Genomic DNA, 60236 nt, shown 5'->3' with positions numbered 1-60236 from the left:
ACTATTTTAACTGCACTTATTTCCATCATTTGTGTAAGAAGGTGGGTGGTAATAGACAAGAAATGTACAGTTTTACACCATCATGCTGATAATGTTTCTACAAGCCTAGTTCACACTACATGATTTTAAGCCCGATTTAAGCCCAATTTGCAAATCGTTGAGCTCGCCGACAGGTCAGGGTGTTATCGCGGGCAAATCGCGGGGGATTAGCGGGCGATGAACGCTCGCCAATCTGTTAGTATGAAAGAGCCATTAGTCGTTCGGCATTCCTGCAGCCTGAACCCCTGTAGAGAAACCACCCTTACAGACTGTTTATCAATGTTTATTTGAGTGTATTTTAAACAGTACTGGGATCTTATTTAAGCCCTTTCACATACACTACTAGATTATAAATAGTTTCAACATCAATTTTGTCTGATAATAATAATAATGACATTCAATGGCCCTTTAAAATGAGCGTTTCTTTCCTTTCATTCTCTTATTTTCTTTCCATTTGTAACTGTTGGCTGTAAAAGCATCATTTCCTCATCTTTTCGTCCTCTTCTTGTTCTGTCTTCGGATAACAGTCTCTATTGGAAGGCAATAGATGTGCATCGGTATGTTCTTATAGTAGCTTGTCACCCAGGGCCTAGAAAGAAACAGAGAGAATAAACCACCAGAAATGTGTTGTTTTCAGGTATCATAGGAAGAGCACATTAGTGCTTCAACAAGGCCATGTATGAATAGACACTTTCATATAATGTGAATTTAGGGGTGTTGCTCATATTGATGGTTTATGACTCTTTATTAAACCCCTTAAACCACAGCAAACTATTCATTAGGGCATTAGCAGCATATTAGTTAATATTTGACATGAAAGCATTTTAGTTCAGGCAGAAGTTCATACTTTGCTGTTCTCTGGTTGAGGCTGAGGAATGACAGACTTCTCCAGCGGATCCGATTCTCTTCTTGTCTAACTTGGTTCAGCTCCTGTTGTCTCTTCTCCTCTCTTCGAATGCTTTCCTTCAGGTCCTGTTCTATACGGGCCAACTACACAACACAACTATTCAACAATATCTTAACATCTCTTTACGAGATCAAGAGTCCAGTAAAAATATTTATGCAAAGTAAATGACAGTTTATGACAAATTAAACAGAGAAAATGTAAACTGTAATTTTTACTTCCTGGTAAAATTATACTTTATTATCTTTGATAAAACAGCATATTACCGCTTCTAGCAAACATATTTGGTCTTCTGCTTTTCTCTGCTGCTCATACAGTATATCTGCAGAAGGTTCTTCTGTTGTCTGAACGAAATGAGAGCTCTCCGGTGGAAATAAACATGATGACCTATAAGAAAATAAAGATGTACCTTTATAGCACAAACTATAGCTGAATAATGTCCCACAGAATTAGTTTTTTGTTCCACCACTATTATCACAATGTGAAAAGTAAAAAAAAATTAAAGTATACTTTTCATCATAATTGTCCTGCTAAGCATAGGGATTAGAATAGGGATATCAGTATAAATTGTGTAAGATATCACGTTACTGTCTGTGGTTGTAGATAGGCACACGACAATGAAGATGAATGTCAAGTCAAGTCAAGTCATCCTCATTTATACAGCGCTTTTAATAATGTAGATTGTTTCAAAGCAGCTTTACAGAGATAAACATATGATTTAAGGTAACAGAGATTGGTTTGGTTTTATAGTGGTTCTTGAAAAATGTTTTTTCCAGCTAAAGTTAGTTTTGATTGATTCACTTCCGTCTAAATGATCATTTGTTATTAAATTAGGGGCCGCTAAGACGACACCGTTCTCTCTAAACAGACTTTAAACGTGAACCTGTGATAGACGCTGATGGCGTTCACATGCGCATTAAGAATTGATTCTATAGTTATGTGCGTTTGAATATATGTGTGCAGGTTTGTAATTCCCTACAGACCATGCCTAAACAAACTACTTGTCTTGTCTATAAATTTTGATGCAGAATTTTATTTTATCTTATCACTTTAAGTAGGTACGCAAACCGAAAAATTCCACAAGGCTTTATCTGTAGAGTGGTATAGGGATCCTCCATAGGGAGAGGCTAGTTGGCACTTCAGCACTGCATTGTCATCGGGTGTGTCAAAGTAAAGGAATGTCAAAGTAAAGGCTTTAATAGATAATCCAACAGGCAATTAAAGACCACATGTATAATCAGATGAGACCAAACAATAAAACACAAACAGAGCAGAACTTAAGTGCATGTGATAATGAGGGAGATAACTAGTGCACAGCTGAACATAATGAGTACCAAGACAACAAACAAGCAAACGGTGAAGAAACACAAAAAGTTCAGACTAACAGAACCGTGACAGCTTTATTGTTATTTTGAAGGTAAGAGCCAAATGTGTTCAGGTTTATTTTGCAGGTATATTTAATGTTTTTAGTTGTTTGATTGCACCAGAAATATCAATGACTTTATGTGTCAAAGACCTGTTTGTCTGTCAGGATTCAGTGCTCATTATGACTCATTTTCAAACCTACCCTCAAATTACTTAATTATTATTTTTTTTACAAATTTTTAGCCTTTCAAACAAGTCTTTGTCAAATTCAAAGTATGTCTTAACAAGCTCTTATTATTTAAAAACAATTATGATTCATAGATCTGTCACATATGGGTGGTTGCAATGAGAGCACAACGATAGGCATAAACATATAAAAACTGTTTTTAACATTTAAATCAAAAAAGAAAATGCGTAGAAGAATAAAATGAATAATATATAAATCAACCACATAATAGAAAGGACACACGGCACAATGAACAGAGGAAACTAACGGTATAAATACACATAACTAAATGAACAACAGGTGAACATAATCCAATGAGAAACAAACTAGCAAACAGAACTTAGGAACAGCAGCACAGGGAACACAAGGAAAACGAAACCGAAACTGAACGAGAACTTTATAATATCTTGGTCACAATAATCTTAACTTCTTAAAACAAAAATATGTTACAATGGAATTGAATGCAGCCTATCTGTGAAGATAAATAAACCATTCAAATACTCACTGTTTCAATAATATACAATACACAAGACAAACAATATATATGTTATTTTAGTTTGGAAAAAAATTGCACAATTGTATAGAATTGTGCAATTTTGTTGCCATGACAACAAAACAGCTAAACGCGCGCGCGCACACACACACACACACACACACACACACGCACAAAAAACAAAACAATAACAACTTTACAGTTGTTTTAATTGAAAGTTCTTACTCAAAAATGAATGTGAATGTTTTTTAAATGTATAAGCTTTGTCCCCATTCACCCCAGACAGCAACATAGTGTTGGTCCAGATCCTGGCCACATCTGGTACATGGATTCAATGCGTACCAGATGTGGGCCGGATCTGGGCCGACACTATGTTGCTGTCTGGGACATCTAGATTAAGTGTCTTTGTAACCAAAAACAATAAAGCCAAAACAGACTATCAGCAGTTCTGAAAAATCTAACCAAAGAATGAATTTTTTAACTGAAAATAAATGTTTATTGATCCTTGGTGCTGCATAAAACCCTGACAAAGAGGACGAGAAGGAAATAAAAGCTTTGCATACCTCTGTTCTGTGTTCTCCATCTGCTCATCTGTCGAGAAATCGGTTTCCATGTTCTTATCTAAAGTGCTCTGGCAAACAAAGAAACTGAAATCAACTTTGATTTAAATGCATGTTGTCTCAAGTTTAGGATTATTGCTGTTTTTAAATGGTTTAAAAAAGGAAAACATGTGGGGGTTTAGTCTCAGATGAAAACTTATCTTTTTAACTTAGCTTTTAGTTAAGGGTTCATTGAAGTAATAACTTATTTTTAAGTACTTTTTTCTCTTTCTCTTCTATACAGATCTCACTATACAGTTGCGTGAGGGTGTGTGTCTAAGAGTGTGTAGTCATGCCTTCATTTGCTAGGCATGGTACACGTTTTTATAAATGTATGTTTTAATTGTAACTGTGAAGCACTTTGGGCAACAACGTTGTTATTAAATGTGCTATATAAATAAAAAAAAGTTGAAGTAGTCTGTAAACACCATGAAGCCTGTCATGAGGGAACCGGACACCAGTGTAACTCCACCTGACTGCAGGTTATTTACCACGTCCTCCCTCTCAGGTGTGCATAAAGAACACATTATCCATGAGCATCAGAGGACTCATGTACATTAATGATTGTAATGTTTGATCATCTCTGATTGACAGGTGTCATGTGTTCGCTTCATTAAATAACATCAGTGAAATTATCTTTTTTTAGAGACCTGCACATTAATATTTATTCGGACTTGTGTAGAATGCATATGCAAGCAAATATAAAGCACTCAGTGGAATGAAATGTTGCAATTTTATAAATGTATCTGTGCACATCAATCTAATGAAGTATTTGTAAAAGACACTTACCTGATTTTGAATGTCGATCCTGTGTGTTGTAGCTCTCTGACCCGCGGTCTTACTTCTTACTCGCTGTGCACCTTTATCTTCCACTCAGCATTGTTCTTCAATAATGCAGCACTTCTATGGTTTCTCCTTCCGTGACTTCAAGTTTCCTTTGGTGTGTTCATACTCCTCCCGTCAGTCCTCACATCTAATTAGATTCTTTAAGTGTTGCTGTCTTCATGCATTAATAAGTCATATAGACCAGCAAATTAATGTGCACATTGTGCAGAGCCTGAGTGTTATTTAACATACTGTATTTTGTTACATGTTCAAAACTTGTTACTCTATTTATTCATTTAAATGTATATTTTAGAACAACATACAGTGCAGAACAACAACATATATTATTTTAGAAGAACATACAGTGAGCTCCAGTATGTTTAAGACAAATGTTAGCAAACAATTTTCAAATAATTTTATTAGATCACAAACTATTTAAATGATGAAAGTTCTCGGGTTTTACTACAGAGGGTTATCATACATTTTGGTTTATAAACAATATATTTATATACAAGTTTATAACGTGTTTTATAAATACTTTTGTGAAAAAACAAGTATGCTTAATTGTATTTAATTTGTTTGTTTCTTAAAAGTATATTTTAAAAAAACTGTACTTATGGACTGTACATTTTGTGCTTTATAGCACACCTATTTCAGTGCTGTCACACTTTATTTGACAGTGTCCTTGTTACACCTTAAATGTAGTTACTAGTGTTGGGTCCGAGTCCACCTTTGTCGAGTCTGAGTCAAGTGCAAGTCCTTAACAATCGAGTCCAAGTCCGAGTCCAAAGAGGGCTGAGTCGGACTTGAGTCCGAGTCCTTAACATCCACTCGAGTCGAGTCCAGCCGAGTCCACAAAGATTTAAATGATTTGAAATTGACCTTTCACAAAGACCCGCCCCTCTTAGTTACTGTTGCTACGTCCGACAAGCCGTTCCGCTCTCACTCCAAATGTTCTCACACAGTGAAAAATATATTGCGGAGCAAAGAGGACACTGAATATGCGCCAACATACAAGACAGAGCAGCCTACTTGTGGGATGAAATAAAGTCTCATCTTTTACATTTTTATAATTATTATGAAATTCAAACAATAAATCCTGTTTTGTGGTGCTTTAATGTGTAGGCCTCAGTTCAAGCAGCACATGAACTGATAATCTCTTCTAGTTATAGCACAAATTATATTAAACATATGTGAAAAAGCTTTTTCAGTGCAGTACTAAATAGAAACAATGTTTTTATGATCCTTCTTATTAATAAATAAATAAAAATTCCATTTTGGAGATTTTGAAAGGTGTATGTAAAAGTATGTCTAAAGTGTAAATGTAACAAAAATCATTAAATTATTAGACACCAAAATGTTGCTATGGTTAATCCTTTCTCATGTTGCTATGGTTACTATGTCAATCATCGCAATTTCAAGACTCACAGGACTAAAATTTAGTGGATTCACTCCCACATTTAAATGCATTTATCACTCTTTATAATGTACAGTGTGAACATAACCACGGGTCCTCTAGAAGCACGAAAAACAAAACTATTATTCAGATCGCCGATAGCGCTCCCTTTAAGCCATCACTTACTGCGTTCTGCACTCTCCCTAAAACTCTCGTCATAAACACTGAAGTGTCCACACTGCACAGTGCATCTCTCATTTATATCGAGTCTAGACATTGTTTATGAGGGGGTTTGCGAAAGGATAAAACTTGTGCTGATTCTGAACATACATTTTAAGCGAAATCTCCGCATGTTGACTCTAAAATGCCTCTGATTTGCCACTGTGTTCATGCGCTTAATATACATGTGTGATTGGCTAATGCTCAACGCGGAAACAACACAAGTAGTTTGGTTTCGTTTTTGAATAATATTGTGTCCTCTAGTGCCCGGACTCGACTGGACTCGGACATTTTTCCGAGTCTAAAATGTCTGAGTCCCTGTCAAGTCCGAGTACAAATTCATCCGAGTGCGTGACAAATCCGAGTTCATTCAAAATTGGACTCGAGTCCGAGTACCCCAACTCTAGTAGTTACTATAGTAATTATTGTAATTACAGTAAATTATGTATAATTACATGCAACCAACCTTAAACCAAACCCTAATCTTAACCCTATAGTAAGTACATGTTGTTAATTAATATTTCTCAGTACTTACATGTATAATTACACTGTAATAAGGACACATTCAAATAATGTGTTACATTGATTTCATACCATATTAAGCAACTACATGTACTTACCATAGGGTTAGGGTAGGGTAGGGATGGTGGCAGTGCACCATCAACACTGATATGATGACGATACTATGTTAAAATTGCTGAACACTGGGCCAAAAATTGAGCCCTGGCATAGTAGCAGGATTAATTTAAAGCAACACTATGTAGTTTTTCAACCTTCATAATATATTTCCAAGACCCTTGAAATGGTACATCGGCCGTCATGCTGTTGGACTAGTAAATATATTGCTTGCATACTATCTCTATTTTTTAGAATTTGTTGTCTGCCTGACCATGTTACGGAATCTATCTGGTCCTCCATTTATCTTCATGATAGTCATGTTTGTTTATTTATTTTTCTGGTGAAAGTGTCTTGCCTCAGGCTATAATGCAAATAGATTTTTCAAATTTACAGATTCATCTATGGTAACTTGATATTATAATATTGAAGATATATGGCTATTACCTACCACACAAACATTGAATTGAATTAGCATATCCGTTATGTAAAACAGTAGCCAATAGGCTGTTATAATGACGCTGGCTTGTAAACGTGAGCTACGCGATCTTTTGGTGTTTGAAAAAAAATAAAACCCATGAAATTATATTCATATGACATGCTGAAATATATGCCAATGTACCTGGGATGAAGACATTTCACATGCAATGCTGGCAGTCTGCCCAAGACGTGAGTACTCACGAGAACTCAAGACAGTATTGGCTTGTCAACAAATGCACGTGTATCCCCCGGTGTAACCATGACAGATTTACGACAGTAGTAGAAGACAATACTGTTTCCCAACTGTAGGGGGACCCCGAGAGCAAAAACTACATAGTGTTGCTTTAAGCGAAATATACTTTCTATTTCCTTGTCTAGATTTTTATGATGAAATATGACTGGCTTTTTTCATGACATTTTTATTGTTGTTGGTTGTGTTAGGCATATCTTTATTGATATAATGCTGTGCATAGGCAAAAACCTGTATACTAGAAAAATCTAAATCTGAAAATGTAACACAAAGCACATGACAAATGTGAACATACAGTTCTTATTTAGATAGGATGGCCCGTCTTCGAGTGATTATTTCAATCAGAGATTCAGCTCTTTCAGTCCAAGGTTGTGTCGTCTCTCCCCCGGGCAGTTGCTGGCCATGGGTGGGGCTTTGGGGGTAGTTTGGATTGGTGGAGGACTGAGAACATGTATTGACCCAAAAAGCCTGGAGGTTTCTTGTTGAACAGCCTGGAGAACACCAATAGAAAATCTTTGTAAAGCTAGTTACACTTCAAGCTATTAGCAAACTAACAGAAACTAACAACGCTGGACAAATTGATAATATTTTTTGGATAACTTTAGTTAGCTTTGAGCTCGTCTGCAAGTGTACTTCGAAATACTAAGCAAAACAAACTTTTAGCAGATGTTATGTCAGAACGACTGACGAATTGGTATCTCACCTGAGAGCCATCATCAAGGCTAGATCATCTATGAGTGTAAACTTAACGAGCCAATACACATTGCTTGCGAGATTTGCATTGTGTGCTCTACCCCGCAGGGTGTGGGTATAAACAGTTAGGAGGGAGTCAACACCGGCAGGGATGGCAGAGTGGACTCTGCCAAGGGAAAGACAGGGGAGCCGTACAATGGAAGAATACACATATGGGATCACCGTAGGGATCACAACATATAGGCACCTAGCCTAGCATAGAGGTCAACCAATGGGCATACTTACGTGTGTTAGGCCTGCCGTCGGACACGCCGACTGCCGAGGGTGGTGGAGGAACTCAATAGGGTTCACCAGCTGAGGAGAAAGATAAGCGCACATATCCGAGCGGGTCCCCGGTGTTCACCAGCCAATTGGGGTGAGTACATGGCAGGACACTGGCTCTACACGCAGACTACTATAAAATGTTGAGTGTCGTCCAGCCCGCAGCTCTACATATATCTGTCAGCAAGGCGCCGTGCGCAAGCGCCCAGGAGGAAGCTACACATCTGGTAGAGTGTGCTCTTGGTAGAGTGAGCTCTCAACCCTAGGGGGCACAGAACTGGTACGCCAAGACGATGGCATCCACTATCCAGTGGGCCATCCTCTGCTTAGAGACAGCCTTTCCCTTCTGGTGGCCTCCATAACAGACAAAGAGCTGGTCTGAGGTCCTGAAGATCTGCGTTCGGTCCATATACAGGCACAAAACGCGGACAGGACAGAGAAAATCTGTCAGTGCTGGTCCCTGAAAGGAGTGGTGGGAACCTTGGGCACATATCCGGGAATTGACCGAAAATGCTTGTAGGTCCCCTACCCTCTTGATGGAAGCCAGTGCAGTCAGGATTTTAATTGACAGGATTTTTAGCTCAATTGACTCCAGCGGTTCGAAGGGGGCTCTCTGCAATGCCGTTAGCTCCAGCGAGAGATCCCATGGGGTAAGGGTGAGGAGGATTTATCCTTCTCGCACCACTTAGGAACCCAATGATCAGGATGTGCTTTTCTAGAGATTTACCATCTACTGGATCCTGATGTGCGGCAGTGGGACTTGTCCGGAGAGACAAACAGGTCTACCTGTGTGGGTCCAAAGCATCTCCAGATCAGCTGGACTGCCTGAGGGTGGAGTCTCTACTCTCCCGGGAGCACCTGCTGTTGTGAGAGTTTATTGGCTGCATGATTGAGCACGCCTGGAATATGAATGGCACGAAGCAACCTCAAATGCTTCTGACTCCATAGGAGGAGATGGTGGGCGAGTTGCCACATGCAACTAGAGTGTAGACCACCTTGACACTTGATGTACGCAATTGTCGCAGTGCTGTCCATTCGGACCAGTACGTACGTGCCTCGTAACGGCGATTTGAAGCGGCCCAGCGCAAGTCGTACTGCAAGCAACTCGAGGCAATTGATATTCCAATGCATTTGGGGTTCTGACAACACCCGAAGCTGCCTGCACATTGTACGTGGCACCCAAGCTGGTGGTGGAGCCATGCGTGAAGACACTTGTACTAGTGGAACTCCAATGCTTAAGGTTTGGCGACAGGCCGGGTGATTATCACCTGGTGTGTGCCGTGTTGCCAGGACCATCTCGGCTGTGAAGCCAGTGCTGAAGCGGCCTCATATGAAGCAATCCGAGCAGCGTTAATGTGGCTGCGAATGCCATATGCCCCAGGAGCCTCGGAAAGTTTCAGTGGGGCTGCTGTCCTGCTCTTGAGTGAATTCAAGCAGCAAACACGTTCTACTGTGAGGAGTGCTGTTAGGTTGACTGAGTCAAACTCTATACCGAGAATTGAAATCCTCTGCGTGTGGGAGGGTTTGCTCTTTTCCCAGTTGAGCAGGAGTCCCAGCTAGCTGAGTTGTCTGAGTACCACGTCCCTGTGTTCGCACAACTCGCAACTGGGGCAGTATGACTTAATCGTTGACATTGCTTAGAAAGCTTATGCCATCGAGAAAGCGTGCTTTGTTGAAATCTCGCACCCCTACAAGGTTTAGCCAGGGGACAATTCTGGACCACCAAGGGTGACATCGTCCAGCCGAGGTCCTGCACTGCTACTTGATCACGGTCAGTCATCACGTGCAGTTCCTGCATCAACCCAGGCTCAGCACAAACTACCTTCGTGCATATGTGTGCTTTGGCTTAGTAGACTTGAGCTTGCCATCGCATGCAGGGTGGAGGTGGCCTGATCAGATTTTGGCGTTCCATATTGGTGCCAATACGCTTCCATACTGCCAAAGTTCTCCAGGCACGTCCGGGATGAAAGGCACAAGGGCATTTACGAGTCGCGCTGCACCCCCAGATACAAAGCTCAGAATGAGACCGAGCGTGCAACAGCACAGGAAAGCATGGCTGTCAACTCTGAATCTGAAACAGTATGAGCACACCATTACAGTGGGAAGCTCAGCATCATCTTAATTTCCAGATTTATAAACTGTGTATGCAATTTATAGCTGCATTTATTTTTCTCTGAGATATGTCCCACCCAACTTCCTGTTTCAAAAGGAAATATACTTCAGGTGATTTTATATGGATATTTAGCATGCTACACTGCAGCATTTTGAGGGGGGGAGGGGGGGGATCAGAACTACTGTTACACTACTGAATAATGTAGCTGAGTTAGTAACATTGTTACCTTTAGTCACTCTCCAGCAATGCAAACTACCCACCATTGGCTGAAAGATTTCACATTTGACCTCTACAGGAACTTTTATCTCCAGTCCGTCGTCAACAGTGGTGTGTGAACCAGTGCAAAACCCCTTGTGCTTTAGCAAACAGAAAAAAGGTTATTGCACTTACACTTTTAATGGCAACGGCAATATAAAGTAAATTTAAAGAGTGTTCTTAATATTTGGTTTAAAATTGGTTTGATCTTGTATTACTGGCTTGTCATTTATTGAACTGAAATGAGAGCTTACAGCTGACTCTGAATCCTTCAGCAGGCATTGCGTGTGGTCAGTGTCAGTACTGTTTTTCTTGCAGTCAGTCTCTTGAATGGTGAACTCCACAAAGTAAGACGGACCCACAACCCACTGCAAAACACACAATACACATCTCCTACCATGTGTGCAGGACAGAGCCACTCGATCCAATGAATTATTGACGTACCTGCATGCTGGCTGCTGTTATATTCAGAAGAGCAAAGAAATGTGGGGAAGTGTTCTCTTTGTTAAATTTCTGCAGGGCTAGCTTTGTGGTCTCAGATATAACTGGATCATCTAACCGTTCAGCAGTGGGACAGTCGGGGCAAGTGTTTATTATAGCTCGAGCTGCCACTGTAAAACAGTGAGGACAAGTCAACATTTTACAAAGTACATGCTCTATATTATTATATCTCTGGACTATTATATCTCTTAAATAAAGCCAGATAGTCATTATTATGTTACTATTATAACAATATATAACATACTCTCCTCCAAGTTCTCTCTCATTCAGCTTTGTGTCGTCTACTGTGTAATGTTTTCATTTTCTAGATTAATCTGGAGACTCCTGAGCTTCTAGATATCTAAACAAAGGGTTGTTTTTTGCTCAACATACATGTTAAAACAAATGCTGAAGTCTTCCGGAGTCATTTTTAGTAGTCAGTAGCATCATCATCAGTGAAATATACAATTTAGTGGTCATTATCTACAAATATTTGTATAACTTAATGCTGAGATTGACCAATCAGTATAAAGTATTCCTGAGAGTAACAAAATGTGTACACTTATAAAATGTTCCATTACAACTTTGAGAGGAAAGTTGTCGATTACCACAGAAATAATTTCAGCTCGACCCCTCAAATTTACGATATGACGACAACTTCACCATGGCCTCATGGGAAAGCAGTCTCACACTAGTGACATTTTAGGTAAATGGCACATGAATTAATATAAACCCTTTGACAAAAATATAAGCAGCAAGTTTCTGCAACTCTCTGCAAGTTATTTCTAAGATGTGACGTAATTATTTTTTGTGGTAATGGACAGAACATGTAAGTAAGCGTGGTTCAATGCAGTCACAGCAGACCTTGTTGGATGGTGCAGTTGTAATTCTGAACTTTGACGGTGCTCTGAAGGGAAACAGATGCATCACATGTTCCGAACACCTAATATAGTTTAGATAACAGTAAACTCTTTGGTCAAACAGGATACAAATATATACAAATATATATGTGCTAATATATAGCACATACTAAAGTAACTGACAGTTCTATCTAGAGTAAAATACGTACCGGTAGACTACCAATCCCCTTAATATCACAGGATTTCCATTTTCTCCTGCTGATCACATGACATTTTGTTTCCAGAACATCGATCGTAAGCTGTAAACGGCTAATGCCTTCTGCCTTTGTAAGAAGCAAACAAGATGACAATCAAACTAGCATGAAATAACATTTCAAAAACCCAAGCTTTTTAACTTTCAGCGGCTAACAGCGGGTTTGTTTTGGGTCCCCATTATTTTAGGTTGCATGAATATCTGAACATACAATATGTCAAATGAAAGAATTGACACTCTGCTTTTAAACAAACAAACAAACAAACAAATACATTTTATTCTAGCTTCATGAATCTTTTTTTATCAGCACTTGAATGTGGGTAAGTTTCAAAAAGCTGAGACAATTGCCTATTTGTCAAAGACTACATCCAGATCAGATTCAGAACGACGATCCAAACACAGATGGAGTAGATCGAGTTTATCAACACTCCCAAAGCACCAAAGTCATTAACACTTCCTGGGTCGACATTTCATTCAGTAACATTAGGCAGTTTGATTAATATGCTGTTTTATGTTTGATTATCACGTTATTTTACATTTGCGTAAGCAATCTTCTATCACTTATTTCAGCTTCTTCACTTGCTGTTTTTATCCTGAGATTCTGTACCATTTCTAAAGATGTGTCATAGCATTCGCTACTGTATGAGTGTAGAGAACAGTGAAGACATGGATAGTCGGAAAAGTCAGTCAGTGGCGGGAAAAGAGTAAATGTTATCTTTCTTGTTGTCTTTTGAAATTTAAGTTGCATTTGTTGAAAAAATAAAATGTACACTTTTTCATATTTTAAAATGTCTGATAATTCTTTTTTAATTAAGTATTTTTTTTAGACAAGGCTAGATTCATTCATATTGTGTGTCTTTTTAGATTTCAGTTCCAAAAATAAATATTTTTGGTAAAAAATAAAAAAATGCTTTTTTCCTCGTATTTTAAAAATGTCTGATATTTTATTATTTATTACAAATTTAATTCAGATTGTCAGATTATCTTTTAGATTAATATTTCAGATTCCAAATGTCATAATATTTGTGAAAAAAATTCACTTGAAAAATAAATTAGAATTTGTTAAGTTTCAAAAATCAAGCACACTCATGTATTCACAATGTGTGTATCTTCCAATCATTCCATAACTTTTAATTCTGTTTAAAAAAAAAAAAAAAGAGAGAGAAAAGAAATGACTTATTACTGTCTGTTGACAATTCGTCCCCTGACTGACTGGATGGCAAGCCGTGAGTCCTCTTGAAATGGACTTGGACTCTGGCTCTGACAGATATCTGTTTATTTAGACTAGTATATTTTGGGGATGTATTGGTTAGTATTGTGTTGGAATCTTCTGTAATTGTTAATTTTGCAGCTGTAGTGTGCAAGTCCCTCCACCTCGGGCATCAATACACTTTACTGCAGTCCACAATCATTCTTTTTGCTTAACAAAAAATATTTGAATATACCAGCATGTATGAAAAAGAGAAGAGGACCAGTTGAAAAAAAGAAACAAACTGAAAATGAAGTTATAAAATCAAAAATGAAGCACTATTTCAGTGCATAGTTAATCAACAATAAATGACTTGATAATCAGAAAGACAAGTTCAGTAGTTTATATATTGATATAGAAGACACACGGTGTAAATATGTCATTACTATGTAATATTAATTTTGGTGACACTTTATTTTGATGGTCCACTTTAGACATTCTACTAACTTTAAGTAACTTTGCAACTACATGTCACTTTATTATATTAACCCAAACCCTAAAAGTCACTAACAGTCTAATACTCTAATAGGAGTAAGTTGACGTGTTGTAATTTCGACAACATTCACTTTCTGTAAAGCTGCTTTGAAATTATAATGTATTGTGAAAAGCGCTATACAAATAAATGTGAATTGAATTGAATATAGTGGTTACTTATAGTTACTTATATTACTTATTGTTACTTATAGTTAGGATGTTTAAAGTGGAGCATCGAAATAAAGTGTAACCTTAATTTTTGCCTGATGTCAACTTTACTTGCCATCCACTTTTTTTCTCTCCAAGATTTCATCCAAGATCCTTGTTCGCCACTGATCCATTTGCCTTTTTCATACAAGAACCTACTTAAATGCATGCAAATGACACAAGTATCAACGCACTTACCTTTATTTCTGGTTTGACATCATAAAGTCTGTTGAGTGTAAGGATATACCCTTCCTGTCTGTCTGCATTGATCTGCTCTAAGGTCTCCTCCGCTGCCTTCACCACAGCTGGGTCATGGCATCCGGCTGGCACTGAGGAGGTGCTGCCCTGCTGCCAGAACACACACACGCACAAGACCAAGAGGAAAGACTGCATCCTCATCTCCAGATTCCTCACACCCTTGTGCTACAGAGATGTCAAAGACATGGCAGATGAGAACACAGTTCAACTCTTACACAAAACACTGAACTTTCACCCGCAGCGATCAGCAAACAGTCTTTATCTGCTACTGCTCTATGTGCTCCTGTCTGCTTACTGAACAGTGATGCAACACAGGTCGAAACTACAGAACTGAAGACTTGAAAACTGAGACACTGCGCTCCTCTGTACAATCACAAGCGCTTCCTATCTGGAGAGTATTTGGATTTTCAGCAGCTAGATTAAAATCTAAATCTTCTTCATATTGATCTAACAGTGATCCAAATCCCACTTACATAGAAAACAACCACAACAACAAACAACACACCAGTTACACTAGCAATTGTGTTGACCAAAACATTTCCCTTCATTAAACCTTCGGGTCCAAATGGGCCGGAAGGGTGGGATTCATATTTATTAAAAGAAAATCATAATTTTTTTTTTTACTTGTTTTTATAATATTTTTTCTTTTCTTTTTTGGTGTTTTGAGAATTTTATGATTTATAATTAATATGTATGCAATAAATATGACCCATTTCCCCCCATTGAATATAATAGAAAATTATTTTAAAACAAATTTTATTTTTATTTTTTTTAAAGCTGTATTTCATTTTAGAGTCAAGCCTAGACCTCATGAAAGCAATTTTTGAAATAAGATGGATGCCATCTGGTGGACAAACTGAGCATTTTAAAAATGCAAAACACATAGGTAATCTGAATTTATTAGTTTGTTTATGTATAAAAGTCTGTTTGTGTGTGTGTGTGTGTGTGTGTGTGTGTGTGTGTGTGTGTGTGTGTGTGTGTGTGTGTGTGTGTGTGTGTGTGTATGTGTCTGTTTTGCACTCTTGATGTTTTATAGATTCACCCCTTCACTGTTGTGTGCTTTTTTACTGGATCGTGGCTGATTTGTAGATTGCACGCACAAAAAAACTCGGTATTTTCACATTTTTGCCAATTTGCCATTCATTTCCTATCCGGGTCCATTTGGACCCGAAGGTCCTGAGTGTGACAATTTTTTTTACAACCACTTAGATTATTCAAATCCTGTCCCCAATTTTTTTGGGTGTTCATATACCAAGTACCAAAAAAGTCACCAAATTTCAGACCATTCCGATGAAGCTATGATTTAAAAAAAATATATATTTAAATGCGTCGGGTCCATTTGGGCCGAAGGACCCCAGAGGGTTAATGAAATTCTCTACTGCATTGCCCTTCTTTATGAACATCCCGTCTGCAACAACTGAGAATAGGATAGAAGTGAAGAAATATGGGGAAAAGTTATGAAGCACTTTCCAACAGATGAATAGTACAGACTGATATTTCAAATAATACTATTATAATGCAGGGGTTTTGAATTGTTTAGATACTACTAATACTAACCAGTATTGCGGCTGAACACTTGTAACACAGACACAAAATCGCCTACTGTGCATAAACAGATGCCCACAAACCTCAATGAACTGAAGCAACGTTGTGAAGAAGATTGGGACAAAATTCCACCACAACGATGTGAGAGACTAAAGTCTTACAGAAAAATATTATACAAAGAGGGAGTACCTTCTTTCTTACATGACTTTATTAGTTCTTTTCTCAAATAACGTTTTTTTTGTTTTCCAAGTTGTTGTACAAAGAAATAACCTTTTACTTGTTTGTAACTTATATGGCCACTACTGATATGTTGAAATAATGCGCTCAAATGTACCGCCGGATGGTTTCTACTCCCCGCCTCCTGTCATTATCTAATATTGACACGGGAGCCAGAGAATACAAGTATCTCCAATTTGTACGTAAATACAGTTCTTGAGTAAATACTTTGTTACATTCTGTGTGTGTGTGTGTGTGTGTGTGTACTTGTACAACTATCTTTGTGAGGACCAGTTTGAGTTTTAGACCATTGGAGTGAGGACAAAGAGAGTAAAGTGAGGACATTTTGGCCGGCCCTCACTTTCTGAGACCCCTTTAAAGGCCTGTTTGAGGGTCAAGACTTGGTTTTAGGGATAAGGTTATAATTAGGTTAAGGGTAGGTTTAGGGTAAGGGTTGGGTTAAGCACTTAGTTGTGATGAGTAAGGTTAGGGTAAGCGGCTAGAGATTGCATTGTGTCAATGAATGTCCTCATAAAGATAGATGTACAAGAGTGTGTGTGTGTGTGTGTGTGTGTGTGTGTGTGTGTGTGTGTGTGTGTGTGTGTGTGTGTGTGTGTGTGTGTGTGTGTGTGTGTGTGTGTGTGTGTGTGTGTGTGTGTGTGTGTGTGTGAATGAGAAACATGTGTAAAGAACTTTGGATAAAAACCAATCCCCCCAGAAGCAGCTTTAATCTAGAATGGCATCACAGCTGAAAGTTTATTTTTTGATTGCGTCCTCTACTGTACAGGCGTGAATTTGCATTTCCTTCAGCCTGAGGCTTATTCATTTCACTTTTGGTGTGAAAGGGACTTTACATTTGCCAAAAATAGATTTTTTTTTGTTGTTATTGAAAAACAAAGGGCAAGCCCAACAAGGTGAGCAAAGGTAATGCAAAAGTAATTTAACGCATTACTTATCATAAAAGTAACTAAGTAACGCAATTAGTTACTTTTTAGGCAATATTCTTTTGGATTACTTATAAATGTAACTTTATGTATAAAGTATTTATTTATGTATTTATGTATTCGGTATCAGCCGAATTACCTGTTTTATTTGAAGGTATTAAGGTTCGAACGTGATGACATGACGTTGTTACGTGATTACGTTGAACAAATGTTGTTGTTGTTGTTTTGCTGAATAAACCTGCTGAGCAGATCAATAAGCAAAAAGCAACGTTTCGTTTGTTTTCAATAACGGAGTGATGATGAACTGCACACTTAAGTTTAACAATCTGCATGTGTTTTATTTGTTTTCTGAAAGAAAAAAAAACAATTTATTAATAAAGGTTTAAAATAATTTAAAAAATAAATCATGTATTATATATTATATGGTATAATGGTTAAAATACCATTAAAAACTACTTGACTAAAAAACCTGGAAGCGCTGCATTAATATGTGAAATCATGACCAATTCAGTGCCATTCATGTCAATCTATCTTTGTTAGGAAACATTTCCTGCTCTAATAGCTGTCGAATAATATCAGGCCAGACCGGGACTGGAAAATAAAAGGAATTGTCTATCAAAAATTGCAACGCAAATTGCATTGCATCCTTCCCATTATTGGGAGTCCCTTTGGAGTTTCTGGCTCTGTTGTGCTACTTTACGTCTGAGCTGAATGATAGATGGGATCTCCTGCCTGCCTTCATTCTAGCACTGATAACTGAACCACTCGTGCTGTAAGATCTGCTCTGACGTTGGCCGTTTGGCTGGACGGAGATTCAGACACTGGCTAATCAGATCATGGCATGCTGTACAAGTTTGGAGGAGAGAGGTTAGTCAAGACCTTGTTACACACCAAAGCTGACATGTGGGAAAATGTCTTCGGAAATATGTGATGAATATAAGCTATAATGTAAGGTATATGGAGACATTAGCGTCAAAATTTGATTCCATGTCTCTTGTAAACATTCATTGCTGTTTTTGACTTTTTTTCTGTTAAACAACATTTGGCCAGAGGTTTTGTTTGTGCATTTATGAATGTCTATTCTCTCACCTTTGGATAAGTCAGGATTCCTATCAGGACAGGCTTTTACTGTTTCCCGCACATTTAAAAATGGCAAATGTCCGTTCACCATCAAATACAGCACAATGCCTAGAGCCCAGACGTTTGCAGGGACGGCGTGGTATTTGAGCCGTTTGAAGACCTCTGGTGGGCAGTACTCTATTGCTCCTGTAAGCAAGACATTTCATTACCAATACATTTCCACAGTGAAAAAATAAAAAAACATAATACAAAATGCCAGCTCACCTAAATATGTAGCACTGTTGTAGCCGTCTCCATCCACTAGGTAAGCGCAGCCAAAGTCAATCAACTTGAGCTCCACACAGCGTGTGTTCACCAGGATATTGTCTGCATGGATGTCATTATGAAACACGCCGTGGTCTATGCAGTGTTGCACTGCCAGGACTAACTGGCGGATTAAACCACGTGCGATCGCTTCACTCAGTGTGTGACGATCACTGATGAACTCTCGCAAGACTTTGCACGGTTGAGGGAACTCCAAAATGAGTGAGATGACATTGGGCCGATCAAACCACTCATACATTTCTATTACGTAGGGGCTTACTGGAGGACGCCTCAACAACAGCATAATCGCCACTTCTGTAACCAGAGGTCTGGAACAATCACGCTAGAGACAAAGAGAACAAGACAGCATAAAGTTAGTTGGCTATAGATCTAAAAATGCATGTAGTTGTATTTAAATTACTTTGTTTTTGGTAAATGGACTGCTTTTATATAGCGCTTTTCACAGACCCAATGGCCACCAAAGCGCTTTACATATTTTGCCTCACATTCACCCATTCACTCACTCACTCATACACTGACGGCGGTGTCAGCCATGCAAGGGGCCATCAGCTCGTCGGGAGCTGGGGTTAGGTGTCTCGCTCATGGACACCTAGACACTTGGTCAGGTGGAACCGGGGATCGAACCACCGACCATTTGGTTTGTAGACAACCTACATGAACCACTGAGCCACAAAAGTACATGGCCTTGCTTCAGACGGCCTTTATTAACCCCCTGGAGCAGTATGGAGCACTTTTATGATGGATGGATGGATGCGCTTTTTTGGGCTTCAAAAAAACAAAGGTAATTCGCTCCCATTATAGAGCTAGGAAGAGCCAGGATATTTGTTTAATATTCATAAACACCAAGGAATGCTTGAGGGTGAGTAAATTATGGGATAATTTTTGGGTGAACTAACACTTTAAAGGCACACATACCCCTTTTCCACCAAGGCAGAGCTGGTGCTGGTTCGGAGACAGAGCCTAGTTTCAAATCGGTTCTTTGTTTTTCGACCACCAAAGCACCAGCTCCGAACCAGTAAAAGTGGTTCTTAAGTAACACCAAATCATTGCTGGTCTAGAAGTAAGAACCGCTTACGTCAGTGGCTGGGGGCGGGGTTACCGTGACCAACAAGACAAACAGAAACTTGTGACCGCCATTTTTTAAATAGCAGCTAATCGTGCTAATAGCAGCTCGATTGTAATCTCCGTTAATGCAAGTTACGGCGAGCTGCACGAACGTGCTGGATTCGCCGTGTTTGGATACCGATGTAGGTTTGCAAAGCCATGAGCATAAATAGTAACGCAACGACCGCCATTGTTGATGGAAGGCTTGTTCGAGATGCATCGGAGCGGCATAGACTGATCGGAGCTGCGGGAGTGTTTGGAGAGCATACGACACCTTCTGCTTTTGGATCGCTCTCGCAGTTCGAGATTCACAGTGCCGAACCATCTTGAAAAAGCCTGGTGTGTTTGTGTGTGCCGCGCTAGCGTTGCTGGGCAACATGAGATGTATACAGTGACGTAAGATCTGGCTCTGTGATGGCTCTCTAGCCTGTGGAAAGGCAAACCGGTTCTTTGAAAGCTCGTCAGTCGAACCAACTCCGAACCGGCACTAGCTCTAGCTCTGAACCAGCACCTGGTTCTTGTTGGTGGAAAAGGGGTATATGTGATTTTTCGCCGCTAGAGGTCGCTCATTCAAAAAGAAGACGTAACTTGATGACGGCTTGATTTCGCAGAATCATGGGAGTTGTTGTCTTCACCTCTACAGCCGGTGGAGAATATGACGGGACTAAAATGGTAAATATATATATATAAATATGCTACTCGCGGTAATTCAAGAAAACGAGATTTCAACAAAAAGACGATCTGTGTTGAGCTGTATAACAATGATTCGTTCTCTGTCGATGAATGTATCCAAACAGCTGCTCACCTGTTTAGTAAAACACATAATATATTAAAGTGTCTTTGGTGTTTCCATGGTTTCTACAGAATAAAAGTAGAAAAATAAATACTATGAAAGTCCATCAACCGTTTGTTCACTGACATTCTTCAAAATATCTTCTTTTGTGTTCAGCAGAAAAAGAAACTCATACAGGTTTGAAACAACTTGAGGGAGAGTAAATGATGACAGAATTTTCATTTTGAAGTGAACTATTCCTTTAAGTGCAACAAGCAATGAAAAAGAAGTCAATTTGGCACTCGCGATCTGTTTCAGAGGCTGGTTTATGAGAGCGCCACTTATATAGATCAGTGGTGCGTGTGCTTTTGGTGTGAGGCTGTGAGCTCCAAACCTGCGGGAATGAGTGAAATTATGCACAATACAAGCACTATTCAACGATTGAGACGAGCGAGTGACTGGAGGCGGGTGTGTGTCAATTCGCTGTCGGAGAGAAGAGATCGAGAAAGTGCTTCTGGTGTCGGTGTATCGATACTGCAGAAAAGCAGCATTGGAACCATTTCAGAATCAATAGATACATTTCGAAATATCAATACTTTTGCCAACACTATTTCACAGAGCACATTTTAAACAACTAAATATATTCTTTACGTTTTGCTAACTTACAATTAAAAGATGATGCTCGGCGTCCCTTTTGAGAATAATTTTGATGGCAACCTACAAAAAGAAAAAAGAAAAACATTATTAATTTTTTTCCCATATTCAAGTTTGGATCAATTGGACATGGAGAGCAAAATGTTCAGTAAGAGTGTGTTACCTCTTGCTCATCGAATTTCCGTATTCCCTTGAACACCCTGCCGAAGCTTCCCGATCCCAGGAGATTTTTCACCTCGTAGAAGGTGTTCACAGATCCTGAAAAACAGAAGAGGTTGCTGCTTCCTTCAATTCTCTCATAATAACATCCATTATAAAATCCATTTAACCAATGTGTCTCTTATAAAACTCATACAACTTTGCAACAAGTAAACTATACACGCAGTGGTAATGTTTGCAGTTATGTTTAGTTAGGTGTCATCAGAATTACAAAGTAACAGTGCTTAAAAAAATAAAACAGAAGATAAGAAACAGGGCAGAACTGACAGCAGACTCACCATTATTTGGCTGACATTGGGAGGGACCTGGGACAGATGGCGGCTCGGGATCAGACGGATGTGGAGTCGACTGTGGTGTAGGAGACCTTTTTCTTTGTCTGAAGCAGAGGAAAGTTTGCTTTACGAACGCCCATGCTCTCCTGAAGAACGCATGGATTCTGCTCCTCCTGCTGCCTCCTGTATGAACTTCTTAATTGTAGAAAAACAAAGCGGAAAATATTAGAAACATGTCTGACCACAGATTGAAGTCACCATTAAATCAAAATTGACAATTCTTATTTTTTATGGAATATTGCAGTGTTTATTATGAATGATTTATCCATTATACAGTTTGTCTTGTCCAATAAGCTGTTTCACTCGAATATACGTTAAAAAGGGAAGACAAGTTTTAACTTCAGTTTCATGCAGATGTTAAAGGTCAGTGATTAAGTACGTCTGTCTTCTTAGCACTAAAGCATGTTAACATAGGAAAACAGATGCAACACTTCGTTTCTTCGTTGCAAAAATTAATTCCCAACATTTCATTATTTTATAATGCGCCCGGAATAATTTCATTTATAAAGTTAATTTCGTTATTTAAACTCGCACCTGTTGGGCTTTTCTGCACACTGTCTTTAGGAGAAGCTGTTGTTGACTCGAAAGGCTGTAGCTGTGTGTCACTGTCAGCTGTCTGTGAATCGATGCTACACTCGTAATAGACCCAGTCACAGAAGTCGTTGCAGAAGCTGATCGCATCCAGCCATGCAGTGACATCTTCTTCCTCATCTGCACTGCCCTCAGGCACGGGTACTGACGCTGTGGACATCGTGCTGTCAGATGTGGACAGTTGTTTGAGAAGACTGGTCAGACGGTGTGTTTATGTCTTCAGATTTACTTATCTCATCACAAACTCGCTTTGACAGTTTTCACATTCGCTCAGATTCCCACTAACCGCGATAGAAAGCCCTGCGAGTGCGCTTTTATTGTGACGTCATCATAACTCGAGCGTTCGAAAATGGAATGTAGTAGCCTAATATTATCCTATATCAAAGCGCATTTTAAAAATTTAGTTTATTTTTTGTGGACACAATTGCCATTGAGGCAGTGCAATGATCTTGAACTGGATTTGCTGTCAGCGTTTTTATGTCTAAAGTCTCCTGTAGCAAACTGAAACTATGCGTTTTGTATTTCCTTCATGATTAAGTTATGTTTGTCATTTAAACTTAATCATGCACAATTTATTTATTGTTTAAGAATGTTTAACCATATAAAATCAGCCATTTTCCGCTCCCTGAAAATATACACTTTGCGAGGGAAAGCCCAACCGCTGCAATCGCCATTTTGTCTCTCGCTGTGGACTGGATCTGCAGCTCTACAATGGGAAGGTTAATCTACTTACAAAACATACACATGTAAATGAACAACTCTTACTCAATTAAAGGTCAATTGCGCCGCTGGGTCTGTCATCTTCAGAAATATAAACTAAGATTAGCACTTGACTGCTCAGCACCTTTCTTTTACTGTCTGTGCTGCAGCACAGCATAGTTTTGAATGTGGTGTTTTTCCTGTAAATTACAATTATCATGTTTTATGTATGACCACACATATTTTATTATGCTAAAATGATTATTGTTTTCACATTTTTAATAAATTAATTTAATGTTTTTAAATCATTTGAGTCTTTTAATCCATGTTTATCACTTGAATGAGTTACACTTTAAAGGAGCCGTATGTAAGATTGTGGCCAAAACTGGTACTGCAATCACTTTCAAATTACTGTAGAGCGGTGTATCCCCTCCCCCTCCTCCCTGACTCCAGGTTGCCAGATAGGCTGCAGGATCCAGCAGGAACGTAGTAGGCTGCTACAAGAAGCTTTTTCTGTTAATTATGTTTATGCTTCAAATATGTTTTGCAAAGTAATTATATATCGCAAAAATTTACTAATGGCGATTAGCCAAATATAATCGTAAAGATGTATGCTCGTATGTGACAGTACATTGTTAGAACAGTAGCTGTTAGTCTAACTTGTAACGGTAGGTATCTGTCATTAACGTAAGTACAAGCTCAAGCCTCTGTCACTGTGTGTAACCGATATCAAAGATACAGCTATTCATTTAGCTGACGCTATAAGTGAAAGCGACCAGCTGTATTTTTTAACTTACCCTGCAGTACACGTCCATAACGCTAAAATATGTGATCTGAAAGATTACGTGTCATTCTATTATTTTTGGCTGTAGAACTTGCATGATAAACAATAATGGGCGTGGTAATGTTGTTTTCCTCAGCGTCTCATCATAATGACAGAGAAACGGGCTCTGATAATTCATTGCTAATGTTAGCAATGACGACTCGTCGTTTTTATTACACAAACAATTCCTTACCTTTTCAAGTCAATGACCCACCTCCTCCATATGAGCTAACGTGACGTTACTTTGCACGAACATGCTTTGTTCGATTGTCATGAATATTTGAAATGTCCATTTACATCAAGTAAGTTAGCCAAGCATAGATGAATCTTAGTTACCTGTCCAGAAATTCTTCTCCGTTTTCAGCCGTCTCCATCTTTCAAAGGCATCTCCTATACAGATCCTTGTTTTATTTCGGACTTTGTCACGAAGTATTTCGGATTCATAACGAGTATTTTTTTTGTTTCGCAACGTTAGATTTTTTTTTATCCGATTCCGACACGTTTGTAGCTGCAGCTGTGGTAACTAGCAGAGCTGGCAACCCGGATGCCGCAACACTACTGACTTCGTGATTGGTAGATAGGTGGAGGGTGGCGCATCAGACCAAAACACAACATGACAACATCAACATCAGTTGAGGGCTGCAACTTCATTTTTTAAATGACAATATCCTGGCCGGACTACTGTTGTCAGTGATATAAGTATTTGTAATGAACATGATTGCTTAATGTCTAGTGACATATCAGGGCCATTTTATGATTAATTGAAATAAATTTCTTACATACAGCTCCTTTAAAATGGCCATTTCCCAAACTGGGGTTTTTGTATATGAAAAGCTAATAAAAATTAGAAATATGTAAAATTTAATAATTTTAAAGTAAATACAATCAATATTAGATCTCTTACTAAAAATATTAAATATTTTGTTTGTGTCATGTGATGAGTAGCCTAACAGAGATGAGAAAATTAAGAACATGCAAATGTGTTGATGAATTATTAAAATATTAATTTAAAATCTCAAGGCAAAATAATTTAAGTCAAAGGGGTTCAGCTGACAAAAAAATGGGGATTCCCTGCTTTACAACAACTTTCAACTTGCCACTTAATATAATTCAATATTAGGCTGCATAGATTAGGTCAGCCGATACTGGGAACACTTCCCTTAAATCCTGATGTACTCGTTACATCATAAGAAGAATGGCATCTACGCTAATTTTAGTGTCTTTGTTTATCCCGAGGTTTTCCCGCAGCCTGCCGGATCCAGGCCGTTTCCAGATCTGACGAAGGAGTTTCGCCTGGACCCGATGACAATGCAGTGCTGAAGTGCCAACTAGCCTCTCCCTATGGAGGATCCCTATACCACTCTACAGATAAAGCCTTGTGGAATTTTTCGGTTCGCGTACCTATCCAAAGTGATAAGATAAAATAAAATTCTGCATCAAAATTTATAAACAAGACAAGTAGTTTGTTTAGGCATGGTTTGTAAGGAATTACAAACCTGTGCACATATATTCAAACGCACATAACTATAGAATCAATTCTTAGTGCGCATGTGAACGCCATCAGCGTCTATCACAGGTTCACGTTTAAAGTCTGTTTAGAGAGAACGGTGTCGTCTTAGCGGCCCCTAATTTAATAACAAATGATCATTTAGACGGAAGTGAATCAATCAAAACTAACTTTAGCTGGAAAAAACATTTTTCAAGAGCCACTATAAAACTAAACCAATCTCTGTTACCTTAAATTATATCTTTATCTCTGTAAAGCTGCTTTGAAACAATCTACATTGTTAAAAGCGCTATAGAAATGAGGATGACTTGACTTGACTTGACATTTACGTTGATCGTGGGGAATATTCCCATCGTAAACAAAACTCAGCCACTGCGTCTTCTTCAGCGGTTCAAATTTAGGAACATCAAAATGATTTCTGTGTTTGTTATTGCACCCAAGAACAGAACAACACAATCGCTAGACGCAATTCTGCTCCAGCGTATCAACAATGACGGACTATGATGACAGCTCGCTCAGGGCGGGGCTGTGTTGAAACCCTGCTGTCAATCAACAACCGTGGGAGGGGCGTCAGGTGCCGTGTGACGTCACACGGTGAAACGGCCCAATTTGAGACAGGGGAAAACATAAAGAGATTAAAACAAAAACACTGGATGGATTTTTATCATTATATGATGGTTGTGTACAGGCACTGCCAACACACATTTCAGTACAATCAACTTGTAAAAGTGCATGTACCATTATATGACCCCTTTAACTGAATGATTGATGGTTTGTTCAGGTCATGTCTTATACTTCTAGAAGAATATATGCACTTATATATATATATATATATGCAATATATGCACTTGCATATATTGTTAGAAACTTGATATTTCATCATCTCACTATTAAAACTCATTCTTTCCTCACTTTCTTTATTTCTGCAACTCGTATTAATGTGTGGTTTGTGTTAAATATTAGTTTTATGTGTTAGAGTAATCAATTAAGTCTGGTTTGTATTCAAAGAGAAGTATTCTTAATCACAACTCATAATCCGTCCCTGATATATATATATATATATATATATATATATATATATACAGTATATATATACAGTTCTTTAATATTTAATGTATTTTTGAATGGATCCATCAAGTTTTTATGGCCACCATTTAAAACAAATTAACTGGATTAGAAAATGAATAATGCAAGTATAAGTTTTATAACTTTTATTATTATAAAATGGACTTAAACTGGGTTCATGCGTCAGTTTTAATTTTATTCTGGAGCCTGAACTCCAGCTCTGCTGCCACACTGGACAGGGGTGGGAATTACCGGTACAATGGATCACCCTCAATGTAATCTGTCAAAGTGATGTACGGCCTTCAGATTTTTTAGGACATTAATTGAACATTTAATTGAGGATGTTTACAAATATAATGCAAAGAACAGTCTTTATCAATTAAATTTTACTAACCAAATCAAATTAATATTTGGTGTGCACAATAGTACATTTGCACACAGATAAGTTTGCAGGTAAGAGTTGAGAGTGAAACTGTCCTGAATATAACAAAATGATAAAATAATAGGCCTAATCAGTAAATTAATAAACAATGAAAGAAACAAATCAAAACCCAAGTTCTTTTATAGACAGATGAAAACCAATGTATGGTCAGCAACCCCATGCCATTGTATTGCTGTTTTTTATTTTTCCAGGAAGTCACTACATTTTACAATTCTTTACAGATTCACACACCAGTTTTCCTCGACTGTTTGTTTTGACTAAATATATAAAGTCATAAAACTGATTTTCGGCGGGCAAGTGAAGCTCACGTTGCTAATGATTTTGTGCTGACCGTCACAAGACTGTGAGGCATGTGATATTGATCAGACTATTAAACACATCCAGCATTGTGCAGTGAATGTTCAATGTAAGATTGTGTCATATTTGTTTTTCCTCCACAGGAGGCGCTCAGCGGCTCAGGAAGCCGAGTCCTCCATTGTGACGCATTAAAATCTCTGTAGGATTTTTGTCCTGCTTTAAACATTTGAACATGACCACATATAATTGTTTAAATATTTTAACATTAGTTATTGGTTTCTGGCACACAACTTAAAATCCGCCGCATAAATCTGTATAAAAGGATCTTTAAAAACTCTAGTTTGGTACACATTGCTCTACTGTGATTGGTCCGCTCTAACAGCGATGAGAAAAGTAACAGCTTTTCCGTGACCACGCTAACGTCTATATATTGCTTCAGCAGGGGTGTAAACAATTTATAAATACCTTAATCATGACAGAGAAACATTAATAGCGTACCAACTGAAAATACACATTAAGAAGTTAAAATAACAGAATAATTATTTAGTCCCATCGTACCAGACCAATTAGAGACAGCTTCCGGGCCGCTAAACCGCTCCCACTTTAAATACCACGTCACGCGAATCGTGATCTGTCACTTATAATTCAATGTTTACATACACAACTCTTCCGTGATCCACAGACATGTAGAGTACAGTCCGCGCCGCAGAAATGGTTCACGTGTATAACTGCCACCCGTTCGCGTCGCAGCGCATCGTGCCGGCGGAGCAGGAGCCCGGGCTGGTGTGCTGCGGCGGCGGGGCGCTGTTCGTGGTGAGCGCCGGAGGCTGCAGGATCGAGGCGTACAGTCTGCGGGACCGGGAGGCGGAGGAGGAGGGGGGGTGTCCGCTCATCTGCCGCTTCAGCAGCGTGGGCTCGGTGCTCAGCATCCGACACAGCACTGTGGGTCAGTCACTACACTACACTGCACTACAACATCGTTAGTGTGTGATCGCTAGTCTCTTTAAAGTACCGTGGTCCCATGTGAAAAAGAAGTACACTGTAACTGTTAGCATGGTTTTAAAAAGAGAGTAAGTTACTCATTACAGAACACACTGAAAACTTACTAAGTTGTTTTTGGACTCTTAATTGCATGTTATTTGCGATTTAGTGAAAAACATTTGTGTACATTTATATTTAGCCTTTGGCTTTTGGCTTTACATTTAATATTCAACAATAATATTGATCTGCCTGCTTTGATACCATTATATGAGAACTGAACTGAGCTGGACGATGACATCACGGTTTTCTCCAGAGCGACTATATATATATATATATATAAATTAACTAAATTAATAACTTTTTTTACAACAGAAATGAACCATCACTGAACGGATTTAAGCTGGACTGTGACGCTATTTTCTTCTAGAAAAAAAACTTTGTTGCATTATTTTCCTGTTTTGTAAAAAGCGCTATATAAATAAAGTTGACTTAAGGGTGCTTTTGTGAGCCACTTAAGTAGATCTTTATGTAATTTCATAATAACTTTTATTGTAATTTAAATATGGTTAAAGTCTATACAGCTGAATGTACTGATAATAATTTATGATAAACTAATATTAGGGATGCGCGATATATCAGCCACCATAACTGTGTCCGCCGATATACGTTCATTTTAATGTTATCGTTATTGGCCCGATAAGAATATTTGGCAGATATATTAAAGCTGATAAATAATGAATTATTTCATTCAGCTGAGACACTTTTTGGTTTTGAACTGCTTGAAATATGATTGGAATCACTTCAAAAAGTTCAGTGCAACATGTGAAGCACAAGTCTGTCATATAAACTACGTAAAATAGTAGATGGTAATAGGTAATATGGTAATAGATGTTACTGATTATTATGGTAATAGATGTTACCGATTATTCGTTTACCATGCAATTTGTGTTCATTTAAAATAAACCATTGGAAAAACCTTGTCTGTTTTTGTCCTCAGGGGACTATCTAGTCACTATTGAAGAGAAGAACAAGGCCACTTATCTCAGGGCCTACACTAACTGGAGGTACCAGGCTGTGGAGAAGACTCGCGTCGGGGTGCGTCTGTTGGGTCACCTCCTGCGGGGCTCGTCCTTCCGCGGAGCTCCCAAAGAGCAGATGGAGATCATCGAAATCCCTCTGTTTGAGCCGCCGCTCTGTATGGCATGCTGCAGTGTTACCGGTGAGAACACGTGCACGGAAAACAAACACAATCAACTAGGGGTGGTTAATCTGTCTGATTTCCCGATTCGATTCGATTACGCTTATTGAAGTCCCGGTTCGATTACAGTCAATTTTCAATTATTAACGATTCTCGATTAGCGATTATTGATTTTCCATTTCACAACAGTAAACGAAAATACACTACAAAGTGATTACAGTATTTAAAAAAAGTCAGCTGCTGAATTACTTAACTCTTTTATTGGGTAACAACAACTCAAAGCACTTTCTGTGTCGTGTAGTTATAACTTAAGAATTATTTGTATGTAGCTTATGTTCTGTAGAACACAGAAATGAATACATCACATTGTTTTGTGACTCATCAAGTTGAACTAAACAATAACAAATAAATGAAAGGCTTATTTCCTTTAGGAAGTAGATCAGAACCAACATACTGTAGAAATTGGACAATTTTCTTCTAGAAAGACAAGGTGTTGTTCAGGTGGAGGAAGACTGCAGGTTGCAGTCGAAACATATCAAGGTAAAGAAAAGGTTTTCTCTCCTCCTGAACACCTTTCTAGAAGAAAATTGTCCAATTTAATCATTAAGAAGACAAAATGAACATTTTTGAACAACTTACTGTAACTTCAGTAACACCTATAGGCCTGTCATGATAACAAATCTTGCTGGGCGATAAATTGTCCAAGAAATTATTGCGATAAACGATAATATTGATAATAAAGTCGTTCTGAGACCATTTTCTTCTAAAATAATGATAATGGCATAATAATGAAGGTACACCTTTTCAAAGATCAATAAACTTTTATTTCTAAAGACTATTTAAATGAACAAAACAACCAAAAACAATAAAAGCAATGGACTCTGTCTCTGTTAACAAAAAATGCACTTACCAATGTGTGACTTCTGTTCACACTGAGAATCATATCATGTACTGTGTGAGCATGCGTCTCAGATGAGTATGTGCGCTAGTTTGTGTGTGTGTGTGTGTGTGTGTGTGTGTGTGTGTGTGTGTGTGTGCTCGCGTCTCATATGAGTATGTGCACGGAGAGTTTGTGTGTGTTCCGTCTCATTGAGTTTGTGCGCGAGTTTGTGTCTCCGTCTCATTGAGTTTGTGTGTGTGTGTGTGTGTGCTCGCGTCAGTGTGTGCGTGGAGAGTTTATGTGCGCGCATGTCTCATATGTGCGTGGAGAGTTTGTGTGTGCCACGCGTGTCTCATATGAGTAGGCTATGTGCGTGAAGAGTTTGTATGTGCGCGCATCTCGTGTGTGTAGAGTTTGCGTGTATGTGCGTGAGCGACTGTAGGTGTGTCGATGTGCATTTCATATGTATTTGTTTGAGCATTCAGCAGTATACATGTATGTTTGACTACTTAATATATGTGTATGCAAGTGTTTCATATATGTGTGCGTGAATCAAGTTTGATATAAGCCCTAAACGGCGCCTCATATGAGGGTAAGAGAGAGAGAGGAACGAGCGAGAGGTAGTGCTTGCGCTACGGCGCTCTGCAATCAAATACGATTGTAAATAGGCTCAAACAGGCTTTTACACACCTGCTCACACTCGCTCTGGCTGGTTACACCATAGACACACGCGCTTGCTAACTGGAACTGGGCGCGTTCGTGACGTTCAACTTCCGGTATAATTTTTTTTACAAAATAAAACAATGCATTTTTTTTTTAAATAAATAAAAAATCGATTTTTGAAGATATAATAATCAATTCATACTCGTCCATAACATATTCGCGATTAATCAATAATCGATTTTTTTCACCACCCCTACAATCAACTCGCTATAGCATGGTTTCCTAACTACGATGCTCTATATATCCATAGCCTAAACACCTGGGTTTAACACTTCAGACAAGTATAACATTACAGATACATTGAAGAAGTTCAGACAAATGGGACGTTCCCAAAACTCACACCATTGGTCATACCAGAAGTCATACCAGTATGGTTGATATGGTCATACTGGTCTGATACACAGTGCGTTTTATTTCTCTGCTGTTTACGTTCACTTAAGACTAGGGGTGTAACGATATTCAAAACGAACCGGAAAACCGCGAAACAGAACCAACGATACGTATCGCGATTCTCTCATGGCGTACCGAACACGCCCCGCCCCCCTAACCCTAACCGCCCCCCAGCCCTGGGTCATCAGACCTCATGTCTTATGTGTACACAACGAATTCAGTTTTGTAGCCTAACCGCCATTAACACCATATAACAGCAAGCTCCGTGTTTTGTTACCTTCGATAATAAGCAAGGTGTAATCTTCAAATTCTGTCTATTTGATCACGAAATTCAAACAAATAAATGGCGTTTTGGCGCTCTCTGATGTGGCGTGAGATCGCTGTACTAGCTCCTCATTTCAAGCGGCAGCGAGTAAACGCGACCATCTCTTCCTCAGTTACAGAATAAACATGAATAGACACCTGAAGGAATGTTGAAATATACAGTATACTTACTGAAAGGCATCATAACTCGTGTAATCGCTCAATCAGTGTTTCAGCAGCGCAAAGACGTCAATAAAACAGCTTAGTTTGTCACAGCATTATATGAGTAAAAACACAAGTTAATGCAAAAACTGGCTTATGTTCAGTTTACATGTTTTCATACAATGTTTTGGGTGTTGATTATTATATCTAAAAAATAAATAGCATCTGAATTTAGGCTAAAAGTCTAGGCTCTGTTGTTGACCTTTAATGTTACGTGCGGGCTCCTTATATAATTTACAGCATTAGCTGACTTTTTTTTTTAATCCTTGCGAAACGTTTAATTGTAATAGAATTAATTTAAAGACAAAGACACAATTTTTTCATTAAACCACTGTTTAAAAAAAGGCTTAAAAACGTGAGCAAATGATAAACCTTAGTGGCGATGCAGTACTGGCCCGATCGGGGATGAACAGTTCGATGAATGTCCGGGTATTTTTTTAACTGGCCCCGGGCCATTGTGCAGTGTTTATTGTCGAGCCCTGACCCAACAATACTTACAATAAGGAGTGTAATCTGGCATTTTCTCAAAAAAATACATGCATAAATTCAATCGTCACCGGTGCCCAATGACTTTTGGGATAAGCTAGGCTGCGAAGGATCCATTCGTTCAATCCTCCGAGGAAAAGAAGGATGCTTTTATAGCCCACATTCGAAGAAGGCTTAGAATTGCATTCGGCCTTCGCAGGATCCAGCCACTGAATCGGGACCCAGCTCATGTTTTCACACACAAGGGAGTTGACCTACCAATGGTTTACTTATAGTTAACTCTGCTCATTGACCTGAGATGCATGTAACTGAGTCCTCTGTTGCCTTAGGTGATCTTCTAGTGGGCTGTGCCAAGAGTTTGGTGGTCTTCAGTCTGAAGCGGCAGACGCTGAGCGAGCAGGTCTCTGTGCTGGACTTCGAGAGGGTCCTCATCCTTCACATCCAGGGCTGGAGCCCATCTCAGGTGGCCTTCTGTGCTGGATACGTGGCCCTTCAAACGGAGCTGGAGGTCCTGGTGGTGAAGCTCACCCCGCGGCAGAAGAGCAGCCGGGACAACACCGCACAGCAACACTCACTGCTGCCAGAAGATATCATGACTGAAACCAGCTTAGATGAAGATGCAGGTATTACCAGAGCTAGTTCCCTCTCCCATTGTTTCCTTTCTCTTCACTGTACTTGTTGCATGCTTAGTTAGTATAATAATCTGGGGCCATATTCACAAAGAATTACCACTTACATCTAGGAGTACTCTTAAATCGCACTAAAATATTTTAGCTACGAGTATTCTCTTAAAAGTTATTCACAACGCCTTTCAGACCTACTCTTAGTAAGGAAAAATGAGTGATTCTTCGTTGCTATGGATGACATCAATTCTCATACACAAGCTTCCTCGCAATGATCACGGTGATTGGTTGTTAGATGACAGGGCCATCATGCGGATCATAACACTGACGCAACAAATCATGGAATTACGACATCTAAATATGTCTGTGTCCTACACAAAATAATAATAGTAATGTCATGGAAATGCATATATAATGACATGTTTGTGCAGGCCCCAGTGAAGTGTAATTCTAAAAAGGCAGAGAGAGAGAGAAAAGTCGTGAATTCAATTAAATTAAATCAAGGTAGCCTAATACCCTAATGAAAAACGCCACTTGCCTAATAATGAAAAACGACACTTGCATTAACACTGGTTTGGTTAATTGACATCCTATGAGCCTAAATAGACACTTAAAGCAAGGAAATGTTGCTCCTATTGAAATAATGTAATAGTTGAATGACGGTGGATTATGAACTCGCCAAAATGGAAAAGAAAGCCCAACTGGACGCAGGATCAGTTACTGCTGCTGTCCCAGTTAGTGCTGGGAAAAATTTATTTGAAATACTGGAAATACTGTTATGTATTTACAGACATAACAGTGCTATCTAATAAAGTCTTAAGAAAAATGGCAAAAAGAACTCAAATTAAATGTACTTCACAAATGCATCATAAACCTAACCCTCATCCTAACACATCTTTCCCTCGTGGGTCAAAATGACCCGAAGCCCTAAAATTATACTTTTTTAGAAAGCTTTTTTTTTTTTCATTTTGATTATTTTAATTCTTTTGGAATTTTTTAATTTTATTTTTCATTTATTTACCTTTTATTAATTTGATCAATAAATAATAAATAAACAACTAGTTATTTAGTCATTTAAGCACCTTCCCTACATTATTTCAACTTAAATTCAAAATAACTCACAATTTCATGCCTAAACCTTTTAATTCAGCTCAAAATATTTTACATTGTGTGTCTTTGCCGACCTCTTGTGAAAGAAAAATAATATAACATGATATTTCATGACTCTTGCCATTAGATGGCCTTATATCTCCATATGGAGCAAATGAGCTGTCCTGCTGGGTCCTAAAGCCAGTTCACGTCAGTTTGCATTCAGATACCCATGTAGACATTATAAAATACTTTTTTGGTAAAGTTTTAGCATTTTTAGTTAGAATTTAGTTTGAGCATTTTGTAGGGTTTTCTTTGTGACGCATTCCTCGCTTTCCATGCATTCCTATGGGGGTCAAATTGCCCCCGTGAGGGAAAGATTTGTTACTTTACACCACCAGTTAAATTTACACCACAAAACTCCTCAAATCCATTACATTTTCTTTGTGTGTATTCGTGGTTCAAGTGCGACAAAAGTCCTGGGGTCTTGAACCCCTCCGATGAACACTAAATATGTTTTTTATTTTATCACAAATATTTTCCGGGTCAAAATGACCAGAGGGAAGGACGAGTTAAAGCCCAAAGTATGTTTTGCATTTAAAAAAAAAAGGAAATATACTTTGTGCTTATCTAGACAGAAACCACTGGCACAGAAGATCTCTAAGATCTACTTTGGCTTGCAATGCTTTAGGGAAACGAGTTACAACAGTGTTATTTCCTACCTTTTTAATATATTTTTCTTCTAGAGATGAAAAAAGATGGATTCAGCCCCCTCCATGAGCAAGAGGACTTCTTTCTGTTCCCGAAGCATCAGGAGATGTTGGGTAATGAAGCCCAGGAGTGTGGCATCTCTCTGGTTCTGGAGTGGACTGGTATGGAGGCGGAGAGCCGAGGAGACATGAGCGTGGTTTACATCTTATTCAGGTATAATGAAGAGCATAATAAAATCAGCTGCTTTCTGAATGTGGTGTGTGTGTGTGTTTGTCAGACGTCAACTCTCTAGTTTGCCCTGTCTAGGAGGTTTGCGCCTGATTTCTTCCAAGGTTGCAGTGTTGAGGAGACACACTTGCATTCCCTACAGCTCCACCCCATGTTTACTGGTAAGCTATCACACACGCGGAGCAATGTAGCGCCCGGCGTGACACAAGTGTTTTCTGCTAGTTTCAGCCCGACGCAGTTTTCATTTTCATGTCCTGCGTCACTTGTTTAAATAGCAAATGCATTTGTGCTCATCTGTGTGCCCATGGGCTGTCGGTCTGAGAACCAGGTGTGTGTTCAGGCGTGTGTTCAGGCGTGTGTTCAGGCACATTGCTGGAGTGTTGCTATTCTGAGGAACTGAAATAGACTGAGCTATTGACCAACTGAAACCTGCTCTGAAGTCAATGGCGCAGTCTTTTTTTTGTCATTTAAAGAGCGCGTTAGTAATATGAGCCTATAGGCATGTCCACAACACATGTACACTTTGTCCCGTTGATGTTCTGCTTGCGCTTTAACCTCGCACACGAGCAGATCCGTTTCCTTGTTAGAAAAACGTTTTTGTCTTCCCGCTTGCAAATTCCTCCATGTAAATAGCGAATCCTCCATGGCTTGAGCACAACTGGCTTTAAAAGGGAATAGAAGATGAAACTTTGATTGGTTTATCGCACGTTACGCCCAACACACACCTATTACCCATTTAGAGAATAGGGACGACCCTTTTAGACCATGCGCCGGGTGCGCCGACCATTTTTCCCGTCGTTAAACTAGCAAAAGTGGCTTCGGACTCGTACTAAGTGCACTTGCGCCCTGCGCTTTACATGTGCTTAGATCCTTAAAATAGGGCCCATAGTGTGCTTCATTCACTCACACACACCTCTCTCTGGTAAACAGGTAAACAGGAAGAAGCTTCCATCGCCAAAGTTGGGGAACCTACTTGTATGTTTGTTTTCTTCTCGTTGCCGAACACCGGCTACATGTACAGCTTGAAGAACGCCGTGGAGCTCGTGTCTACCTACCAGTACCCAGAAAAGACCCACCAGGCTGTGCTTAGTGACCAGTTCCTCTACATCATCACCAGGTAGGGCGGACACATTCCCGTGTTCACTGTACACGTACGACTGTTCTTGACAGATAAACTAAGGTTAATAATTACTCTTTGTCTGCTGTGATACAGTACATAGTGAGATGAACAGGTTTTTGTCTAATGCATTATTCCATAGCTCACTGTGATTGGTCAAATGTTGGCATTTATATTTATATATTTGTACTAAAGAGCAGTATACACAAATTAATTTCTCAATGTAATGGAAGTAATGACAGATCTTTTCTGCTATATTTTTAGTAATTTAGCAAAACGGATTATCAAAAAAGAAAAACATGTAGGATGGGGACTTGGTTCAATTTATCTGTTGTTGATTGGATGAAGGCAAATCTTAAAGTCACTATGAAGTAAAAACTGACAGTTCTTGTTTTTTATGGGATATTGCAGTATTTACTATAAATGATTTATCTGTGCACATAATTATTGTTTTAAATTCATGTTCCTGGTAATCTTGAATCAGAATAACTTCCTCTTGGAGCTTCTCTTCTCTTCTCTGATGACGAGGGTGGGGCTATAACCTGTCAATCACACGAGATCCACCAATAGCAAACCACAATCAAGTCACCTTTATTTATATAGCGCTTTTACAATACAAATTGTTTTAAAGCAGCTTTACAGAGATAACAGGAAAGTAAAGTTGTAATAGTATTGTTAAATTCAAAATTAAATGTTAAATGTCCCCAACTAAGCAAGCCAAAAGCCAATGGCGAATGAAGGCGAAAAAAAAAAAGCGACAGTTGCAAGGAACCAAAACTCTATCAGGTGACCGAATGGAGAAAAAAACCTTGGGAGAACCGAGGCTCAGTCAGGGGGCCAGTCCTCCTTTGGCCAACAAACGAACAGTGTATGATTATGATTTAGGCGGCATAATAGGTCAGAAGTCAGATTGGATCAGAACTTTCACAATATTTATCCAGTTCATCTGGTTAGGGGTCGGAGTCATCCCGCCGGTGTGGAGATGAGTTTGTTGAGGTGTCTATGAGGCCTTCACAGTGTTGATGAGGCTGGCACTTCAGGGATGCGTTGTCGTCGTGTCCATGCGATGGTCCTTCATCAGATCTGGATATAGCCTGGATCCGGCGGACTGCGGTAAACCTCGGGATAAACAGAGAGACTAATATTAGCGTAGACGCTATCCTTCTTATGATGTACAAAGTACATCAGGATTTATGGGAAGTGTTCCCGGTTCCGGCTGATCTAAACTATGCAGCCTAACATTGAATTATAGCAATCTATAATGTGTTATGTGTATGCTAAGCCAAAGAGATGTGTTTTTAGTCTAGATTTGAACTGACAGACTGTGTCTGCTTCCCGGACAATGTTAGGAAGATTGTTCCAAAGTTTTGGTGCCAAGTAGGAAAAGGATCTACCGCCAGCAGTTTATTTTGATATTCTAGGTATTATCAACTTGTCAGAATTTTGAGATCGCAATAGACGTGAAGGACTATAATGGGTTAAGAGCTCCCTCAAGTACTGCGGAGCTAAACCATTTAGTGCTTTGTAAGTAATCAGCAATATTTTAAAATGTATATAATGTTTAATAGGGAGCCAATGTAGTATTGACAGAACCGGGCTAATATGGTCATACTTCCTGGTTCTGGTAAGAAGCGGCTGCGTTTTGGACCAGCTGTAGTTTGTTTATTAAGCGTGCAGTGCAACCACCCAGTAGAGCATTACAATAATCTAGCCTTGAGGTCATGAACGCCTGAACTAATTGTCCCGCATTTGTAAATGAGAGCATATGACGTAATTTAGATATATTTTTAAGATGGAAAAATGCGCTTTTACAGATACTAGACACGTGACTTTCAAATGAGAGATTGGTATCAAAGAGCACACCCAGGTTCCTAACTGACGACGAAGACTTAACAGAGCAGCCATCAAGTGTTAAACAGTATTCTAGGTTATTACGTGTGGAAGTTTTTTGTCCAATAATTAGAATCTCTGTTTTTTCAGAATTTAGTAGAAGGAAATTACTAGTCATCCAATTTTTTATATCAGCTATGCATTCCTTTAATTTTGTGAATTGGTAAGTTTCTTTAGGTTTTGAGGAAATATAGAGCTGAGTATCATCAGCATAACAGTGAAAAATATTCCATGTTTCCTAATGATATCACCTAACGGTAGCATTTACAGAGTGAACAGCAGCGGTCCTAGTACTGAGCCTTGTGGTACGCCATACTGAACTTGTGATCGATAAGACATCTCTTCATTTACTGCTACAAACTGATAACGGTCAGATAAGTATGATTTAAACCATGCTAGTGCAATTCCATTAATGCCAACATAGGTTTTTAGTCTATTTAATAGAATGTTGTGGTCAATGGTGTCAAATGCAGCACTAAGATCAAGTAACACTAATAGAGAGATACAACCACGATCGGATGATAAGAGCAAATCATTTGTGACTTTAATGAGAGCAGTCTCAGTACTATGGCAAGTAGGGCTGGGTATCGTAACAAAATTTTCGATACCGATACCGATACCTTGACTTCGATACCGGTTCCTGAACGATACTTTTTTCGATACCAATTTTATCAATACAATACAAAACATTACCTAAAAAAAACTTTTATTTTTTCAGTTTGTTTACTTTTTTACACATATTTTGAAAGTAGACATATTTTGAACATATATAGAACTATTTCTCATGTCTGTGAGGCAAGTATCCTATAGGCTGAGTTTTGGTTTATATGTGACGCGCTCCAGTTCTTGTAGTCGAAGGCGGATAAACTTTCTACTCTCGAGTGTATTCTGTGCGCTTTTAAGTGCCTTATCAGATTTACCTGTGTTGCTGGTCTTGACAGCATTTATCTTGTCGAAAATATTGCATCGTGTGCTTATGGCATTGAGTCGGGTACATAAGTACACTTTTGATCATTTCCACATATTTTCTATCTATCTGGGTTGGGACGCTTACACACACACATACACACACACACAAACACACACTACAGCCTCACGTGCGACGAGGCACGTCTCTGGGCAGCTGCGTAAACTAGTGTTTTTCCGCCACAGCCAATCATACTGCATGTTTATTGTTTCACTGACGTTGACGAGATTAACCACTTAGGTACCAAAACTTGGTACCGAAAAACAAGACATGTTTCAATACTCGGTAGTATCGAGGCAATTCGGTCGGTACCTAAAAAGTACCGAACTCGGTACCCAGCCCTAATGGCACGGTCTAAATCCGGACTGAAAATCCTCGCAGATATCATTTCCTTCAAGAAAGAAACACAGTTGTGAGGATACTGCCTTTTTTAATATCTTTGACAGAAAAGGCAAATTCGAGATCGGCCTGTAATTGACTAATTCCGAGTAAGTTGCGTTTTTTTAACAAGCGGTTTAATCATAGCCAGCTTAAAGGTTTTGGTACGTATCCTAGAGACAAAGACGAATTAATGATATTGAGAAGAGGATCTATGACCTCTGGAAGCATCTCTTTCAATAGTTTAGTTGGTATAGGGTCTAACATACAAGTTGTCGATTTAGATGAGTTAACGATTTTGCAAAATTCTTCTTCTCCTATAGCAACAAATGAATCACATTTTTCCTCAGGGAGATTATAATGCACTCCCTGATGAAATGCTGTAGTAGACGTTTGCATAGTTATAATTTTGTCCCTAATATTATCGATCTTATAAGTGAAGAAGTTCATAAAGTCATTACTGCTGTGTTTCTTGGAAACTTCTGGGCTTGAAGCTTTCTTTTTCATTAGTGTAGCCACTTTTTCAAATAAATACCTAGGATTATGTTTATTTTCTTCTAATAGGGTTGAAAAATAAGCAGATCTAGCAGCTTTTAAAGCCTCTCTGTAAGCAATTGAGCTCTCCTTCCATGCAATCCGAAATACCTCTAGTTTTGTTTTCTTCCAGTTGCGCTCCATTTTTCTGGCTGCTCTCTTAAGGGCCCGGGTGTGCTCGTTGTACCACGGCGTTGGACTATTTTCTTTAATTTTCTTTAAGCGCAGCGGAGCAACGCGTCTAAAGTGCTGGAAAAGAGAGAGTTAAAAGTTTCTGTTGGAATATCGAGTTCTTCTAAGCTATCTGGGATGCTGAGACGATGAAACTGATTAGGAAGATTATTGATAAAGCAATCTTTAGTGGCAGAAGTGATAGGTCTAACATATTTATAACACGGAGTCGGCTTTGCAGCCTCGGCTAAATGTAATTTACATGAGACCAGATAATGATCTGAGATGTCGTCGCTCTGCTGCAGTATTTCAACAGCATCAACATTGATTCCATGTGATAATATTAAATCTAGAGTATGATTACGACAATGAGTAGGTCCTGACACGTGTTGTCTAACTCCAATTGAGTTTACAATGTCTTTAAATCACAATCCCAATGCATCTTTTTCGCTATCTACATGTATATTAAAATCACCAACAATTAGTACTTTATCTGCAGCCAATACTCATTCTGATAGAAAGTCAGCAAATTCTTTGATAAAGTCTTTTTGGTGCCCTGGTGGCCTGTATACAGTAGCCAGCACAAATCTCAAACGTGATTTATCGTTTACACTATATATTTTTACATTAAGCACCAACACTTCAAAAGAAGTATATTTAAAACTAGATTTCTTAGTGGTTTTGAAAATATTACTATAAATTACGGCAACACCTCCTGCTTTACCTTTCGGAAAAGGTTCATGTTTATAACAGTAATCTTGCGGGGTGGACTCATTTAAAGTAATGTAATCGTTTGGTTTTAGCCAGGTTTCTGTCAAACACAGCACATCTAGGTTATAATCTGAAATCATATCATTAACAATAAGTGCTTTTGAAGTAAGGGATGTAATATACAGCAACCCAAGCTTTATCGTTTGCTCATCTGTATTATATCTGTTTTTTATTTGTTGAACATCAATTCAATTTTTAACCTTAGATGGGTTTGGAAGTTTTTTGTATTTCCTAATTTGGGGAACAGACACAGTCTCTATATGATGATATCTAGGTGAAAGAGTCTCTATGTGATGGGATTTTATCTGACCTTGGTGACGCGAGGCCGCCAGCAGACGGTTGGTTTAGCCAGTCTGTCTGCTTCCTGACCTGAGCCCCAGATTGTCATGTTTTATCTTTAAGACTATGAGCCAAATTACTAGAGAGAAGAGCAGCACCATCCCAGGAGGGATGAAATCTCTTTTCAACAGGTCAGGTCTGCCCCAAAAACTTTTCCAATTGTCTATGAATTCTATATTATTTTGTGGACACCACTTAGACAGCCAGCCATTGAGTGAACACAATCTACTAACTATCTCATCACTCCTTCGAACAGGAAGGGGGCCAGAGCAAATTACATTGCCTGACATCGTACTTGCGATTTCAAACACCTCTTTAACGTTAATTTTGGTGATCTCCGATTGGCGAAGTCGAACATCATTAGTGCCGACGTAAATTATAATCTTAGAGAATTTACGATTAGCATTAGCCAGCACTTTTAAATTTGCTTTGATGTCAGGCGCTCTGGCTCCTGTCAAACATGTGACTATGCTGGCTGGTGTCTCTATTTTCACGTTCCGTGTAATAGAATCGCCAATAACTAGGGCACAATCAACAGATTTCTCAGTCGGTGTTTCACTGAGTGGGGCAAATCGATTTGTTGTGGTAATCTGAACGGAAGAGTGGTTTTTTTGATCCGCGACTAGAGCGATCCCTCACTGTCACCCATCTGCCTGGCTGCACAGGCAATAATTCAGCCGGAACCGAATCATGTAAATGGTTTACTATGCTAGGCGCATCCAAAATAGTATCTAAAGCTCTTGAACACTTACTATCCTCAGTTAAAGTTTGGAAGCGTGTCTCTAGTTCTGAAATCTTCTCCGTTAGCCTGACTGTTTCCTTGCATTTATCACATATTTATCCTATATTGCCGATGGGGAAGGCTATACTAAACATGTGGCATGAAGTGCAGGTGACAATAACAGGTGAAGACATTACTCACCGTGTTTGTTGACTGATTCTTACTCACCTGGGCTTTTATTAACTCAGAGGCGCGTGCGTGCGAGAGAGAAATAAATAAATAAACTGAGCGCACGGGTGGCGCGTTAATAGACTAGCGAGTTACTAGCGTGTCGTGCTAAGAATAACGGAAGCTAGCGAATGATAAGTAAGCTGTAATTAGTAGTATAAACAATTGGAAATGATAGTAAATGATGGTTCAAAACAGAAAGAAATACGAAGCTAATACGAGGCTTAGATGGAGCTTACAGCCTCGAAGCAGACAAAACTCACAGCACAGCAGGCAGCGAGGCAGACAGCAATTCCCCATCATGCCCCACCCACATTTGTTCTTGTTCCTAAAGCGTTTCACTCAGATATACGGCACAATAGGGCAGAAAAGACCAGCGCAACTTCAGTCTCATGAAGACTTTAATGCAAGCTTTCAGTTGATTGTAAAAATGGGGTGGGTTTATGCAGACAAAATGATTAGAGAAATCCGACATATGTTAATAGAGAGAAGTCTGTCATGTCACCAAAAGATGAAGTTATGACATTTTAAATTTAAAGTTACAAGGCCAAAAAAAACCAAGAGTCATTTTAATAGCATGCATCTAGAAAATAGATGAGGTGAAATTCCATTTCATGCCGACGTTTAGCATAAAACAGAGAAGTTGGTCTTAATTGTTTGTGGTTATGTTTACTGTAGGAATGCTCTCCAGTGTTTCACCGTCAGGTGCAGTGCGGTAGCGGCTCGGCTCGATGACCCGTACATCGACACCACCATGAAGGTAACACATGTCATCATGGGTTTCCCTGTTTTTGTATATTTTCTCTTTTTTTCCACCGACGGTCTTCAAACTCAGTGCTACTATTAAAACACCTAAGTGGAAGTCTTGAACCGTTTGTGCTGCGAACTTGAATGATACATCATGTGGCTTGTGTGCTGTTACTTTACGTCAGATTTTCAACTGCCAGATCAGCAAAATGGCTGAAAATATCCCTGAAACCCACTCAGAAGGAGGGGAAGTCTTTAGAACGGGGTCTTTTTGAGCCCCGGAAAACACATAGCAAGACGCTAAAGCCACTTTTCCACCATCGGGCCAAACCATTCTCATTGCATAATTATTTGATTTACATAATTATCCAGTAAGGATACGGTTTCTTTTTCTGCTGTGGAACTGATAATGGAGCTCTTTGCATTGTAATACAAATGTGTCAGTCATTGCCTTGGTGACACAAACGTTTACAGACGGTATGAGATGTAAATAGTGCCACATGGTGAATGATCAGATATTTCTAACTTCTATAGAGGTTTTGCCTTGATGTCACTTTCCCGCCGAACTGAGTGGCAGAAGAGCTGCTGCATGACTGGAGTTAACAGGGGAAACTGTGAAGATGCCAGTAAAACAAACCATTATCAGTTTAAATTAAAGGTTGGACTCTATATAGTGTTCCTTACAACTTACCAAAGATCCAGTGATATTGACATGCAGCCAGGAATCGTGTTTTTCTGACATATGCGCCTGATTTGGACGCCGGGGAAATAAATAAAGCAAATTTGCCTGTGAACGCTTTATATAAACACAATATAGGAAGGTCTAAATCCAGGTGATCACTTATATCAATGTTCTATATATACTGTATATACACAGGTGAAAGTCGAAAAATTAGAATATCGTGCAAAAGTTATAATTTTGATAACTATGGCTTACAGCTTATTAAAACCCCAAATTTCAAAATCTCAGAAAATTAGAATATTACATAAAAAATAAAATAAAAAAAGATTTTTAAATGCAGAAATGTCGGCCCTCTGAAAAGTATAATCATGCATATGTATATATATACTAAATATATTAGTTTCACCTTTTAATTTGAATTACAGAAATACATGAACTGTTGCACAATATTCAAATTTTTCGAGTTTCACCTGTATATCATCATATCGTCCAGCTCTAAAACTTGTATAGTTTTTTTTTGTCATTGTTTATTTAAAAACGTCCAATTATGCAGAATATAAGATGGTAAATATTTAATTGAGGAGTTGTCAATACAATATAGGGTATAATTTTACTCAAATTCAACATATTGAGAAAAAATTATAACTGCAAATTCACCTTTCTTTCTCTGGATCCAATTGTTTCTGTGAATTACAGCGATCCATTTTATTCTCTGTCCTGTAGCTTTCAGATGTTTGTAAAAATACATCTCAGATTTCTTGTCAAATCTAGTTGTACAATAAATCTCAAAGCTCTTTCCTGTTTTAGATGTGTTTAGTGTGTTTTTCTGGGCACTCACGCTGAAAACCAATGCTGTCGCTCAGTGTTTCTGCCACTCAGTGTGTGTGCCTGCAGTCACTCCGGCCGACGGTGACGTCACACGCATACCCTCTATTACGCCACTCATATAGTGCGCTTGGCCAGATACAGAGAGAAACTGGTAGGCAGGCGATAGACATGAGCACGCATTCTACCAGAACACATAGAGCGGAATGAGAACGGTTTGTAATCGCCCCGAAACAAGCTCAAATTGAAAAATTATTGTAAGAGTTCCTCACCGTTTTTAGAACAAACTGTGGTAAAGAGACTCTCGAATCAAGGCCATGAGTACTGCATTTTTGCAGAAACCACTCATATTGACTTATCTGAATATCTGAGCGCTGTCCCATCAGGCCTGTCCACCCTCCACGATGGAGGTGTGCGCTCTGAGGATCCAGCTCTTCATCGGACTCAAGGTTCTCTGTCAGGATGGAAATCATATTGTTCTCCTGACAGCAGCAGACGTGGACAGCAAAGAGGACATCGAGAGATCAGCCCGCAAAAACACGTACGTGTGCTTGTTCACGATCACTGCTCGCAACACGTTTATATCCTGATTAAACATTTCAGAGTGCATGAATTGTGAAATGTTTATCTCTTATGTTTTGACTGCTTGATTCTTTCAGTATGACGTTGCTGTTTGGTTTGTAGATGTTTCGTAGTGCCCTGAGTAAATGGCCTGTAACTCTTATTGTAGTGAATCGAGGGAACTCAGGGCCCTGACAGGCATTTTAGTAGCTGTAGGTCTAGAGCCGTCCTCAACGCAGACTCTGGAAAGCCTTCTGTCCAGGTCCTTCCTGTAAGTTAGCGAGTAGCATGATCCTAACAGTGGGCCGCTCTGAAACTCCTCCTAACCCACTGTGAGTGTTACCTGCATGCAGTCGTTCATAACATCTCAGTTTTGTTCAGATGTGACTTCATCATAAATGAGACAAGAACCTCTCAATATGGTTCATGACTTCCTCATATTTAGAGAATACTTTAATACTATAGCTGAATTTAACCAACCACAGCTACTAATCCCACAACCCCTTTCAGTCCGGCAAATTAACAAGTAACTCGTTGTCCCTCCATTTAAAGGGGTCATGACATTAGAAATCAACTGGTCTTTATTCAATTAAAACACCTTGCAAGATGTTTATGTTTATATAGCTTAAAACATCCTCATTATAAACAAAGAATTTATGTAATAAAAATCCAAAAACGGCTTTTTTTGTTATTGCGGGATCTGTGGCGCAACACAAGAAAACACATTTGCATGTGACTTCCTCCAGAGCAAGACATCGACGAATAGTGATACATCATCGCCCCATAGACTCCGCCCACTGGCGTCACTTAACGGATGACTGATGTGTCTACACTGGTTGTGAGCGTTGCGTCAAAAGCAAATTATAATCACTGACGCAGTCTACACTGATACAGTATACAGATGCGTGTTCAGTTTAAACAGCGTGTTTTCGTCTCTGTACACGCTTGGTTTATTTTAATGGTGTCCCGGTTCACATCAGAGGATTATATGTTTTTTCGGAGCATTTTGTTTTGTAATCGAGGCACAGTGTAATGGAGAGTTCGCAAAGAAACTTGTGTTGACAGTTGAAGCTGCGACTATATTGGATCTGTCAGAAGCTGCATTACAAACCATAATTAAATGATTTCATAATGCTTTGTCTGCAAATGGCGGTTTTATTTGGATAATGTTCTCAAAACGCTTACTCGCGTGCAATAGCCAGTGAGCGTAGAGACTGTTTCCTATGCAGTGACGTTAGCCAATTATAACAGTGGCGGTTTACTGACTAGCCTTAAAGGAGCCGCGCCTTAAAAACTGATCCTTTCAGACAGATGCTCACAGAATTAAGGTTGAAAATAATTGTTTTCCCACTTATAAATGAGTTTTTGTTTTGTTTTTTGTGCAAAAAACTTTATTAACATTAGAAGTGAAGCTTGAGGGACATGTTATATACTGTATATATATATATATATATATATATATAATAAAATAAAATACATCATGACCCCTTTAAGTGTGTTTTATTGGTATTATTTGTATAATGACCTAGAATACTGACATAAGGTGCAGTCACATTAATGAAAAGTCATTGAAATTCATTAAACTTTTGTGGGCAAAACTGTTCAATTGTCTATTGTCAACAGTGATGTATGAAGCACAGTTTAACAGAAATCACTTTTAAACCAAGCGGCTTTCTGTTGGTCAATGCGGCAAATTTGCACGATCAACTGCGAAATGTGCATAGAAAAATCTTTAGCCCTTACACATAATTCCAGATGGTTGCTGCATTTCACCCAAAAACAATAGTAAATGTGGCGGCACCTTGACTTATGTAAACGCAAGCAGTGAATGCAGTTTGGACCTTTGACTGTTATCATTGTCTTCTATGTTCCTCAGATCCAGGAAGATCTCCATCTCCAAGCCCACAGAGCCGACGGACAGCGGTCACGGCTGGAACCTCTATGTCATCACTTCTGTGTCCACACTGCAGCTCTACAGAGAAATAGTACTGGAGCTTCAGATATTGATTTGATTATCACAAACTCTTTTAGAGCCAGGCTATTGTTGAGACGTTTATATTTTATTCTTACATTTTGATAGGAAGAGACCTTCTGATTGACGTGTAAAGCGTCCAACAACAGTTATGAATTGGCATTTCTGAAATCGATAATGCTAATCGTTTGCTGCCGTTAATGGCACAGAAATTATACATGCAGAAAATCCTTTATTTACGCTAATTTGCTTAAATCAAACCAAATTAAAGGTACAGTATGTGATTTTTTTTTAATTGTTGCTGAACACAGTTCATATTTGAAATCAACCAAAACAAACACACCCCTCCCTTCATTGCTCCAAAGGCACGAAACTTGCAATGTAAGAGTGGATGTCTCTTTTAACATAGCAGAAGCGAAGATGACTGATGAACGACAAGGAAGCACAAAAAATGAACATGCAGTACACAAGAGTATATACTAGCAAGAGTTGGTTGTTAGTGGCCAGCAGCACACAGTCAAAACCACATTACTCACCTATGGAACAAAAAAAACACAACCTCCATTTTCAGGCCTTCCCGCTGAGTTCTCTCCAGAGCTGAAAAGCTTTTCCAATATTAACTTGGGTCCTAAAGCTCTTGCCTGATCATAACACCTTTCCAGTGATATTTTATATTTGTAATGTCTATCAGCCATCTCTCTTTTCTTCAAATGTCCCTCTTGCTCTTTCTCTCTCCTCCCCCATCATGAGTGGACACGCCTCCTACTGCTGATTGGCTCACTCTCTCTCCCCCATCATGAGTGGACACACCCCCTACTGCTGATTGGCTCACTCTCTCTCCCCCATCATGAGTGGACACACCCCCTACTGCTGATTGGCTCACTCTCTCTCCCCCATCATGAGTGGACACTCCCCCTACTGCTGATTGGCTCACACTCTCTCTCCCCCATCATGAGTGGACACACCCCCTACTGCTGATTGGCTCACTCTCTCTCCCCCATCATGAGTGGACACACCCCCTACTGCTGATTGGCTCACTCTCTCTCCCCATTCATGAGTGGACACACCCCCTACTGCTGATTGGCTCACTCTCTCTCCCCCATCATGAGTGGACACACCCCCTACTGCTGATTGGCTCACTCTCTCTCCCCCATCATGAGTGGACACTCCCCCTACTGCTGATTGGCTCACACTCTCTCCTCCCCATCATGAGTGGACACACCCCCTACTGCTAATTGGCTCACACTCTCTCCCCCATCATGAGTGGACACGCCTCCTACTGCTGATTGGCTCACACTCTCTCTCCTCCCCACCATGAGTGGACACACCCCCTACTGCTAATAGGCTCACACTCTCTCCCCCATCATGGGTGGACACGCCTCCTACTGCTAATTGGCTCACTCTCTCTCCCCCATCATGAGTGGACACGCCTCCTACTGCTGATTGGCTCACTCTCCCCCATCATGAGTGGACACGCCTCCTACTGCTAATTGGCTCACTCTCTCTCCCACATCATGAGTGGACACGCCTCCTACTGCTGATTGGCTCACTCTCTCTCCCCCATCATGAGTGGACACGCCTCCTACTGCTGATTGGCTCACACTCTCTCTCCCCCATCATGAGTGGACACCCCCTACTGCTGATTGGCTCACTCTCTCTCCTCATGATGAGTGGACACACCCCCTACTGCTGATTGGCTCACTCTCCCCCATCATGAGTGGACACGCCTCCTACTGCTGATTGGCTCACTCTCTCTCCCCCATCATGAGTGGACACACCCCCTACTGCTGATTGGCTCACACTCTCCTCATCATGAGTAGACACGCCTCCTACTGCTGATTGGCTCACTCTCTCTCCCCCATCATGAGTGGACACGCCTCCTATTGCTGATTGGCTCACTCTCTCTCCTCATCATGAGTGGACATGCACCCTTCTGCTGATTTGCTCACTCTCTCCTCCCCATCATGAGTCGACACACCCCCTACTGCTGATTGGCTCACTCTCTCCCCCCCATCATGAGTGGACACGCCCCCTACTGCTGATTGGCTCACTCTCTCCCCCCCATCATGAGTGGACACACCCCCTACTGCTGATTGGCTCACTCTCTCTCCCCCATCATGAGTGGACACACCCCCTACTGCTGATTGGCTCACTCTCCTCATCATGAGTAGACACGCCTCCTACTGCTGATTGGCTCACTCTCTCTCCCCCATCATGAGTGGACACGCCTCCTATTGCTGATTGGCTCACTCTCTCTCCTCATCATGAGTGGACATGCCCCCTTCTGCTGATTTGCTCACTCTCTCCTCCCCATCATGAGTCGACACACCCCCTACTGCTGATTGGCTCACTCTCTCCCCCCCATCATGAGTGGACACGCCCCCTACTGCTGATTGGCTCACTCTCTCCCCCCCATCATGAGTGGACACGCCCCCTACTGCTGATTGGCTCACTCTCTCCCCCCCATCATGAGTGGACACGCCCCCTACTGCTGATTGGCTCACTCTCTCTCCCCCATCATGATGCACTTTCATCAGTGTTTTTCAAAAATCGCTTACTGCACCTTTAACATTTTTAACATTGTCCTGTTTCTAGAGCCCTATGATTTCCATGAGGCAGAAAACATGGGTGGAATCGGGGAATTTAGCCAATAAAATGAAATGTACAGTATAACATGGAATGTCACATAATTTGTTGATTTTTCATGAATAGATCAAAAGCAGGGCTGTACACTTAATCAAATTGCGATGTTGTCTGTAAATATTAAAACGCAAAATATTTTTGTTATTTAAATATGAAGTCTGCATGTTAACATATTCCCTCCTGGCCTTGATTCTTTGTGTGAATAAGCAGTGCCGTTTAGCACACATACCTATGTATGCTTGACTCCCGTGATGTTTTTAGCATCTGTTGTCTCACTAAATGAGGACTTGAACTTCCTCTCCAGAGCTGCTCTGAGAGTCACTATCGTCTTCACGAAAACCCATCAAAATAAATGTTCAGTTTAACTTGTTGAAATTGAGACAGAAATATATGACTATTGCACAGTAGATTGTACTGTAAATAATACAAATTAAATAATAATAATCATAATTAAATTATTAACCTCTAATTTTAAATGTTTAACCATATTCTAACAGTAAATGTTGTGCATCACTGTGTGCATCACTTAAATGTTCATTTGATTTATATTTCAAAAGATTAATATAAAGTGTTAATGTTTTATGTTATTAATACATTTGTATTAAATCATAAATCCAGAAAAATTACACATTATGACAGAATTACAGAAAAAAAATTCTTAGGGCACTATTATTGTAGAAATTGTGATAAATTATTTAATTGTAAAAGTTTTATGAATTCCATTTATTAGCCATGCTTTTTGATCATTAAAATTAAATGAAACAATTAAGACGGAATTTAATTAAATTTGATGTATTAAATAAAACTGAATCCAGAATAAAAAAAAAAAAGAATTTGGGAGAAAATAAACCCGATTTCATAGGGTCCACATGCTGCATGTAAGCGTTCCTCATTGTTTCCATCAGGTGGAATACAGCCGGAGATACGAGCAGTCGAGCCCGTCGTCTCAGAGCTGCGTTCACCTGCTGAGTGAAGGTCACCTGCTCCTGCGCACGGCCCTGCTCCTGCAGCGGGGGGGCCCTGAGCCTGAGCCTGAGCCTGAGCCTGCGGAGAGAAGAGCGCAGCTGGAGCTGGCCTTCCAGGAGAGCTGCGCTCACTTAGGAGACTGCTTCAGCAGGTCAGATGCGTGCATGATGGGGTCTGTCATTTTCCGTAGCACTCTGATCTCATGATTCATTCACAGGTTCGATAAGAAGGACTATCATCTGGCTCTTCCGTACTATAAGATGTCAGGCCTCACTGTGACTGATGTCATTAAGAGGAATATGTCCATGAGCAGCTCCTCAAACGGTTACGGCAAAGGATTTCTCTTCTTCCTGAAGCATTCGATCTACGAGGAGAACATGGAGGAGCTTAGCAAGGTACTGAAGGAAACACACATGGACATTTCTGATATAATGGTCACACATACATGCTGAAACGCAAATTCACTTATTGCAAATGAGATGTGCATAAAGTTGCTGAAATTAAATGAATGGTTATTTTACATATTTACTCAGAATTCTCTTGTTAGGTAGGCAGGTTACGCAAATGCATATATCGAAATTTAGATAATCTAAAAATGGCCTAATAATCATCTGATGCGGGGGCTTTCAAACGGGGAGAAGCTTAGGGGTCTGTGCACATTTTTCAGTTTTATTTTTTGTTTACAAAAATATATTTTTGTGCTGTTAAAGCAGAACTAAGTAACTTTTTTACCTTAACCGAACAGCTTTGGAGTCATTGTAATGTTTATATTACTGATTTCGTGTTGAATGGTGGTCGTCTCGCACCCCCCTGGTGCCTGTGAGCCGCAAAACCACCCTTGCAACTTTGGGCCGGCGGGCCGCCGTGTTTGTTCAGTGTTAGGAAGTATCGTGTGATATCAGGTCTCGCGAGGTAACGAATTGCTTTACGGCACTGCACGCGTACACGCCCCCATCCAGGATACGGCTAGCTATAAGAACAACTATCGTCCCATGGCAAAGCTGGCATATAACAAGCAGAAAGCTAGAAAAACATTGTCGGAGGAACAAAGAAAGAGGAAATGGCAGCATGACCGAGCGAGGAGTCAGACACGAGTAAACATCGGACCTGCGTTTTCAGAATGGCGAATAAAAACGAAGAAAGCGCGGTCGGAAGAGTCTAGAAAAAGTTAACGAGAATCTGACAGCGCGAGGAACTGGACAAGAGTCCCACTCGCTCAGTCTTTCACTGTTAAAGTCGATTCCTGCGATTATCATGAGAACAGTTGTCAGTATCTCACACAATTATCAGGACATAAATAAGCCTACACGTTGTAAATAGTGTAAATGAGCGCAATTTGCAAACTATTATGATAAATTGGAATAATCATGTCTAACAACATCATAACGGACATTGTTACGAAATCAGGGCTCTCAAGTGTCACGCATTGAGCGTGATAGTCACTCATTTCGGGCTTTTGTCACGCTCTCCCGCCACACATTGTATTTCTCACGCTGAAAAACTATTTGTAATATATTTAATATGCCAAAACTCTGGCCGCGCCGCTCTCACTGTGGAACCGGCAGGAATCAAACGCGTCTCCTCTCGTGTTGTTCGTCGAGCTACACAATAGCCAATCAGAAAATAGCACTATTGTATCTGGGTAAGATTTAACGCAACAACCAATGACAAAAATGTATCTGTCGGCTGGATGTCACTCTTGCCTGTCTTCAAAACTTGAGAGCCCTGCGAAATAATGCAACGTACATGATACACTTTATTGGTGTCAACTGGCATTTAGGCTCAGGTAAGCCTAACGCGGTAGGCTACTTTATTATTATGAAGTGCAGAGGCCGTGAGTGCAGATACGCTCTGCGTGAGTGGTGTTTACGACAGTAACGTTAAATACAAGTACTCTACAGCGACTCTAGGGATCGCTGTTTGACAAAAACAGAAATCCTGCATAGTGCCGCTTTAAAGTTTAAAGTGAATTTGATAAGATTACAGATTTATTCAGCTGGGACTGAAATCAATCATTTTATTTTACTCTATTGATAAAGTTTTTAACAGTAATATAAAAACATTTTATTTGAAAGGTTTGTACAGCTATAACTATATATACGACTATCATTATTCTAACAACAGGTAGAAAAACATACACTGTCTACTAAATACAACGTTTACGGATACATTTAATTATCTTTAGTATAATTACAATATAAAATAAAATAAAAATAATTTGGGGAAAGATTTCTTTAGAAATGGTATATAATTGTTAAAAAAAAGTAAGTAAATAGTCTTTTTAATATCAAACTTTGGATTTGGGTAAAATGTACCGCTGCCGTTATATTAAATAAGTAAGTCCCTCACAAAAGAATCATCATGTTGGGGATTCTGGGTAACAAAAAGTCTGATATAAAAGAAAATGAGGGATGAGTCAAAAAAATTGTGTGGTTATATTTTGTGGTTATCAAAATACTGTCACAAATGCTGTCGATTCAACTTGTGCTGCACCTGGAATATTTTATTTTTATTTTTTTTACTTTAGGCAAAATTTCATGCTTAAACTTAAACTTCCGGCTGAACTCAAAGAACACACAAATTGAACAGCTGTATGGTTTGCAGTTTTGCAATTATAATAAGAATGTAATTATTTATCTTTTAATTCATAGCATTAGTTTCATGAATTTATTTATTGGTTAAGAATAATGAAATCACACAAAATCTTTGTAACAGCTTTGCAAACCTCATTTAAAACCAAGTATAATTTGTTATATTGAATGATAATGTAGTTATAACAGTCGTCCTGTATCGTGTGTGTGTTACAGGACATGGCTGATAAAGTGCTGGAGATCTTTAGTGTGGCTGAACCTGCTCAGCTTCCCCATGTTGTGAGCAGCCCGTCCATGCTGAAGGCTGACCCCGACGGGGCCATTGCCCTCCTGAGACAGCTGGAGGCCCCCGGGGCCCCGTCCATCACCCTGTCCCTGTGTATCGCCTCCCTGGCGCTGCGGGAGGGGGACCTGCACACCTACAGCCAGCTGATGGACCGCCACGCTGAGGTATTTCAGGAGTTCTCTACCGTTTTACACACATTTCAGTATGTATGATTCATTCATTATGTAGAAATGTGGCTGCTTGTTTTTGCGCTGGCACTCTGCAGCATTGTTAGGTATTTGTCCCAGATTTGTACGTTATCCCTCTGAAAACTCTAAACACACTCAAGTACGGCACACACTGTTTTTTTGAAGGAATATACAGGAGTGGACATTGGAGGAGCGGATCTTCTCTATGTCATAATCATTTGTTCACATACATGTATTCATAACTTCAATGAGCTCATTGATCTGCCATAAATTATTACATTGTTTAAATAATACATTTTTAGCTAACTGCGATTTGTATATGTACATTTCTGAAATTCATAACATGGACAGTGGACATTGTAATGTGGGCTCGTGCATTTTCTGTAAAGATGCTTTGAAACGATATGTATTGTAAAAAAAGAATAATGGAAAGCAGGTCGAAAATGTACAGTTTTCCCATTAATTTGCCCCCAAAGATCAAGATATGGGTTAAAAAAATGCCCTTGTATGCATATTTGTTTTTATATTTATAACATACAGTATAGTTAAGCAATTATCAGACGAGCAAGATTGCTGTTTGTCCCAAATTTCAGCATGATTGCAAAGGGATATAATTTTTATACATTTCAATTAACAAGAGGTTAATATTAAGTGACTTACATTTTAGACACAATATTATCTGTTCTTGTCATTTCGCCAGCAAAAATAGTTCCAAACAAATCCACATCAGAACATGTATGCTGAATTTGGAACCATATACTACTCTTACTATTTTTTTCCATAGAAAGAAGTAGAAGTAGAAGTAGTACGAGTTCTCAAGTAGTATTCTAGTATGCAGTTCTGATAGTGTTGTAGTACTTGTCACTGGTCTCGAGAACATCATTTTTTTAAGGTCTTGTCTCAGTTTCAACACACTCTTGACTTAGGATCGGTTTCGGTGGTCTTGACTACAACACTTTGTTTCTGAATTCATCAATAGTGGTGTTTGGTTCATGAATCAATCCAAATTTGAACAAATTGGTTAAGCGAATGATTCAATTACCCATTCATAAAATCATCGGTAACTGGCTTTGTTATTTAATGAATCAGTCGATTTGAACTAATCAAATGATTCAATGACTCGCTCATTAAGACAGTGACTTGCCGCCGTTTCACCGTTTCATTTTTAAAAACATAGTTTCGCCATCATTTCATATTTCTATATTTAAAACTTTGTTAAATATAAACGTTGAATAAAATATTAAACTCACAATGTTGATGTAATTGAAATTTATTGCCTTTATGTCAGCTTAATAGACAGAGAAAACTCACTGCTTATGACTGAATCACTTTTGTATATTTTATAAGAATCAATTTATATTTAATTCATACAGTGAAGACTATAGAGTGTTTTATTGTTTACATTTGATTACATTTTTTAAAGTATGTCTTACTACAGGTTAAATAAATGCTGCTTCGTTCTTATTTAAAAAAAATCTATTGGCCATATAAACCTTTATCGTGAAATAAAATGTATCTTATTGTGAAATAAGATTTTGGTCATATCGCCCACCTCTTACTACATATGGTGTTCTGTTTGTTTTTCCTGACTTTGTGAGGTGTGTAACTGAATCACATGTTAATTCTCTGCCGTCTGCAGATGCTGCAGGTGTACGGCTTCATCGAAGAGCCCAAACTACTGCTCCACGGCAGAGGGAAGGCGGTTCTGCCCACCGCACTGGCCCGGCACCTGTGCGACACACACCAGGGACTGCTGGTGGCGGCGGTCGTAGCACTGCACGAGAACAGCAAGATCCGACTGCAGGAGGCCGATCTCTTCTTCCAGGTACACACAGAGAGAGTCAGAGAGTGTTTCTGTCCGTGTCATTCTCATAGCCGTGTGTGTTAATCTCTCTCTCTCAGGAGCTGTGTAAGGATGGCGTTGCGGTTAAGAGCAGTCCTCAGTTACTGGTGGACTTCTGGGAGGCTCTGTTAGTAGCGTCCTCTCATGAATCCATCATCCAAGAGCTGCTCTTCCGTCTCACGTCTGTCTATATCGACCGCATCACGTGCAGAGATCGCTCCGGCGTCAAAGCCCTCAAAACGGCAGAGGATCTGGTGAGCAAGATAATCTACCTATCATAATGTAACACATCAGGTGTTTTGTTTACACGTTTCTAGGTTATTAATAGACAGGGTGGCCACGGGTCCTTAAAAAGTCTTAATGTCTTAAAGTTTTCCAAATAAAACGCTTTAAAAAGTATTAAAATGTCTTAAATTCAGATTCGATGGGTCTTAAATATTTCTGGTCACATTACTGCTAAGATTTCTCCAGTCCGACAGACCCAATGTCCGTCAAATAACCAGTGAAGCATCGAATCGCGAGAATGATTCTGATTTTATTACATAAACAGCGATTGATAATGATAATGTATTTCTGGTAGCGCTGTTGAGACTCGCGCTGCCTGTCTGCACTGACATGCTCACGCAAAAATCGCTGCAAAAGAAGCTTTCCAACAGGTTTTATCGTAGTTTTTGGAAGAATGTCTGGTTGTGAGGCGTTTGGAAAAATAGGTCCACAGTTTTACAACGAATGGTAAAACACCTGTTGGAAAGCATCTTTTGCAGCGATTTTTGTGTGAGCATATCAGTGCAGACCCCTCGCTGAGTTTCACGTCTTTGTAAACTAAAGTTTAATGCGTTTATGAATGATTGTTCCAAGGCACCTATGAAACCATTGTATATAGGTGGGGGAGGGGGGGGGGGGTGCTAACACAAAAACCTAAAATTCTCGGGACAGCAGCATTTGTCCAAATTTTTATCTCAACCGTTCGATTTCATCAGAAACGATCTTAAAACAGGGATTTACTTGTAAAACGCAGAACTTACCCTTTAAGTAACATAACATGTCAGGAGGTATTTTGCTGTATATTCTCACGATTGCAAATGTTACATTTATTTTAGTTCAAAAACAAGTAGTTAATATTAAATTACTTCAATTACTTAGGTTAAACATTAAATATTAAATATACGTATGTAATATAATGTGTATACATTTCATTCAAAGTGGCATTAAAAATGTCTTAAAAAGTCTTAAATTTAACTTGTTTCTATCTGTAGACACACTGATGAAGTGCTCAAACTGGGGTCCAAGGATCCCCAGTGGGCCACAAAAGAGTTTAGAGAAAACCAGTGTAACAAACATGCATATAAATAGATCATGAACCATAAGATATAAGGAATAATAAGGGTCCGAGAATGGAGCCCTGGGGTACACCACAGAGTAATCTTGCTTTATTAGAATAGAAACCCTAAACACAAACAAAACTGTCTTCTATTATGAAACTTAATTTGTATTATGTATCATGTATCATGAAAACCTTATTTATAAAGCTTTTCCAGCACCACCACTCTCTCTAGCTGAGTAGTTCCTTCCTTCCTTTGTCGTATGGTTTCAGAAAAATTCGATTGCAGAAAAAAAGCTTTTTTGCTCAGAGTTTTTATTTTAAACTTCAAGGCGCTCAGAGCGGTCCTACAAAAACCCGAGGCGCAGCAGGCTGTAAAAACCTGGGGCGCATAAACAGTGCACAAAACTCTCTCTGTCAATAGAAAACCATTTAAAAAGGGCGCATCTCACTGCAAAAAACACATTCTGTGTGATCGGGGCCTTTGGCTTCCCAGATCTATGAGCCCGATCCAACTGTTTGAACTTTCTATTCATCAAAGAATTCTGAAACAAATGTATCACGGTCGCCCGAAAAATTTGAGCCGTAAAAAACTGTTTTCAATATTGGTAACCGGGTCTTGACATTAACACCCGCATGTGCTGTTTGTTTGGGTATCCAATAATGTGCATTTGGGAACTCATATAAAGTCTGACACGCTTTGTGTTTCATAGCGAAGTGTCGCACCATTATCATGTACATGCATGGAGCGTCTCAGCAGCTCGGTTAACAAACTCCATCTCTACTGCACAAATGCTGTGAGTTTGTGTCGCTTATAATCAGGGTTCTAAATTAACACATAAATTAATTTTATGTTAATAAAAACTTACTAGCCAGTTTGGCCGGTGATGCATAAGGCTCATAAGGCTCTGACGTTTCATACGCCCATTGGCTGCACGCAGTTTGCAGTGAAACCAGCGCGAGAAATGATCATGGAAATGAACGGAGCGTCCACCAGAAAACACAAAGAAGATGAAGTACGAACGCAGCCAGAGCAGGGAGCATAGACGGGGAAAAAACGCTAAAAAAAGCAAACTGCGCAGTTATCGTACAGAACGTACATACTCGAGTAAGCATGATTATTGTGTTTATATTGTTTCATATTGAGAAAAACAATAATATCCACATGCTCGAGTGAGAAAACGCGCTGCGCTGACAAGTGCAAAGTGAAGTAACAGCACTTTGCGTTTTCTGTTCTTAAACCTGACTCCCTCAACGAAATTTAAAGGAAGCATATGTCTCAAAATCATTTTGCTACCAGAAGATATCATCTCGGATCATGATTCTCTCGGGGTACAGCTGCTGACCTGCAGTCGTTAATGCAGTGATGGACAGTCGACTGGTGTTTCTTTGGATTTCATGTGATTTCTCATTTCTCATATATATTGTGGTGGTGATTTTATGATAACTCAATTTAATTAATTATTTATTAAAAGTAATTCCATTTTGTAATAGGCTATCATTTTCATCTAGTAATTCCAAACTTTGCGAGGCAGACAACGACATTATGTGATCAAATACAATCCACTTGTTAAACACGTCCACCGGGTGCATTTAATTATAACTGCGAAAAAAAAGAAAAAAGAAAAAAATTCGAATAGTATTTTATTTTTTGAATAATAATTACAGATCGAAAATTTGAATATTCGTACACATCCCTAATAGATAGATAGATCCCAAACTTGAAATGAAATGTTTGCACTTTCTGTGTTGTATTGTACTTTATATGTGTTTTTCATGCCAACGATGTTAATAAAATGATCAAATGCATTCAGTGGCACTCATAATTTCTCTTATTTTCACCGGGAAAATTTGGGCTAGTGGAAATTCTGATTGGCTGGTAACTTTAGAAAGTTACCAGCCACATTGGCTGGTGATCAAAAAAGTTAGTTTAGAACCCTGCTTATAACGTTTATCTGGTAACGCAATGTGCGCCATTTCACCAGATTTGTGAGGAAAATCATTTATAAACTCACACCAATACATGAGACTACAGATACACCAATATGTTTCTAAATATACAAACTGTTCATTGTGATTTCAAAATAAAAGTTCTGAGTTTGCATGTTTTGATTTGCACATGTAATTCAAGAAATTACAGTGGCTGTAGCATTTTTATCGTATAGAAGTGGCCAAATATTAAAGATTAATTGGACGTTTGAATTAAATGTTGTTTGGCCAATATTAAACAAGGGTTTGATCATGCCGTAGTGTAACAACAACAATCACCAGGCATTATTATTATTATGTGTTTTAAGTCATTTTAAAGCCTATTGTTCACTGAGGTCCATTTTTATTACCACAAAAAAATATGATCAGATTACTTAATTAATCATCAAAATAATCGACAAATTACTCAATTACAAAAATAATTAGTTAGAACTTAGCACCTGCATTGTTTTGCATTTTGTGACTTTCAGTCGAATAAAAGACTATTTTTCCAGTCATATATTTCATCATTGAAGAATTTTTATATATTTTATATTTTTATATATTTTAAATAGTGTTGAAATCTCGTGAACTCAATTTCTTGAGTCGTCTCGTGTATTGTCACACCCCTAATAAAACATAATTTCCAAACAACAAAATTGTGACCAGTGAAACTGCTGAGTGGCTTGTAATTTTGAAAAAGCACTGTGACTGGTGAGCAAAAAAGTGAATGTCAAGCAACATTACTGTTTTTACTGTATTTTTGATCAAATAAATGCAGCCTTGGTGAGACTTAATTTAAAAATATTTAAACAATTAGTTATTCCAAACTTTTGACTGGTAGTGTATGTTATGCTTTCTTTTGCTGGTTTTTCTTGGAGTTATTGTGCATAATGGTGCAGAAAACACCACTAATTAAGATAACACAGTTAGCCTGTAAGTGACATTAGGTCTCAAGAGACTGTCTTTAAAAAAGCCTGCATAAATGACCATTACTGTAGCTTGGAAGTGGTATTTAAAGACTTTAATTTTCCTCATCGAATGTTTCTTCATATCCAGATAAACTCCTGTTCTCATTATGGGATGTTGTATCCGTGGGTGAGCATCCTGACGCCTGTCCAGTTCAACATCCCCCATGACCACCAGGAGGACCTGCTCAAACTTCAGGTGTGTTCTCATGTATTTCTCTCTTTTTGGCAAGCAACACCATTAAATAACACATTAATATCCGGGAGCTCTGTGAAGTGCAGCCAGATAAACCGGCTTCAGTTATCACAATTGAAAACCAAAGAGAGCCTCTACATGTCAGTGTTGTGTAATTGCTCTCCCGATGAAGCCATGATATTCTCTCTCTCTCTCTCTGTCTCTCTCTCTCTCTCTCTCTCTCTCTCTCTCTCTCTCTCTCTCTCTGTCTCTCTCTCTCTCTCTCTCTCTCTCTCTCTCTCTCTCTCTCTCTCTCTCTCTCTCTCTCTCTCTGTCTCTCTCTCTCTCTCTCTCTCTCTCTC

The 60236-nt window shown here is 39.2% G+C and overlaps 3 protein-coding genes across 7 annotated transcripts; 1 reads left to right on the top strand and 2 right to left on the bottom strand.

The window, feature by feature from the left end:
* Positions 1–306: 306 nt before the first annotated feature.
* Positions 307–4554, bottom strand: LOC143710699 (uncharacterized). The gene is made up of 5 exons (XM_077201790.1): positions 4416–4554; positions 3591–3658; positions 1210–1330; positions 887–1029; positions 307–628 (listed from the first exon to the last, which is right to left on the bottom strand). The coding sequence occupies exons 2-5, from the start codon at positions 3638–3640 to the stop codon at positions 526–528; spliced, it is 417 nt and encodes a 138-aa protein (XP_077057905.1). The 5' UTR covers positions 3641–3658; positions 4416–4554; the 3' UTR covers positions 307–525.
* Positions 4555–7519: 2965 nt separating this feature from the next.
* Positions 7520–22582, bottom strand: LOC143710778 (fetuin-B). 5 transcript variants are annotated; one of them, XM_077201950.1, is made up of 8 exons: positions 18369–18498; positions 14515–14739; positions 12343–12456; positions 12138–12216; positions 11238–11404; positions 11048–11161; positions 10799–10894; positions 7520–7902 (listed from the first exon to the last, which is right to left on the bottom strand). In XM_077201950.1, the coding sequence occupies exons 2-8, from the start codon at positions 14713–14715 to the stop codon at positions 7753–7755; spliced, it is 921 nt and encodes a 306-aa protein (XP_077058065.1). In that variant the 5' UTR covers positions 14716–14739; positions 18369–18498; the 3' UTR covers positions 7520–7752. The 5 variants fall into 5 exon arrangements, 3 of the variants coding, with proteins under 3 accessions (XP_077058065.1, XP_077058072.1, XP_077058082.1); XM_077201957.1 differs by having other exon boundaries at positions 12138–12180; XR_013194642.1 differs by lacking the exons at positions 7520–7902; positions 10799–10894; positions 11048–11161; positions 11238–11404; positions 12138–12216 and adding exons at positions 18624–19005; positions 21226–21276; positions 21377–21471; positions 21711–21899; positions 22299–22582 and having other exon boundaries at positions 18369–18545.
* A 5187-nt stretch (positions 22583–27769) lies between these two features.
* Positions 27770–60207, top strand: hps3 (HPS3 biogenesis of lysosomal organelles complex 2 subunit 1; the record flags this gene model as incomplete). Its single annotated transcript, XM_077201778.1, has 16 exons — positions 27770–28134; positions 29167–29388; positions 32701–32994; positions 34830–35007; positions 35101–35183; positions 35953–36139; positions 42817–42898; positions 44779–44933; positions 45123–45224; positions 46830–46938; positions 50474–50685; positions 50752–50929; positions 53342–53575; positions 55239–55424; positions 55502–55696; positions 59791–60207. Coding segments are annotated over exons 1-16 (3069 nt in total), but the record flags the coding sequence as incomplete, so codon positions are not given.
* Positions 60208–60236: the final 29 nt, after the last annotated feature.

This window comes from Siphateles boraxobius, unplaced genomic scaffold (genome assembly GCF_051911475.1).
Source record: "Siphateles boraxobius isolate OS27281-9 unplaced genomic scaffold, OSU_SipBor_1 118, whole genome shotgun sequence".
In the NCBI taxonomy this organism is placed as follows: Eukaryota; Metazoa; Chordata; class Actinopteri; order Cypriniformes; family Leuciscidae; genus Siphateles; species Siphateles boraxobius.
Note: the sequence above shows the minus strand (reverse complement) of the source record. Positions and strands in the feature narration are given on the sequence as shown.

Coding starts and splice junctions, on each gene's coding strand:
- LOC143710778 (XM_077201950.1), bottom strand. CDS start 14,715: ATGAGGATGCAGTCTTTCCTCTTGGTCTTGTGCGTGTGTGTGTTCTGG. Junction 12,217..12,342: donor AGGGGATTGGTAGTCTACCG/GTACGTATTTTA, acceptor AAACTATATTAG/GTGTTCGGAACATGTGATGC. Junction 7,903..10,798: donor GTGAAATCTTTCAGCCAATG/GTGGGTAGTTTG, acceptor GGTGTTCTCCAG/GCTGTTCAACAAGAAACCTC.
- LOC143710699 (XM_077201790.1), bottom strand. CDS start 3,640: ATGGAAACCGATTTCTCGACAGATGAGCAGATGGAGAACACAGAACAG. Junction 1,331..3,590: donor ATGGAGAACACAGAACAGAG/GTATGCAAAGCT, acceptor ATTTTCTTATAG/GTCATCATGTTTATTTCCAC. Junction 1,030..1,209: donor AAATATGTTTGCTAGAAGCG/GTAATATGCTGT, acceptor TGTGTTGTGTAG/TTGGCCCGTATAGAACAGGA.